General features: G+C 36.4%; 1 protein-coding gene across 3 annotated transcripts; it reads left to right on the top strand.

Moving 5' to 3' along the window:
• The first annotated feature begins 15,280 nt into the window (after positions 1-15,280).
• On the top strand, positions 15,281-32,676 carry LOC141671099 (protein CHROMATIN REMODELING 4-like). 3 transcript variants are annotated; one of them, XM_074477218.1, is made up of 11 exons: positions 15,281-15,567; positions 16,857-17,154; positions 17,670-17,771; positions 17,876-18,757; positions 21,902-22,000; positions 22,211-24,985; positions 26,100-26,254; positions 26,816-26,930; positions 28,846-28,925; positions 29,044-29,632; positions 30,327-32,676. In XM_074477218.1, the coding sequence occupies exons 2-11, from the start codon at positions 16,942-16,944 to the stop codon at positions 32,418-32,420; spliced, it is 7,104 nt and encodes a 2,367-aa protein (XP_074333319.1). In that variant the 5' UTR covers positions 15,281-15,567; positions 16,857-16,941; the 3' UTR covers positions 32,421-32,676. The 3 variants fall into 3 exon arrangements, with proteins under 3 accessions (XP_074333319.1, XP_074333318.1, XP_074333317.1); XM_074477217.1 differs by having other exon boundaries at positions 15,281-15,571; XM_074477216.1 differs by having other exon boundaries at positions 15,281-15,795.
• The last annotated feature ends 39,413 nt before the right edge of the window (positions 32,677-72,089 follow it).

The raw sequence follows: 72,089 nt of genomic DNA, 5'->3' as shown, positions 1-72,089 counted from the left end.
TCTCTTTCTTTTTCTTTTGATAAGTGAGGTTTATCAGCACTTAGTACATTCAGCAGTTTTACTAGAATCAGAACTTAAACAGATGAGTAGCATTATTCTAATTTGTGACTTAGTAATAAGATATACAAAGTAAACTTAACTAAGCTCAGTTATCAGAATTTGCTTGTGTCATAAGATTTCCACAGAAATAATTACTTCTTTCATGGGATCATTTGTTTATTGAAGACTAGTAGGTCAGTATCTAGCACAGTTATCCTCATGGGATCAAATAGTTACTGAAACAGACATATCACTTATCAGAGTTTAGAAACATATATCAGACAACAGTCAGTACTTAAAGACATTTATCAATTAATGCACAGAATATACAAAGAGATTAATTCTGTAAATACTGATCATAAAGTCTGATAACATAGAACAAGTTTAAGCAGATTTAGAGAAAGAACCTGAAATCATTCCAAGTTCATTTACCAATTTTGAAAAGGTAGCTTCACACAGTGGTTTTGTGAAGATATCTGCTACTTGTTGATCTGTGGGAACAAAATGCAATTCCACTGTACCTTCATCCACATGTTCCCTGATGAAATGGTACCTGATGCTGATGTGCTTTGTCATAGAGTGTTGAACTGGATTACCTGTCATAGCAATAGCACTTTGATTATCACAGTAAATAGGGATTTTGAAATATGTTAACCCATAATCCAGTAACTGATTCTTCATCCAGAGAATCTGTGCACAGCAGCTTCCTGCAGCAATATACTCTGCTTCTGCAGTTGATGTGGAAATTGACTTTTGTTTCTTGCTATACCAAGAAACCAACCTGCCTCCAAGAAATTGGCAGCTTCCACTTGTGCTTTTCCTGTCAATTTTGCAACCTGCAAAATCTGCATCTGAGTAACCTATTAATTTAAAATCTGATTCTCTAGGATACCATAATCCTAGATCAGTTGTTCCTTTAAGATACTTAAAGATTCTTTTTACAGCTGTTAAGTGAGGTTCTCTTGGATCTGCTTGAAATCTTGCACAAAGACAGGTAGCAAACATGATATCTGGTCTACTAGCAGTTAGATAGAGAAGTGAGCCAATCATACCTCTGTAATCAGTAATATCTACTGAATTACCAGTATCCTTATCCAGTTTTGTTGCAGTGGCCATGGGAGTGGATGCACTTGAACAGTCTTGCATTCCAAATTTCTTCAGCAAGTTTCTGGTATACTTAGATTGACAAATAAAAGTTCCTTCTTCAGTCTGCTTGACTTGAAGGCCCAGAAAATAACTAAGTTCTCCCATCATACTCATCTGATATCTTGACTGCATTAGGTTGGCAAACTTTTTGCAAAGTTTGTCATTTGGAGACCCAAAAATAATATCATCAACATAAATCTGGATCAGAAGTAAGTCCTTGCCATGATTGAGATAGAACAATGTTTTGTCAATAGTTCCTCTGTTGAATCCACTTTCCAGAAGAAACTGAGCTAAAGTCTCATACCATGCTCTTGGAGCTTGCTTAAGTCCATAAAGTGCTTTATCAAGCCTGTAGACATAATCTGGATGTTTGGAATCTACAAAGCCTGGAGGTTGTTCAACATATACTTCCTCTTCCAATTCTCCATTGAGAAAAGCACTTTTCACATCCATTTGAAAGACAGTAAACTTTTTGTGAGCAGCATAAGCCATGAATATCCTTATGGCTTCTAACCTAGCAACTGGAGCAAATGTTTCATCATAGTCAATTCCCTCCTGTTGAGAATATCCTTTTGCAACCAGCCTTGCCTTGTTCCTTACAATTATGCCATCACTGTCAGTTTTGTTTCTGAATACCCACTTTGTACCAACAACCGATCTATTCTTGGGTCTTGGCACTAAGGTCCAGACTTTGTTTCTTTCAAATTCATTCAACTCTTCCTGCATTGCTTGCACCCAATCAGCATCTTGAAGAGCTTCTTCCACTTTCTTTGGCTCAGACTGAGAGAGAAAAGAATTGTAAAGACATTCATTCGAAGTACCTGTTCTAGTTCTGACACCTGCCTCAGGATTTCCAATTATTAAATCAGGTGTATGTGATTTTGTCCACTTCCTTGCAGATGGAAGATTTTCTCTAGAACTGGATGCTCCCCCATGATTCATGCTGTCTTCGGTTTCATTTTCTGATGCTCCCCCTGAAACTATGCTCTCTGAGTTGGATCCTTCAGTATTTAGATTTTCAGCACTGTCAGTACTTGGCTTATCAGAACTTGACGAATCAGAATTTGAAGAGCCAGATGTATGTTCTGATGCTTCTTGAGATGTGATAATATCTTGAGTATGCTCCCCCTGCATTGGTGCATCTTCCTTTGACGTAGTCACCACAGTTTCAATAACATCAGAGTTTAATCCATCAGAATTTACAGTATCAGGACTTAGACTGTCAGGACTTGAGATATCAGAATATGAATCTTCATTTTCAAATCTCAGCTTATCATGATCAATGCAATCTTCAAGTCCAGTGATCTTCTTGTCATCAAAAGAGACATTGATAGATTCCATGACCACTTTTGTTCTCAAATTATAGACTCTGAAAGCTTTTGTAGAAAGTGGATATCCTACAAAGATTCCCTCATCAGCTTTTAGATCAAACTTGGATAGCTGTTCAGGATGAGTCTTGAGAACAAAACATTTACATCCAAATACATGAAAGTATATGAGATTTGGCTTCTTGTTCTTCACCATCTCATATGGTGTTTTTCCATGCTTGTTAATGAGTGTTGCATTTTGAGTAAAACAAGCAGTCTGCACAGCTTCAGCCCAGAAATAGGTTGGAAGCTTTGCTTCTTCAAGCATTGTTCGTGCAGCTTCAATTAGAGTTCTATTCTTCCTTTCAACAACTCCATTTTGCTGTGGAGTTCCAGGAGCAGAAAATTCTTGCTTTATTCCATGATTTTTGCAGAACTCTTCCATTATCAAATTCTTGAATTCAGTGCCATTATCACTCCTCAAAATTTTCACAGAATCTTTGATCAATTTATCCAGATGTTTGACATGATCAATCAGGATAGATGCAGTTTCACTTTTTGTGTGCAAGAAATACACCCATGTGTATCTGGTGAACTCATCTACTATGACCAACGCATATTTCTTCTTTGCAATAGACATGACATTCACTGGACCAAATAGATCAACATGAAGTAGATAATAAGGCTCAAGAATTGATGATTCAGTCTTGCTCTTGAATGAAGATTTTCTTTGTTTAGCCTTCTGACATGAGTCACAAAGACCATCAGGAACAAACACTGATTTTGGCAGTCCTCTCACAAGATCTTTCTTGATCAGTTCATTTATCTTGTTGAAGTTTAAATGAGAGAGTTTCTTGTGCCAATTCCAGCTTTCTTCAGTTGAGGCTCTACTCACTAAACATATTGCAGAACCATCAGAACTTGTTGAAAGCTTAGCTTCATAAATGTTACCACGCCTGAATCCCTTCAGAACAATTTTTCCTTTAGATTTACTAACTATTTCACAATGTTCTGCAAAGAAATCAACATGATAACCTCTGTCACAGATTTGACTTATACTCAGTAAGTTGTGTTTAAGTCCTGAGACTAGAGCTACATCTTTAATGATGACATTCCCAAGATTGATATTGCCATATCCCAAAGTTTTTCCAATGTTGCCATCTCCATAAGAAACACTTGGCCCAGCTTTCTCCACAAAGTCTGATAGCAGGGCCTTATTTCCAGTCATGTGTCCTGAACATCCACTGTCCAGAACTAAAATATTTTTCCTGTTGCCCTGCAATCAAAAAGACCACTAATTATTAGTTTTAAGGACCCAGACTTGCTTGGATCCTTTGGCCTTTTTAGGTTTGTTAACATTTGCAGCGGATTTAACATCAGATTTTATGTTAACAGTTTTCTTATCAGAACTTATACTAGAAGGAACAACAGAAACTTTCTTTAAAGAAGGTTTTATTTGATAATAATCATAGTACAAACTATGATATTCCTTACAAGTATAAATGGAATGCCATAAACTACCACAATGAAAACAAGGATTTTGTGGTTTGTATCTAACAGACTGACTCTTAACTCCTGACTTTGTAGATAAGGAGTTAATATTCTTATTCTTCCTGCAAAAAGAAGCCAGATGGTTAGAACTTCCACAGTTATAACATGCTTTCCTAGGAGCATCAGGAATAGATTTATAGTTATTGCTTTTATTCACACCTTCCTTTCCATTCCTGTTTTTCCTAGGTGATTTTACCTTGTTTGCATTCTTAACATCTTTCAGCTTATGCTTAAGCTGCTTCTTTGTCATTAAGCCTATGTTAACTTCAACTGTCTTTTCCTGTTTTAGTTTGTCAGAAGCTAATTCCTTTTTAACTTCTGATTTCTCAGTTTCGGATTTTTCAGTTACAAACTTAACAGGTTTTAACTTCGGCTTTTGCTTATCAACAGGCTTAATTTCTTCAGTTCCTTTTTCATTATTTTCTTCATAACCTAAGCCCTCTTTCCAGTTTCCACTGCTCAGCAAATTTTGAGTTGTTTTGCCAGAGTTAGTCCAAGTTCTGATAATCTCTCTCTCCTTTTCTAACTCAGTTTTTAGAGATTCATTCATTTTTAGCACTTCATCCCTAACATAAAAAGCATCATCTCTATCCTTCTGAGTTTGATGAAACATGACTAACTCTTTTTCTAAGAAATTGTTTCTTTTCTTAAAAGCAAGATTTTCAGAAGTTAATCTTTCACATGTTAAAGTTTGATCTCTATAACTAACAAACATGGTTTTAAGATATCTTCTCAACTCATTAATATCATCAGTATGAAAAGCATAAGTAGTCTGAGGTACCTTTGTTTCAGCAGTTTCAGAACTGCTCTCAGAACTTGATTTTTCAGCATTTGCCATCAATGCATAGTTCTCCTCACTTTCAGAGTCTGAGGTGTCTGTCCAGCTTTTCTGCTTTGTGACAAGAGCTTTGCCTTTGTCATTCTTGGTCTTCTTGCACTCAGGAGATATGTGGCCTTTCTCACCACAATTATAACATTTAACATTAGCATAATCTCCTTTGTCAGACTTTCCTCCTTTTCCTTCAGATCTTCTGAAATTCTTCTTATCAGAACTTATGCCTTTCCTGGAAAACTTCTTTCCCTTCCTGAACTTCCTGTATGCAATCTTTGTGATTCCTTTCACCATAAGAGCACACAGCTTCATCATCTCCTCATCAGCATCAGTTTCAGGCAAGCTTTCAGAATCTGAGTCATCATCACTCTCAGAACTTGATGACTCAGTATCAGATTTTATGATAAGAGCTTTACCCTTATCTTTCTTTGAGGAAGATGGTTTGGGGGATTCCTCTTCAACCTTGAGAGCAACTGTCCTTGACTTTCCTCCTTTTCTCTTGCTTCTTTGTTCCATCTCAAGTTCATGAGTCTTGAGCATTCCATAGATTTCATCCAGAGTTGTTTCATCAAGATTGTAGTTGTCTCTTATTGTTGTTGCCTTCAAATCCCAACATTCAGGAAGAGCTAACAGGAATTTGAGATTTGTATCTTCAAGATCATACTCCTTATTAACCAATGACAAGTCATTCAAGAGTTTGACAAATCTTTCATACACATCAGTCAATGACTCATTAGTCCTAGAGTCAAAGTGTTCATACTCTTGAGTGAGTATTGTCTTCCTGTTCTTCTTAACTGTTTCAGTTCCTTGACACCTTGTCTCCAGTGCATCCCATATCTCCTTAGCAGTCTTGCAGTTGATTACCCTGTTTGACATTACATTATCAATGGCACTATGCAATAAGTGACGTACCTTGGCATCCTTAGCAATAGATGCTATATCTTCAGCAGTGTAATCATTCTTTTCCTTTGGTACGGTCATTGCTGCTTCACCTGGAACTACAACAGCGAGCTTGGTAGGTTTGTGAGGCCCTTCCCTGATTCTATCAAGGTATTCTGGATCTGTTGCTTCCAGAAACATGGTCATCCTTACCTTCCATATGGGATATTCAGATGGTCTCAATATGGGAACTCTGATAGTCTCATATCGACTCTGAATTGATGTCTTTGATGATTCCTCAGTTTTGGTAGGCTTAGTTGGAGTTTCTGTGTCAGACATGACTGTGTTTGGATCTTTAACTGTATGTGTGTTAACAGATAGCTCTGATACCACTTGTTAGGTCACACTTTCACTGTAGAGGGGGTGAATACAGTGTTTATCACAATCAAATCGAACTTCAAGAACTTATGTAACAGAAAACAAACTTTATTTAAACAATAAACTCTGTTACAATCTGGAACTGTTATCTCTCAGTGATGAACAAAATATCACGAGAGCTGCTAGAGTTATACTAAATAATATTCTCGATAATGATAACACATATAGTGTAAACTCTATTTCTGTGTTTATATACTACACAGTTACAAGATATTCGCTAATTGATATGGAATATAATTCTGCTTCCTAAAATATATCAATCAGATATCTTCTATTCCAAGTATTCCATTCTTCACGGAATTCCTTCTTCATGCATATCTCTTCTTATGTTTATCTTGATCTTCTTAACTTTAATCAGCTACTGTCCTTATCTGATCGTCCTTCAGCACTTAAGTTCTGATATCTATCTCCTGATAACATAAGTACTGATATCCCTTAAGTTCTGACTTCCAGTATAAGTACTGATCAGTTAAGTACTGATTTGTTCTGTTCAAATAAGATCTGAAATCTAAACATAAAACATATTAGCCATGACATTATCAAATATATCTAACAGAAATGCACAACCTTAGCAGTTTGTTGGAACAATTTATATTATTTGTTTTACTTATTATTTAGTCTTGCGTGAATATTTAGATAGCTTTTGCTTATCTTTAGTGGCAACTTAAGAACTTTAAGTTTACTTGTTTTCCTTCTGATTTGCTATGACTCCGGCTTTTCTTTTATTCTTTAGCTACTAGATCGCCTCTACAGGAGTAGTTAACAATTTTACTTTAATTTTGATAATAACTATAACAATGTTATAATTCTGTCTAATTAATGATTTACTCATTGATGAACCTTGTTTTCTTGATGAAATCGTATATTTGAATATCTAAAATGTTACTAATATAAATGAGTATTATGATAATATTTGGTTGTCAAATATCAACCAACTTTGATTTCATATTCAAGTTCACTCTATATTAGTATATTATTATGCTTTAATTTTATTATATTTAATCGATAAATGGCATCCTTTTGGCAAAAATCATGCCCATAGACATCTTTTCCGGGAGTCTCGTGACAGGTAGCCTAGTCTTACCCCCTCTCCTTTAATGTACTCTCGAAATATAAACATAAAAAATATACCATCTCTGCCGGGACATAGTTAGGCTTTATAGTTATCGAACATAACTGCAATCACTCTCGCTACTAATTTTGCGATTTGTGTGTCTTTGAAACCAACTTTATTTTTGCCTAAATTTCCAGTAACTTGCTTGGCAAAGATGCGGTACCTTCTTTCTGGTATTCAGAAAATAGTAGGATTTGCTTCTCTAGGCACTACTGTCTACCTTTTTCCTTGAAGTAGCTTGTATGTGCAGTATATTTTGTTTCTTTCTTCGGCTCCAGCGACAAGAACTTTTAGTAAGTGCAATTACAAGGAGATTTGGCTGGTTGTCGAATTTTACATTTGAGTAAATCATACTACTGTGTTAGAAAATTAGAGAGTTAAAAATTTCATATGATAGAGTTATTTCCAATTATTTGGAAATGCGCAATATGTTTTATGTTTCTTGGTTATTTCTTGCTTGCTTTAATTCTGCCGAATTCATGCTTTCCTTGTTTCCCTTTTAAGTCCAATGTATGTGGCAACATTCACGCTTTCCCGGTTTCTCTTTAACTCATTACATGTGCCATTTGCATGAATATCATGTCTTCTCACTACACTAATCAATCCTCCAATGGCGAAACTTTAACAGTACAAGATTCTACCATGTAAATTTAATTCTTTCATGTTAAGTTTCAAATCTCAAGAGTTAAAAGTGTAGAACTTGAAGGTTAATCCCATCTTCAGAAGTAGCAGTCACTCGATATAATCGACGGATGAAACATCTTGCAGCAAGTTGGCAGATGAAGATTATATGTTTTTGTCAAATTAGAATAAATATGAATTATAATGCCAGCAAGTATGGTAGCAAATGAAAATGTCCATTGAGATCTGGCTCAGACTAGAATGAAGGAAACCTGCAACATAATCTCGATAGACAAATATCATTTCATAATATGGTTCAGCTGGGGAAATTATACTTTCCCTAATAAATTATACCATACTGTTACCATTTTAAAAGCCAAAAGTCTCAGTATTCTGTGTTTGTTTTAGCCAAGTATTGTCGTGATTTTGCGACTGAAGCTCTACTATTCTCTGATTATTAGCTTTTATTGTAACTTTCCATTTAGTTTGATTATTGTAGTATGGGAAAAGTACTAAAAAACAAGGAAGAGGTTGAAACGCAGGTATTGCGCTCAGCCCATCAACGCGTAAGAAGTGTGCACTACCATGTTATGTCTCCTTATGTCCCTTTGACATAATAGTTTTACTTGTGGGAGAAGGTTTTGAAACTTAAAATTGACTATTGTTTCTTTGTGCCTTCATGAGCCAAACTTTTTCTTGGCAGTACTCTTTCAGGCATCTTAATTTCAAATATGCTAAAAGGATCCTCGGTGTGTTAATATGCGTTAATCATGATCACATGTATTATCAATTGGTTGATTGACAAACTCAAGCTGAGAGACCAAATATTGAGGTTGTATATGTATCTACTCCCTTTCAGTTGCATATCAATCTTTGCCTTGAGGCTACTATGTTCTTTTACCTCACCCTCATTCTTATTGTTTTTACTAAGTTATAAAAGGATCAGAGTTGCATTCATATTAGTTACTCTACTATGTTGCTCAGTTTGACTTAGCAACAAATAAATGAACCAAGGACTTGAGACAGAAACTGCATTCATATTCATCGAAATGTACTGATGATCTTGTTCCTATGTTGGTATTTGGAAAATACTTGATTTGCTTCCCTATGTACTGTTTATCCTTATCTTTCAAGTGAGCTTTTGTAGATAGTTTTTAGATTTCTTGTTGAGCTTTCATCAATTGTGAGGAGTAGTTATGTATAATTATGTTAGACACATTCTTACTGGAAATGACTTGAAGAAGAAGAAGTTGAATGAATTCAGAAACTCAATGATGGCTAAATTTAAATGACAGATTTGGGAGAGCTTCAACATTGTCGTTTGATAAGTGGCATTTTATACCACTTAGAACGTCTTATAATGGCTTGAATTGATGTCTTGAAATCAAGTATTTTGTGTATTTGATGCGTTTTTCTAGTATTTGTGCATTTCAGGGTATTACTTGCATTTGTGGAGAGATTTCGTCAAGAATAAGCCTTAGTGTATGCTTGGCATTGCAAGTGGGAAGTTAGGAGCGGAATGCAGCAAAGAATGGGAGCAAAAACAGAGTATTTTCCAGAAGGGGTCTGAGCGCCCGCTCAGCTCTGCTGAGCGACCGCTCAGGAAGCTGAGCGCCCGCTTAGGATTGCTGAGCGGCCGCTCAGGAACGTAAAGTAAAATAATTATTTTTAGACTCCTAATTCTGTTGAGCTTCCGACTTCTGAAATAGCTGGGACTTGTGGTACTTCTATATAAGTAGTTTTCAGAGACGTTTCACGTGTGTTGAATCGTAGTATCAATTGAGGAGCGGGGAGATAAGGAAGAAGACAGTTTTAGCACACCGCAACGAAGAGGAAGCATAGTTTCTTGTGATTCTTTTATTCGTTGTAACAGTGGATGCTAGTTTTCTTTACTTTGAACCTATTTACTCTTGTGACGTACTCTGGTTTAATATAAGTAGTTTATTTAGTTATTCTCGTGTGTTATTATCATGTTTTCATATGAACCCATGGTGACGATGAGTTCAATCATGGGCTAATCGTGATCATGAGGTCGTAACGGATTTATTATGGAATTCTTTAGTTAGTTTTTAATACCTTAGTGTGTGATGATTATATGATATCTAGTATTGGTTGTGCTTATTCGTCTTATGTGCGTCGCAAATATATAGGATAGGGTGTTAATCTCTTGTGAAGCGAAAGTGGATCTTGAGGTTTAGAACTTGTCATGCTAGCATAGGTTCAGGTATGTGTATGCATGATTAGTGGGTAATTCTAACCGTTTTACTTACCCTGTGTCATTCGTGCCAGGGCAGCAAGTTCTCTTATTCAACTCTCGTCTCCGACATTTTCCTGGAAAGTTGAAATCAAGGTGGTCTAGACCTTTTATTGTCAAAACTGTGTTTCCGCATGGAGCGGTGGAGATTTTTGAAAATGATCCGGGCCAAGCATTCAAGGTTAATGGCCAGCGTTTGAAGCATTACTATGGGGACACGGCAAACTGGGAAGTGGTTTGTGCCGTTTTATTGTCAACTTGAGCGAAGTACCCTACGTCAAGCTAATGACGAAAAAGAAGCGCTTCTTGGGAGGCAACCCATGATTTGTTGTTATAGGAACCCTTAGAAGTTAGTAGCCTATCCAAAACCATAAAAAAATCTGAAAAACCAGGCCAAGAATATTTTTTCCCAAAAGGTCCCTGAGCGCCCGCTCAGCTTTGCTGAGCGACCACTTAGGGCCCGACTGCCTGAAATTTTTTTAAGCCTAACAAAAAGCCAAAAAAATCAGAAAATGTAAAAAATCAAAACACAACCCACAACCCACGAGCTATTTTCCCATAAACCCACGTTTTTAACCCTCAAACCCACTCCTAATCAAATTTTAACCCTAATCTTTACCCTATATATACATACAACCATTGCATATACTCCCCCATACACTTTCAACCTTAAACTCTCTCCCATATTCAAAAACACAAATCTTAAGCACTTTTTCTCAGTTTCAATGGCACCCAAGAGATCCAGGATGATTGATAGCAGCAGCACTGTTCCTACTGCTGGTCTTCGAGGGGTACTGCTGCGAGACCTCGTTTGTTTGATAGGGCTGCTGAGGAGGAGTATACTAGGCTTCTGGGTAAGCTAATTTTGAAGGAGAGGGGATTCTTACCATTGGGGAGGGATGGTGAGTTGTTGCCGATGATTGCTGAAAAGGGTTGGATTTCTTTTTGTGAGTCACCGGAGGCAGTTCCGATGAGCGTGGTTCGCGAGTTCTATGCGTACGCAAAGGCTGAAAAGAATGGGTTTTCTCTTGTGCGTGGGCTAACGGTGGATTATCATCCTGAGGCGATTCGCCATGTGATTGGGCAGCGACAGCGGAAGCCCACAGAAGAGAATTGGAATGAGAAGACCGATTTTGACTTGGATTTGATTTATGCTACTCTCTGTCGTCCGGGCACGGGTTGGACGTTCAAGACCGGGACTAACGAGTATCGTCATTTTCCGGCGATTGCGATGAATAGGTATGCCCGTGCATGGAATGCTTTATTTGTGCTAATATTCTGCCTACTTCACATGCACATGAGATTACAGTTGAGCGAGCACAGTTGTTATGGGGTATTTTGAATGAGGAGTACTATGTGGACCTTGGTGAGTTCATCTACCAAGGAATTCTGAAGTTTTTGAGGGGAGCGAAGCACATGAACATCCCTTATGCATCTACAGTTACAAAGCTTTGCCGAGCAGTGGGAGTTCAGTGGCCTTCTCACGAGCAGTTGCAGATGACAGCCGCTCCTATTGATTCCGGGACTCTGAATGCGATGCAAGAGTGGACTGGTGGAGAGCCCGAGGAGCATGGGCTGGGTTATCATCTTCCAGGAGGGCGTCTAGCAGCTGGTGCTACCATGGCGAGACCGGGGCGTGATGAGACAGGCTCTTCTAGAGTTCAGGAGGGTGATGGGATGGCTGATGCCCGGTATAGGAGGCTGTCGAGGAGAATGGATGCTATGTACGAGACGCAGAGCAGGTTTGCTCAGGAGCTCACCCTTGCACTTGGGACTGCTTTTAGAGGCCTTGGAGCTGACATCCAGTGGCCCATTTTTGGTGAGGACTCTGCGTATCCGCCTCTTGATACTCCAATCTCTGAGGGTGATGATGATAATTTCTCTGAGTAGGTATACCATGTGTTCCTTTCTACTACCTTCACTGGGGACAGTGAAGATTTTAAGTTTGGGGATGGTAGTTAAGGAATATTTGTGTCATATAGTTGCATATTCATGATAGTTTAGTTCATATAATTGCATATTTTTGCCATATAGTTTTTTTATTTTATTTTATTTTATAGCTCATGCATATACCATGATCCCTTTTGCGTTGCTTTACCAATTAATTTGTGATATTGATGCTAGTGTAGTGATAGCGTTAGAGTGATGTTGAGTCTTGTAGGTTAACATGCATGCTAGAAACACTTGTAATTCACTAAGTCTTAAAGAATGCTTAAGGACTAGATTGTTGTCATAGTTTGATGGTTTTTGAGGTTAATCTATTGATTATGCTTATAATTTATAATAGGTTCTTAGTGATAAAAGGCATGAAAAGAAAAAATTGGAGTAAAAAAAAAATTGGAATTCATTGCTAAGTGTGGCTAGGCGTCAAATGGCTAGTAGCCAGCTCGTATTTTTATGCGAGTAGTCTAGGGTTGAGCAAGATGGAGCGAAACGCACTTGCTCAGAAATCGAAAGAAAAAAAAAAGAAAAAAAAAGAGTAATGCATAATTGATCACGAGTGGGCTCTTTGGTATTCGAGTTATTAAGTTCTTAGGGGACTTTGTGCCTAGTGACCTAAGGCTTTTAAAGTCTGAGATCCGCTAACCTAACGCTCGCTACATGGATGCCATTGTATAAGTCTTTTATGGACCTCACTCATTGCACGGTCAAATAAGCATTTGTTTTTGTGTTAAATAAAAAGCATGATTCTGTAATAAGCTCCGTTAATCTTGAAGTGTTATAAGTCATTTTGTGCCTAGAAATTTATTCTTCGTATAATCATGTGATTGACTTGAGGATAGTCGAGTTATGATAATTAATCTAGTTTCGAAGCATATCTGTTAAGCATCCGCACACACCACGTTTCTGGTTGCATGTTAGTGTGCATGATTTGATTGATCTTTATTCGCCTAATTGCATTTGTTGAGATGTCGTGAATTGGTTGGTTTGGTCGTAGTAAGGGGGATCGCTGTATTTCATATAGATTGCATTCATGCATGTTTTTATTTTGTTTTTGAGTCTGTGACGCTTGAGGACAATCATCGATTTAAGTTTGGGGGTGTGATAAGTGGCATTTTATACCACTTAGAACGTCTTATAATGGCTTGAATTGATGTCTTGAAATCAAGTATTTTGTGTATTTGATGCGTTTTTCTAGTATTTGTGCATTTCAGGGTATTACTTGTATTTGTGGAGAGATTTCGTCAAGAATAAGCCTTAGTGTATGCTTGGCATTGCAAGTGGGAAGTTAGGAGCGGAATGCAGCAAAGAACGGGAGCAAAAACAGAGTATTTTCCAGAAGGGGTCTGAACGCCCGCTCAGCTCTGCTGAGCGACCGCTCAGGAAGCTGAGCGCCCGCTTAGGATTGCTGAGCGGCCGCTCAGGGACGTAAATTAATATATTTATTTTTAGACTCCTAATTCTGTTGAGCTTCCGACTTCTGAAATAGCTGGGACTTGTGGGGCTTCTATATAAGTAGTTTTCAGAGACGTTTCACGTGTGTTGAATCGTAGTATCAATCGAGGAGCGAGGAGATAAGGAAGAAGACAGTTTTAGCACACCGCAACGAAGAGGAAGCATAGTTTCTTGTGATTCTTTTATTCGTTGTAACAGTGGATGCTAGTTTTCTTTACTTTGAACCTATTTACTCTTGCGACGTACTCTGGTTTAATATAAGTAGTTTATTTAGTTATTCTCGTGTGTTATTATCATGTTTTCATATGAAACCATGGTGACGATGAGTTCAATCATGGGCTAATCATGATCATGGGGTCGTAACGGATTTACTATGAAATTCCTTTAGTTAGTTTTTAATACCTTAGTGTGTGATGATTGTATGATATCTAGTATTGGTTGTGCTTATTCGTCTTATGTGCGTCGCGAACATATAGGATATAATGTTAATCTCTTGTGAAGCGACAGTGGATCTTGAGGTTTAGAACTTGCCATGCTAGCATAGGTTCACGTATGTGTATGCATGATTAGTGGGTAATTCTAACCGTTTTACTTACCCTGTGTAATCATAAGGAATAGCTTGTGCTTAAATCGTTATGTTGTCAAATTCTGTAGACATATAGGGTCTCAACATAATTGATGCCTATTCAACTTCAATCTTAATTGTAGATGTTTGGTAGAATGGTATTAGCCCAACGAAAGTTGGCTTTTATCAGTTTCGTGTTGTTCGATTAATATCATCACCCTTACATGTTAAGTGTAATAACAATAACTATTGAAGGAAGTAGTAATGAAGTTGTGATCTCATGTGTGTTTAATATTGTTAACTCAAGTATCAATTAAGTGTTTAATTCTCGTAGTTAATTATAGTTAATAATTAGTTAATCAAATTTAAGTGTTATTGTCTTGACATTGAGAAGTAATCATACATTGGTGAGTGAGTGTAATTGACATAATTAGTCCGAGTCTCTGTGGGAACGAACTAGAAAGTATTCTATATTATTTACGAACACGTATACTTGCGTGTATTATTAGCGTGTGTATTATTAGCGTGTGTTTTTCGCCTTAACATCGTCAAGTAGAAAAGTCAATCAAAAGATTTTTCGAGCCTATGTAAATGACGTTTTCAAGTAATTCAGGATGGATAAGGCAAATCCAGTTTCCACTCGATGTATTTTTGATTTAAAAGTATTGATAGAAGGTGAAGGCCAGATTGTGAACTTCACAACGTGTCATCTATGTAGTTAGTTTAGTAGGCAAATTTATCGAAAAACCTAATTCTAATCGCTTGAAAATCAAAATTTAGTAATATTATGGGACCAGATCATATTCAATGATATTAAAGTTTCTTTTGAGATTTAGTTCTAGTTTAGGCCAAGCTTCAATATGAAATCTATCAAGTATAGTAATTAAATATAAATTCAAAATACTTGCAAACATATTTAAAATACTATAATAATCAATATTAAATCTAAAATGAAATTATAAAATTACTTTACCTCTACCCAAACACTCACGTTACTACTTTGTATAAACATTCAAGAAAGCAATCTACAAACTAGAGTTGACAAGATTTTAGTTGCCAAATTAAAATCTCTGTTTATGCGGTCAACCAAAAATAGCAAGTATTCAAAACACACACAAATGCATACGTACATGTACTAACAAACCTATATATATATATAAGTCTTGATGAAAAAATGCACACCAAGCTGGTAAGCTGATGCTTTTGATGATGTTGATCATGATCAACCACAGTTTTTGCACAATACCCATTATAAATCTCTCCCAATTTTCTAGAGAGAGACACAAATATATGTGAGACAAACAAGGGAAAGAGATGTAGACATGCGTCCTCAGGGGTCCACGTGTTGTGTTCTTATTGGTTTATAACTTTCTCTGTCTACACGATATACATACAAAGCAAAGCCTGTGGGTGCCATGTCAGTTTGTGTGTAATACCCTCTCTCTCTCTCTAAAAAGCCATCTCTCTCTCTCTCTCCCTCTCTCTTGTTTTGTTTGTCTACCCTTTTTCTCGTTTTCTCTATATCTTTATCTCTCTCTCTCTCTCTGTGTGTCTATCGCTTACCCTAAATCTCTAATCTCTCTAGTCATCTGGGAATTGTGGATTTGGGGTTCTTGTTTGTGTTTTTGGTGTTTTGATCCACTGAATTGATTGGTATGCTCATATCTCTATTTGGGTACTTTTAATTCTTCTGATTTTTGCTGTTTTTATTGGGGGTTTTGAGGTTTTTATATGAATTGAGCTGATTCTTGTGTTTTTAATGTTGATTTGTATGTTATAGTGCTTAATTGTTGTTTATGTTTGGTGTTGAGCTTTCGTTGTGTCTAAAGTTTTGATCTTTGAAAGGCTGTGGTGTAATTAGTATCTTGAAGCGGTTTGCTTTGATTTAGTAATATGGGGTTTCGAGGTTGCGATGAGGCTTGAATGTGAATTGACTTCAATTAAGACTTTAGTTGGTTTGATGTGTTAGTTTAGCTGTTTTTGTTAATTGTAAGATTGCTGATAAAATATCAAATTATGTTATACTGTAGTGGTGCCTACTCCGTGATAGAATTTGTTCTTTCTTTTCAAAAGGGATTTTGTTTTTTGAAGTTTGTACTCCGTATTTTGTACACAGTCCCATTCAATGAATTCTTTCAAAGCTGTTTTTATTACATCAGCATCGTTTACGTTGTATAATGTATGCTCTCTGCTACAGGTTCTTGCTGAGTTTAGTAATGTGTGTAGGGTTTAGTGTCTGCTCCCTACTGCTAGCTATTTTTTTCTTTATTTTATTTGTATCGGCTTGTTATATACACCAATTTAGGTTTTTGTCCTTGATATGATTGACATGTCAGTAAAGATATATTGATTAGTACTCATTTGAACTGGTACTTTGTACAGCATGACTTGGTTTAAGTGAAGGTAGCCGTCAAAATTAGCTTCAGCGTTATTATTGTTTGGTCTTAGTGTATCAATTCAGAACTCAATGTAGGTATGAAACATTTTTGATGGATTGTGTTGCCATATAAGCAAAGGTTGTGTAAACATATACCTTTTTTGTAGTAGGGTGTCATGGAAAACTTTCGTACTACAGATCTTTGTTTATTTACTTCAATATGTAGTTGTAATGATGCCTGAATGATGCATTATCTCATTGGTTATCTTGTATTCTTTATATTTCACTTATGCGGTCTGGCACTGATTTATCTCTCTACTTAATGATAATCTTGTAGGAAATTAACAGGAAGATCTATGATCGACGTTTGTGCCAGATTCTCCATGGAATGATTATATGTAAATGAATGACTTGAGACAAATATGAAGGATAACGACTCAGTAAATAGTACAATGATTAACAGGAACTGGGTATTGAAACGAAAACGAGGAAAACATCCATATAGTCCAGATACATCCAATGGGGTTAAATCCAATGCCGTACCTCCTGAACCGGCCGAAAATGCATCATCTATACTTGAGGGGAAATCTGAGTTAACTTCTCATTTTTCCAGAAAGAAGAAAGGAAATGATGGGGTAACCTTTATTCTCCTTGTCAGTTTTATATATTTACTACATTGTATGATGAGAATGAACTTAGTAACAACCGGAAGAAGAGGACTTACTGAAGAATGATAGAACTTGATTGTAATAGAAAACGAAAGAAGAGGACTGTGCCTGGCACAAAAAAAAAAATTAAACAAAAGAAAAGAGAAAATTGTGCTAAAAGTTACAGTCTTATAAATGCAACTTCTTTTGGAACTCCTCATAAATGTGTCTTCTTGTTCAATGAAGCAACCTTAATCTTTAAATTGTTCATTATTCATTTTTGTTTCTCAGTCCTTATTTATGCAGCCATTCCTTATTTGGTAGTCTGTTACTTTCATTAGGAACTTTGCTTTTTTATATTCTTTAAATTGTGTCATTCAGTAATTATAATATGTCACAAGTTCTCTGAAACGGTTCATTGAGTTACTACCTAACATTGTGGATAGACAAGATTCATTTCGTTGCAAACTTGACTTTTGCTGCCACTTCCTTCTGTTTTCCAGTACTTCTATGAATGTGTGGTTTGTGATCTTGGTGGCAACTTGCTATGTTGCGATAGTTGTCCACGAACCTATCATCTTCAGTGCCTAGATCCGCCTCTTAAGGTATGTTCATTTTATCGACAGTGTCTATGAACATTTACTAGTGTCTGTTTTTGCTATCACAGTCATTTTATTGGTTGCTTTTGTTTAATATCTGTCTTCACCAGCGCATTCCAACTGGTAAGTGGCAGTGTCCAACCTGCAGTGTTAAAACTGTTTCCCGTGATTTAAAGAATTACTCAGACCCTCCCCCAAAGCGAGCAAGAACAAAAATAATCCTCAAAAAATCAGAAGCTGGAAATGGATCAGTTGATATGGACAAGAAGTCCTCAAAATTAGGAAGCTCTAAACTTCAAAAAAACCAATTATCGGGCAAAGGCAAATCTCCATCATCTCATGCCATTCAGTCTATCGAAGAGAACCGACTTTCTGCAAATGTAATTACCAGCAATAAGTCAAGCCATTTATCTTCTGATGGTTCTGCAGAGGACTGTTCACCAGATTTGAAGGTTGATGAAAAAAATCTACCTGAACTGTCTCCAGAAGCTACACCTAAACGTACAAAGTCCGTTTCTCCTGCTGAGGCATCGGAAGCTAGAATAGACACCGACAAGAATGAAGAAATTTCTGAGAAAAAGTCGGGTGTGTTCAACATTGTTGAATCTCCACCAAAAGAACTTGTTCCTGTGCTTGATGCCGCCACTCGAAAAGTCAGAAAGAGAAAACACAAGTTTATTATCAGTGAAATTCAAAAGAAGCCTAAAACTGGCAAAAAGAGTTGTGCTATCAACACATCAGAAAAACATGGAGAAGTAGAGAATTCTGGCAGTTGTCAAACTAAGAAACCTCACCTAAAGCCTGTTTCAAAAGAAAAATCTTCCAGTGCTCGAGCTAGTAAATCTCAAAGAAAGCACGTGGCAGAAGAGAAATCTGTCAGTTCTCAAACGAGTAGACCTCGCAGAAAGCATAAAGAAATTTCGCATGGAGCTGCAGCATCTGTGTTGAAAAATGACATTGGCACAAAAATAGATATCCGTTCAAGAGAGAAGGTATAGATTTCTTTTGTTTTCAAGTTCCTTTTTCTTCCAACACCTCCAATGTACATATTAAAGTGAAGTTACTAGATAAAAATTATATTTTTTTATGGCATTGCCTTACTCTTACATTGTAGTTCATATTCATTACCTGTATTACATAATTGCATAACTTTAGAACTAGTTTATTATTTGGTCTTCATAGACTTCGATAAAGAATATATTTTCGATGGCATTTCCTTAATCTTACATTGTAGTTCATATTCATTACCTTCATTACATAATTGCTTACCTTTAGAACTAGTTATTATTTGCTCTTTATAGACTTCGATTGCTCTTTATAGACTTCGATTAGCTCTTAAATATTATAGTGTTGTTCAGCATCAAATGAATAACTCTCTACTTAAGTATCCTTTTCAGGTGGAATATTTCAGGAATGCATGTGTTGCTAACTTAGAGTTTGTAACTTTGAGCTGTTGTGATTTTGATGCTAGTCAAATAAATAGTTGTATATCTAGTTTAGTAATCAGAATAGCTTTCATCAGAGTGTACAGTCTAAATCATTATATTTATACAATTGAATGATTACTCGCAAGTTTGTCCATTAATAATGCCTCATTTAATGTAGAAATATGCCTAGATGCAATTATTTGGTGATGCCATATGGGGATGGCACAATATTGAAACCTATACATTCTGAATATTTTCTTTTTGCTAAATTTGAATTCTTTTCTTATATAAAGTACATATATGCACATTAAAATTTATTACGACTGAAGAATAATTCGTGATAAGATGTAAATAATTTCCAGAGAACAAGATTCTTTGTATGCTATGTTACCTGAGCTAGGTACGGGTGTCGGGCACGGGTGCGGATCCAAGTGTCAGTCTCTTAGTTTCTATTAAATTAGGAATTGTTGATATGAATCCGAAATTGGACACAGGTGCGGGGTTTCGGAATATACCCTTAAATAGGTGAAATTAGCGTCTTCTACGAATTAAAAACATATACATAATTGTTTATGTCAAATTTGGAGCATAAATCAAAAGGATAACATCGATACAGTAATCTGTGGACATCCCTCTCTAGAAACAGCTGCGAGGCCTTGTAAATCATTTTGAACTAGATTGCTTGAAGTTGAAGTGTCCGGTTTTTCAATATGAAGCATATGACTCGGATCCCATGCCCATACCCATGTTATGTCCTTACCCACGGCCACACCCATGTTATGTCCAATCCTGTATGCTAATTGTTTTAGATACATGGTTGTTTCTGATACAGTATCCTATCTTTGTAATCTTTGCACTTTTCAGACATCAAAATAACTATTCCTTTAGGTAAATATGCAAACAATCCTTTCTCCCTATCGTATAACCATGATTGTCAACATGCCTTGTTGAGTCTTGTGAAAGACAACTGTCTGGACGAAGACAACTTGTCACCAGGCATTCCAAAACATAAAACATAATTTAATACCTGAAATCCTTAGACTTTAAGCCAATAGAATTGAAATGGCTGATCTCCTTGTTAATCTCTAATCGCTGAACTGCTCTGGGGTTTCTAAGTGCCCCTATTTGAATGCATAAACCGAAGAATCGGGTAAGCAAGCACCGAAACTTATCTTTTCCAAATAAGGATGGAAGTTCAAAAAATCTCTTGTTTTTCTGCCAACTTAATAAGCATTCCATTTTGACCAATATTGCCAAAAAAAACGGGAGAGTCAGAAAAAAAGGGTTCCTTCTACTCTTAATTAAATACGATGAGCATGCTCTTTCTTTTTACCGCTAAACCTACAAGTAGCTTGCCATCCATAATCTGGTGCTGTATCTAGTTGATTAAGACCGAAGAAACGCACTTTTGAACTCTGCCCTAAATCTTACTGCCATTAATCCTTTTAAAAGTTAGGTCCACCCAGACGTAAGATCTCTATGATTCCAAAGCCATTCTCGTCTCCGTCGCCAGAGTCACTTTCATATCTGAAGTATTCGTAGACAACCAATTAAGTTATAATTATCTGTATTAGCTTTCTGTGATCTGTCATTTGCTGAAATGAGAAAAGAAGTGAATAGAAGTGTAAAGAAGGAAGAAGTGGGAGCTGTGCAAATTAGTAGGTGAAGGTGTTAGGGACGCCTTCATAGGCTGTAGGTGGTGTGTGTATTGGTTTTAATAAAGTTTAGAAAAGTTGGTACCATGGTGCCAAAACAAGGTTACTGGTAGCAGATTCGATTTGTCATCTTCACTGTACTGACATATTTCAATATTTTCTGTATGCTGTAAGTCAAAATTTGTGCATAGGTTGTGGCACATTTGACCTTTTTCCCCTTCCCATTCTTTGCAATATTACCAGAATTTGGTGGTCAGTTATCTGTTTCCTTTTCACAACACTATTTAAACTCATTGTTTGTTCAGTGTTCACTTGATATTTTGCACTGCAAGTGAACGAACATACATTTGTGTGGAGCTTGTTACTTGTAAGCACGCATTAGTCGCTTCTCATATGGAAGTAAGTCAGATTTCCTAATTAACTACAACTGCTCTTAGGTAGATATCACTATTTATCCTCTTTTGTTTTTAATTATTTTATTTTCTTTTGGGGAGGGGGGAGGGGTTTAGGATTATGTAGTCCTTATACAAGGATGACACGAAAGAAAGAACAGTTATTTATAGGGACCAAAAATTATTTTTATAGATTATGTCATAGGACTTATTATCTCTTCTAAATAATATCTATGTTAATCTTGGTTGTCGATGATGAACATGTTAGATGAGTTCCTTTTCACATGTGATGGTGCCCCCTTGTGCTATGAAAACAAGAAACTGTAGTGTTTTGGGATGGACGAGGGGTTCAGGAATATGTAGCCCTTCTACAAGGATCACACTAAAGAAAGAGCAACTATTTATAAGGACCAATAATTATTCTTATAAATTATTTCATAGGACTCTTATTATCTCTGCATTAATTATGGTTGTTAATGATGAACATGTTAGATGAGTTTCTTTTCATATTTGATGGTGCCCCCTTGTGCTATTGGAAAAAGAAATTATAGTTTTTCAGTATGTTGTTGCTTGTAGTTGTCATGCTCAATAGTTGATTGGATTGTGTCCTTGACATTTCTTTTATTGTTTCACTTTGCTCACTGTTGTTGTCTTGGATGCAGATGGTTTCTGAGGAACCAGGACATAGTGAATCACATGCAATGAAAAAGCCACTAGTTGAACCATTGATATTTGAAGATATTCCTCCTGGTGCTCAACAGGTAAGTAAAATATGTTGAATGGTTATGTTAATAAACTTGATTATTTCTGTTACTGGACAGATTTGTATAGATAATGTAATAATTGAAGAATTCAATTCCCTCCCCCCCCCCTCTTCCCCCACCCAAAATCTCTGCCTTTACCAAGTTTGTAATTATTGTCTCTATTTTAATCTTATTGATTCATATTTGTATTTTGTTTATATAACACAGGTTGATAGGGTTCTGGGGTGTCGTGTGAGTGGTAGTGAATTAAACTCTTTACACTGTATCACTGTGGTTGACACACATGACCTGCCTGCAAAAACATCTGTTTCTTCAGAAGATTTAAATAAAATTTCTGAGAAAAATACGAGTTCTGTTACTCCTATAGATGGTGGAGCTGCTGTCGACCGACCAAAAGCTGCACAGGATACCTTAAATCAATTAGATGAAGTAATAAATGTCAATAAAGGCTCTGTAGCAGACAAGATTAATGTGTATAGAAGATCAATGATTAAAGAGGTCAGGGACGGAGGTTGTGTGGATTCAGTGACAAATGACATACGAAGCACCGAACCAAACACATTAAATAGTAAAAATGAAGTCATTTCCGCTGCAAGTACTGAAGATCAAGAAAAAACAGCTGGAAAGAAATTGATGGGGGAAAGCACGAATACCAGTAGTCCTGATATTGATGAAGTTTTAAGAAGTCCTCAAATTGCTACACCTCAGGGTAATGAAGATGGACAGGAATTGGAGGTAGAAGTTACAACTGATTGTGTTCCTAAAACAATGGTAAATGATACTTTACAGCCAGAATTTGCATCCTCCAAAGGAGTCGTGGTTGAATACGAGTTTTTAGTCAAGTGGGTTGGAAAATCTCACCTTCACAACAGTTGGATTTCAGAATCCCATCTGAAAATTCTTTCAAAGAGAAAACTAGACAATTACAAGGCAAAGTATGGGAGGTCATTAATTGATATAAGCGATGAACGCTGGAAGAGGCCTCAGCGGGTTATTGCACTTCAATCTGTTGCAGATGGATCAACTGAGGTGTTAGTGAAGTGGACTGCACTTCCTTATGATGAATGCACTTGGGAGAGACTTGATGAACCTGTCATTGCAAGATCATCCCGCTTGATTGATTTATTTAACCAGTTTGAATGCCGAGCGGTGGAAAATGATGCTACAAACAATGACAGTTTGAGGGGTAAGGGTGGACTTCACCAAGGGAAGATAGCGCCTCTTGCTGAGCAGCCTAAAGAGCTTGCTGGAGGTTCCTTATTCCCACATCAGCTGGAAGCATTGAATTGGCTGCGTAAATGCTGGTGTAAATGCAGGAATGTTATACTTGCTGATGAGATGGGTCTTGGCAAAACAGTATCCGCTGCTGCTTTTCTATCATCCTTATACTTTGAGTTCGAAGCTAGACTTCCTTGTCTGGTTTTGGTTCCTCTCTCCACAATGCCAAATTGGATGTCTGAGTTCTCATTATGGGCCCCTGACCTAAATGTTGTTGAGTATCATGGTTCAGCCAAAGCAAGAGCTATGATTCGGAAATATGAGTGGCATGCTAGTGATCCAAGTGGGTCAAGTAAAAAAACAACTTCTTATAAATTTAATGTTCTTTTAACTACTTATGAGATGGTTCTTGTTGATTCCTCACATCTATCTGCAGTTCCTTGGGAGGTTCTTGTAGTTGATGAAGGGCACCGGCTAAAGAACTCCAGTAGTAAGCTCTTTGGCATGCTTAATACCTTCAAATTCCAACATCGTGTACTTTTGACTGGTACCCCTCTTCAGAATAATATAGGCGAGATGTACAACTTGCTACATTTTTTACAGCCAGATTCGTTCCCTTCTCTGACCTCATTCGAAGAGAAGTTCAATGATCTTACTACCCCAGAAAAGGTAGAGGAGTTGAAGAAACTTGTTGCTCCTCATATGCTTCGCAGACTCAAAAAGGATGTGATGCAGAATATCCCCCCCAAGACCGAACGAATGGTTCCAGTTGAGCTGTCATCCATTCAAGCTGAATACTATCGTGCTATGTTGACAAAGAATTATCAGATACTGCGCAATATAGGAAAAGGGGTTGCACAACAGTCAATGTTAAATATTGTGATGCAGTTAAGAAAGGTGTGCAACCATCCTTATCTCATTCAAGGTTCTGAACCTGAATCAGGATCCTTAGAATATCTTCATGAAATGAGGATAAAAGCTTCAGCAAAATTGACTTTATTGCATTCTATGCTTAAAGTGTTACACAAGGAAGGCCATAGAGTCCTTATATTTTCTCAAATGACAAAGCTTCTCGATATTCTCGAGGATTATTTGAATATTGAATTTGGTCCAGGAACATTTGAGAGAGTGGATGGCTCTGTTTCAGTATCTGACCGTCAAACTGCAATTAATCGATTCAACCAGGACAAAAGTCGTTTTGTATTCCTATTATCAACACGTTCTTGCGGGCTTGGGATTAATTTGGCAACTGCTGACACTGTTATCATCTATGATTCAGACTTCAATCCGCATGCAGATATTCAAGCAATGAATCGAGCACATCGTATTGGACAATCAAATAGGCTATTGGTGTACAGGCTTGTTGTTCGAGCCAGTGTTGAAGAGCGTATCTTGCAGCTTGCGAAGAAAAAATTAATGCTTGATCAGCTATTTGTGAATAAATCTGGGTCTCAAAAGGAGGTTGAAGATATTTTACGCTGGGGGACTGAACAACTATTTAATGATTCTTCTAGCATTTCTAGTAAAGATGTAGCTGAAGACCATAGCATTAAAGATGAAACAGGTTTAGATATCGAGCCTAACCGTAGAAGGAGAACTGGTGCCCTCGGGGATGTATACAAGGATAAATGCACAGATGGAAGTAGTAAGATTGTCTGGGATGAAAATGCTATTCTGAAATTGCTAGACCGTTCAAACATTCAGTTTAGTTCACCCGATAATGCTGAAGGGGATGTAGAGAATGATATGCTTGGTTCAGTAAAGGTATAGCCCGACTCACGTCTCACACAAATATGTGCTTGCTTTCCTTTTATTGCAGTTGATATATGAGTTTTGTGCATTTATTGCAGCAATACATCCTTCCTTTCCTTTAAACAATTCGAAGTCTATGCTTTGTGATCATTCTTGCAAAACTCTGAAAAATGAGTTTTGTGCATTTATTGGTGCACTAGGTGCTCTCTTTATTTTGAACAATTCGAAGATTGCACCCGTGTTTGGGAGCAACATATTAAATTGATTTACATTTTATCCTTTTTTCCTTATAGTTCACACTCAGCGAACATGTAGTTGTCTGAAGTTTACACAGACAATAATTATTATTAGCCAACGTGTACTATCTACATTATAACTTGGATTGAAGTAATGTCATTATATATGAACATGCCATATAAACATGATGGACTGTGGTATAACTAATAGCCTACACGGAAATAAAATGGTATAAACTTATAAATGTTTAAAAATATTATATAACTTATCTTGAGGATCAGGATAATTATTTTAGACGTTAAATGCACAAAAATTTCTCTGTGAAGCTTCATTTTTGGGGACCAGGTTGTTATTTTCAAGTTTTACTGTAAAGAAAAATATCTTATTTTAATAATTTACCGGAACATCTTTAGGGGAATACTTTTCATAAATGTAAATATAAAGTATGACTCTTATATTATAAATATTCTCGTATGTGTGCTAAATTAAGACGACCTAGTTATTCACCTTTATGTGTGGTTTACCATAAACAGGAACTTCTTTAGGCATGTTATATATCTATTTATTTTACAGAAAAGTATATCAGTGCAGATATACTGCTAGGACACTGTGCACATGCTTCCTAGCTTTAATTTAATCGTTAATCCACAATCCATTGAAAGAGGGCGTTCTGTTGTGCATTGCATGTTACTTTTTTGGTTGAACGTCAACTCAATTAATTTGATTTACACCGAGTTGTTCAGATGTACATAAGATGTGCTGATTCTTGAGTCTAGGTTAATTTCTGTGTATAGTATTCTCAGCAGATCTGATAGGATATTTATCTTTGTTCATCACAATATAATAGTATTTTACAATTTGATGAATGTCTTCTATTTTTTTTAATCAGTCTCTGGAGTGGAATGATGAGCCACCAGAGGAGCAGGAGATAAGTGAATCACTTGCTGTGGTTAATGATGATAATGGTGTACAACACTCTGAAATTAAGGAAGATAATGTTGTGGTTGTTGAAGATAATGAGTGGGATAGGCTGCTGCGTGACAGGTAAGTACTATGTACACAAAGTTTTTTCATATGGTAACATCATTGTTTTAACTAGTCTTTTCATAAACTTGCTAGTCCACATGCTTGACTTTGCACAAACGGATGAACCTTTTAAACTCTGGTAGGAGGATCTGAAAATCAAACAAAACTATTTGAGATTTTGAGGTCTAGCATTAGTCCACATGCTTGACTTTGTGTTTCTTTATAACCTTTGAGGGCTCATGTTCCTTTTCAACCTGCCAATATCTGCATTGTATACATGTAGTACATATCAAAACCCCTAGCATTGTACCCTAGTGTTTACTCCTCGAACTCGGTAACAAGAGGTCAAGGGTTTAAGTCTCTCTGGAGAAAAATGTGTGGGTGAGTATAAATTCCTTATACTCGATCATAGAAAACAATGCACATTAAAGCTTAAGAAGTTTCAAATTGTTTTTCAAAATATCATGTTTGCACATAAGGTCATGTGTGTATATATTATGCGGAGATGTGGTCGTGGCTCGTGGTCATAACAATTGATTGTGTACTTCTGCATTGAATAAATTTGTTTTGTGGATGTAGATGGGAGAAATATCAAATTGAGGAAGAAGCAACACTTGGTAGAGGTAAACGCCAAAGAAAAGCTGTCTCTTACAGAGAAGCTTACGCTCCACATCCTGCAGAGACACCAAGTGAGGTAATTAAGAAAGTAATTTCTAGAGTATGGTACATGCCCTTCCCCCACTGCACTTTATTACTATTCTTTTATGCTTTCATACAGTTGTACATTCAAACATAGGAAAATTCATACATTCTGCATTGTTGATAGTTCAGACACGGAAGTAGATTATTCATATGTAGACTTTAACATGTATAAATATATCATGATTTTATGCTAATCGAAGGAGAAAAGGTATTTAACAATGCAGCTTCCTTTTCTGCTATATGAGAGAATGTGGGATTCATTGTGTGCAAGAATCATGTCAGGAGACAACTTGATATAGCTTAACCAATTGGGAATGATTTTAGGCTAATGGCATGAAGAGAGACGAATAAGACTGGTATTCAAATGGGTCGAGTTGCCAGTTGTTTTTTGTTTTTTAATTAACGTCTCCTTTTGTTTAGTTGGGGAAAATGGTGTATTGAAGCAAACCCAAGTATATAGCAGATTATATAAATCTCTGACATATGCACTGATGACTACAAATCTACAATAATCCTCCTTATATTGAAAGGGGTACCTGGGGGTGTGATCGAGCCGAGCCGAGCCGAGTCGAACATTGCCAGGCTCGGCTCGAGCTTGATTAAAAATGTCCGGGCTCGAGTTCAACCGAGCCTTAAATTTAAAACTCGAAGCTCGGCTCTTAAAAAGTTCGACAGGCTTGAGTTTGCTCGATGGCTTGAAGCGATTTAACCAAATATTGACAAAAACTCGAAATATGATCGGTTCGGCTCGAGTTTGATTCGATTAAATATAAAAAATATAAATAAAATATTAAATATTTATATTAAAATATATTTATATTAAAAAATAAAAATAGTAAATAGTAAATGCTCGATAAGGCTTGTGAACCTTACGAGCCGAGTAATTTGAAGTTCAAGCTCGGCTTGGTAAATAATTCGAATAGCTCGAGCTCGAGCTCGGCTCGATTATTACTGAGCCGAATTCGAATATTTTACGAGCCAAGCTCGAGTAGCTCACGAACAGTTTTGCTCATTTATACACCTAAGGATACCGTTAGCAATTTCCGGGTCGACATCCTTTTTCCAATTTTCTGGACACTTTTTTTTCTGAGATGCAACTGGATTAAAGTGGGAGGAGATTGTCGAAATGGAATATAGTAGGAGGAGATTGTAGTGTGATTACATTGCATTGTTTACCCATGGAACTGATAAGTAATTTTACTGAACATCAAAGTCAAACCTATGCGGATTTTGGACGGATTATGCGTCGCCTAGCCGCCTAGACCACCCTAGGCGTCAGCCTACCCACTAAAAAGGAAGACGGGTTGGACGTCTACCCGTTTTTTACCGCCTAGGCGACGCCTTAACAACTATGATTTGATGGTAGAGATACTCTTCCAGTTAAACAACCTTTGAACATCAGCCTTAATTGTCTTAACAGCTTCTAGATTATTAAAACTCTACATCTCTGGTTGATATAGTCTTCCTGTTGGCAGCCTTTTATTATCATGCTGATATGTCTTGAAAGCTTTATAACTCTATATCTCTGGTTAACCCAACAGCTATACCTCCTGTTGTAGAACATTTCAAATATTTTTCCCCGAAAAGGCGTGTGATGAGGAATCGAGAGATCCGTTTCTCTTTGTAACCGTTGATCCATAAAATAGAATAAGTACATCACACTATAAATATTACCATTGGGGCTTTTTTTAATAGTCATGAATTGAAGGTTTCATTACATGATAGGTTCTTCAAATGGGCTTAATAAGTGTTGAATTTTTTGTTGTAGTTGGCTAAATTTTCCAGCGGTTTTCAAAGTTTCTTTACTATTCTTATGGAGTTCCGTTTTTCTTGTCGTTTCTGATACATCTGTTTGTGAAGGATCACGATATGCATGTAATGTTGATTATTTTCGATTTCATGATCAGGGGGGTGGTGGGGGTGGTGATGAAGTGCGGGAGCCAGAGCGTGAATATACTCCAGCAGGTCGAGCCCATAAAGCAAAGTTGTAAGTCTGGAGCTTTTGGAGGCCTTTTTACACTGTTTTGAGTTGTGTTATTGTTATCTGATTAGCATCAAGCCTTTTTATGTTATACCCTAACAGAGTACTTTTGTGACAATGACAGTGCTAAGCTTCGTGCTAGACAAAAAGATCGTTTGTCTAAAAGGAGTGTTATTAATGCATCTGGTCTGGGATCGTCTCCCATGGAAACTTGCATGGTGCCTTCATCCATTGCTCCAGGAAGACATCAGATGAACAAGTTAGACAATCAAAGGACTGAGGATTCTTTAGCAATTCAGATAGAAGGTAACAAGTATAATCATAACCTTGAGGTGCCGAAGATGAAGCCTGGCTTGGAGCCAAGGCCGAGCAAGTTATCTAAACATAAAATGAGAAGTCATGAAGATTTTTCTGTTCAAGGTAGTGAGAATTTATTGTCAAACAACAATTTATTACCTGTTTTGGGACTTTGTGCACCTAATGCCAATCAGATGGAGTCGTCTGAGAGGAATAACTCCAAATCTCAGCGCAAGAAAAACAAGCAAGTGAGCAGAACGGGGTTCCCTTTTGACATAGCTCCTTTCCGTGAAACTTCAACTGAGACAGATGGCAAACCTCGTGAGCTTGCCTCAGAAAACTTTAAATTGCCATCAGCATCTTTGGAAGCTCTGCAGCATGGGCAGAAATTGAGCAAACCTGATACTAGTGCTCAGGTTAGTCCCAATTTTTGTCTCTACCCTCTTTTCCCAACTTTCCCTAAAGAAATAGTCGCTTATAAAAGATTTAGAATTCTTAATATATTTCATTTTCCATTTTAATATAGCTTAGTGGCCCTGTTTACTTTTGTTATCCTTCTACCTAATCGTCACCTTGCTAAATTGAAAAATTAGAGGAAAGATCCACCTTATGTGGTCATTATCTGCAAAAAGATTCTGATGGTGTGTTCGGTATGTTTACATACCTGTAAAGCTCTGATGCCTTAAATTTAAATTTTACATATAACATAAAAAGTTTTACACATCGTAGTTCTGTGGAGATTATATTCACTACTATTTGATTATTAGTTCAATTAATTTATTTGGGATTGAATACTGGATCAATTAAGGGGCCCTAAAATTCGAACTAGAGACCTCCAGTATTGCCAACTCCATAAACCCTAAGGTGTTTGTAGAGTGCTTTAATGCATTAGAAATTTTTGACACACACTCACACATATATTCTACTACATATACTTGAAGTACAGAATTCATTCTATATTGTGTGAGACATGGATACCTAGTACCTTATTCTTACTAAAAACAGATGTTTGGCATCTTTACTTTTCCAAGATGCATTACCTTAATTTTGTTATATTATCATCTATTTGGATGTATATGGCATGATGTTAACTTTTTTTTTTTTTTGCAGTATTCCCTTCCTTTTCCACAAGGAAATGGTCCTGATCATTTAGATACACATGGACCAATTTTTTCTGAATTTCAAGAAAAGTCAGCATTTCTAAAGCTACCATTTCATCAGAAATCACTCCCCAAATCCCCATTTCCAGCCACCAATGTACCCTATCCACATCCCGACCTGTTCCCCAACTTAACATTGAGTTCCAGAGCCAGAAATACTAGTGACTCCGTTCCAAGCCTTCCCACAATACCTTTATTGCCAAATCTGAAGCTTTCGCGTGAAGAATCATCTAGATATGAGCAACAAGGAGTTGATGTGAATCCTATGCTAGGATTAGGTCAGATGCCACAGACCTATTCGTCATTCCCTGAAAATCACAGGAAGGTTCTCGAGAACATAATGATGAGAACTGGATCAGGACCAAACAACTTCTTTAAAAGAAAAACAATTAAAGATATATGGACCGAAGATGAACTTGATTTCCTGTGGATTGGCGTTCGTAGACATGGACGAGGTAATTGGAATGCTATGGTTCGAGATCCGAGGTTAAAATTTTCCAAGTTTAAGACCGCAGAAGACCTGTATTCCAGATGGGAGGAGGAACAACACAAGATTTTGGACATGCCAACCCTTCCAGTGCAAAAAGCATTCAAGTCTTCAAAATCAGCAAAAACTCCATTATTTCCTGCTATTTCTGATGCGATGATGACAAGAGCACTTCATGGAAGCAGATTTGCAGGTCCAACAAAATTTCAGCCACACCTGACAGATATGAAATTGGGTTTAAACCATCAACCATCTTACTTGCCGCAATTTGAACCTTTTGAGCAACATGATTTACCTAGTGAACGTATACCAGCTGATTCAACTTGGAAGGCTAATAACCACCAGAGGCATTTTTCTGGGTCATCGTCTGTTAGACCCTGTGATAGACCGGAAACTTCTAATTTGAATAGTGAGCAGCCATTTCTTCTTGATATGTTAGGAGTAATTAGTTTTGGTTCTCCTGGTTTGAATTGTTCAAACAGCTTTGACATACAAAAGCAGGAGGATGAACTGTTTGTTAGTAGGAGTTTGAAGCGGACAACTTTTCTTGATAAGTCCCTGAACATTTTGCGTGAATCTGATAACATGGGAAGTGGGAAATCAAATATTTCATCCTTGCTGGCTGATCCTGATAAAGAACAGAATGTAGTCCATTCAAAGTTGAAAGACATTGCTGGAAGTTCTTCAAAAAATGAGCTGCCTCATTGGCTTCGGGAAGCTGTAGGAGGTCCTGCAAAACCAGTATCTGGTCTACCACCAAGTGTCTCTGCAATTGCACAATCAGTTCGTATACTATACGGGGATGATAACTCCACCATTCCTCCATTTTCTACTCCGGCCTTGCCTCCTGCTGAACCAAAGGATCCACGAAGAACATTGAAGAAAAAGAAGAGACGAAGGGAAAGGGAAAGGGCCCAAAAGTTCAAGCAGTTCTCTCCAGATATTGCTGGAACCAGTCACAGCTTTCAACCGAACCTGCATGCTGAGAATGTTAATTCAACATCAGTTCTAACAGCGAAATCACCTTGTCCTCTTATCCCGCAGTTATCTGCTGCAATGCCAGGATTCGCTTGTTCAGAGGCTAGTAATACGACTGCTCCCAGTGTAAATGTACCGACACCGTCATCTGGTTCTATATATTTACATACTCAAAAGAAAAAGCTGACTGAAACAAACCCATCTTCTGAAGTGCTTCAGTTGGTAACATCCGTGAACCGACCGAAGGGACTTGACTTATCTGAACCAAACGATAGCAGCTTAAAGCTAGGTGAAGATCCACGCCCACCAGAAACAAGCTCAAAATCTCGGGAAAACAACATTCTGAATCCAGATTCTGTTAAACAAGTCATTGTGCCAGTCTCTGAGCATACTTTTGATGAGAAGAAAGGTACTGAGTTTCAAACTAGTGTGATAAATCAACACACAAAGGAAAAAGCAGGGCAGACCGAAAGCAGGAATTCCAGCGAGACTCGTTCAGATCCAATGCAGCCCAAAGCAGGAGAAACATCATCAGAAGGTACAGTATCTGATCATTGTGGGAGTGGGCAAAAATTGTAGACGTGCATGGGTAAAGCTTTTACATTTTTGCTTTGTCCAATTTTTTAAATATTTAGACCCCTTGATCAGTTTGTGCCAAAGTTTTGTAGAGGTTATCTAGTCGAGTGTTTTTCTAGCAAATATGGGGTCATTAGCATAATTTGAGTAGAGTTTAGTGCAAAAAGAAATATATCAGTTCTTACATTGGCACTGTTTTACATGGTTGGTTGGAGATGAAGTTTATTTGAAACAATATTTTTTACTTTTAGACCAGAAAGGTTCTGGGGTTTTCATTTGTAATAATTTTATGCTTGGTATCTTTTTCATAGAGTTGAAATCTTATTAAGATGACAATCAATTACAGAAATTTGAATACTCTCACACACGCCCGCGCACACAGGTCTCTATTGAGGCTAAATCTCTCGATCTCTTCTGTGTAACTTGTCATTGTTGTCCATTGTTTCTTCTTAATGTACAGTAGTAATTCTGTAATTGTTTCTAAACAGTTGAGAGATTAGATGCTCGTAAACCAATTAGTTAGTCCAAATTATAGTCTGGTCTCATTGAAAATAACAGTTCAGATACCAGTTTTTGCTGATGTTGATGATCTAGGATATTTCTTTGCTAATTAAAAACTTTCCCTTTTACTTTTAAGTTAGATTCATCGGCATCAAATGATCAAACATACATTTCCACTCCATCACCCGGTTATATCTCTCTATTAATATCAAGTATACAACGAAGATCATCGCAAACAACGACAATCAGATATTTTTCTTATTAAATAATTTGCAACTTGTACATTTTCTTCCACCATAGCGGATTGCTTATAGCTAATCTTAAAATGGGTTCTAAGTTAATAGAGAAAGTTCAACAATATCCTAATTTAAACCTTAAATATAGTATGAAAAATTATGTTCTAGTATATATTTAACTAATTTCATATCAACACACTATATATTATTAAAGGTTTCATTTATCATTAAAATATAAATGTTTCATTTATTATTAAAATATAATATATAATAGAGAGAAGTAAAGAGTGTTCATAATAATTTATTATAAAATAGAAGTTAGGATAAAAGAGGTATGTAACTTAAAATACAACTTAAAAACGTTTTCTCAACATCACTAGAATATTGTTGAATTAAATTTTTTTTTTATCAAATACCTTAAGTTTTAACTTAGAATATCATTAGGGCACGTCAGACTTTACTCTTATATACCTGATAAAAGTATTACTTGCTGTAAAAATTGTTTGCAAGTTTTGATTTACAGAGATCAATATGCTTTTAGAGAAAACGGTCCAAAATATTATAATTGGAAAAAATTACATTTAGTATCACTAAAAAACACAAGATGCGTTTATAGAAAATATTAAAAGTGGTGTTTTTCCTATTAGGCCAATATAATGGGCCTATCAAAAAGTACATAAACACAATTATTTTTCGCATTGATAGTACAAAGAAAAGCAAAATAAACTTGCATTTTTCTCTAAACGCAATAAAAACTTGTGTTTTCTGTTTGAATTCAAATACCAATTAAGTTAAAGGCCTCACTGCTAAATGTAACAGAAACTTGGGTTTTTAGTTCTAAGCACAAAACACATTTTTTTTTCTTTGCGTTGCTGAGTGTTAGTAAGAGACATATCCAAGCACTTGTCAGATTTTAGGTCTTTTTTTCACAAATTATTATACTAAGCACCATCTCCCTAAGTTCGACTGCCCTTACTAAAAATACTTCAATTGTTTACTAGTAAAAATGGATTATTATCTGGGGTGTGCTCTGACACTTTACGGTGGAAAATAGTTCAAAGAAAATTATGTTCCAAAATATTATTTAAAGACGCTACATCGGGTAGTGTTTGAAAAACAACCCAAAACACTACACGATATAATATTTTGTATACGTTACATTTTGTACCGTTATGTGCTTTGATTTTTTATTTTTGATTTTTAGTGTTTTGGCACCAAAACTCTACATTATGTAGCGTTTTGGCCTCGAATATCTACTTCATATAGCGTTTTAAACATATTTTCTAGAAAATTTAACCAAAATAAAAAATTGTTAAATTCTAAAATAATAAAAAAATATTTTAAATTGTTTATAAAATTCAAAAGTGGATTAGTGAAACCTAAAATATTAAAAATTATTAAATTAAGTTACAACCTTAAACTTTAAAATTATCTAATTTAAAGTTTACAATCTTGGTTCTTATGGTTTAGGGCCTAACCTTAGATCAAATTAAGATTTAGGCTGTAACAGGGGTGTTCACGGATTGTTTAGATCCGGATTCTTGTTTTTTTATAACCGAACTGTATAAACGATTTTTAAAACGCAAAACCAATTAAATGCCAAGACCAAACCAAACTGTACCATAAAATAAAGGATTGTTTCGATTTCGAATCATGGATTGAACTCAATCATTTATTTTTGTTTTATTTTTATTAAATTTACAACAAAATGGTTATTTAAGAAAATGTAACATAAAACTTAATATATGTCAGTATTATATATTACATATAAGTACTATTATTTAGTTTACATAAGACGTACTTTAATTTAATTTAAATAAATACACAGTAAAATTATGACAAATTAAAAATTAACTCAAGTTTTTATTTATAAAGTAATATGATGTTTTAAATATTATACACACACATATACACAAAATCATAATCTATAATCATATACTAAAACTTTAATATATTATTATATAACAGTCCAGTTTGATTTAAACAGTTTTAAAATATTAGAATCAACTGCCAAACCATTTATGTGTAAACAATCTGGTTAACCAAACAATTGATAACGATTTTAGCGGTTTTGGTTTTTCTTGATTTGGATTGTCGTGGTCAGGTACAGATTAACGGTTTGAAGGATTTTTTGAACACCCCGGGTTGCCTAAATCATAAATCAATGTAATTTTTATTAATTTTTTTTTAATATTTCTTAAACCCAAAAGGAGATTGTTTAACCATAAAATGTTAAAATTTATTAAATTAGAAGTGTTTTATTATTTTTTTAATATTTCTAAGACCCAAAACGAGATTATTGAACTCTGAAAAAAATTAAAATATGTTAAATTATGGGACATTATTCAATTTAAAAATATTAATTTAAAAATGATTGTTGAAAACGTAACATTAAATGGTGTTTCCGAGAAATGGACCTAAATGTGACCATTTCAATAAAAAAAATGGTCAAAATATCACTTTTGAAAATTATGTCCCAAAATCTCACTTCAAACGAACTACCATGTAGCGTTTTGGAAATTGGACAAAATTTTACATCACCTTTTATTTTTTTTATACTATACACAACACTCTCTTGGAGTTCACATGATTTTTTTTTATTCTCAAGTTTTTATTGTTTGTCGTTTTAGGGCCTAAAACATCACCAAATATTATGTTTTCAACAATTATTTTTAAACTAATTGATGCACCATAATTTCACGGTTTTTATTTTTTTAGGGTTTAATAATCCTCTTTTTAGTTTTAAAAATAAAAAAAAATTGAATAAAAACACATCTAATTTAATAATTTTTAACAGTTTAAGATTCAACAATCCCTTTTGTGTTTTAAAAATATTAAAAAAAAGAAATTTATAAATTTACATCGATTTAGGATTTAGGGCCCTAAATCCTATAGCCAAAATTATAAACTTTAAATTAAACAATTTTAAATTCAAGAGTGTAATTTAATTTAATAATTTTTAATATTTTAGGGTTCACCAATCCCCTTTTGGGTTTTAGAAACAATTTAAAATATTTTTTTTATTATTTTAGGATTTAACTATTTTTTATTTGAGTTTAAATATATATATTATTTAAAAAATATGTGTAAAACGATAAATGAAATAGTGTCGTGGGCCGAAATTCTACATGATGTAGTGTTTTAGTGCCAAATCACTGCTTTATCTCACGTTTTACACATAAAAAAAAAGAAAAAAAAGAAGAAGAATGAGCATTAAGCTATACGAGGTAGGGTTTTGGACTTTTTGCCCAAACGCTACAGGATGTCATATCTTGAAGTGACATTTTCGGTCATAATTTCAAAATTGATATTTTGGACAATTTGTCACCCAAAAAATAAAATTTAGGTCCAATATCCGGTGTTTCCGGCCCCAAAACAACATACATTAAAAAGCCTAAAAATTTAAAAATAAAAATAAATCAACACCTTAACGCTACTTCATATAGTGTAAGGTGTATATTTAAAAAAAAAATAAAAGAGGTCTTAACTAGAACTAGCAAATCGTCCGTGTCGTATACTTTCGTGTCGTGTATTTTCGTGTTTTGTGTACTTGAAGGTAAAACACAAAACCGATATGTTTAGGGTTCGTGTACTTTCGTGTTCGTGTACTTTCGTTTTGTGTCATTTCATGTCGTGTTTTTCGTGTAAAATTGAATATTAATATTAATTAAAATTAATAAATAAATAAATAAAAATATAAGGTTTTTAGGTAATTTTTTTTACGATATATATTAAAAATATATATTTAGATCACATGCATATACATATTATAAAATTAAGTAATTATTTTAGAATTAAATATGCATATATCTATTATAAATATACATCTATTCATTATAAATATTAATATTTAATTACAATATTTATTTATGCGTATAGTTCGTGTCGTGTCGTTTACTTGAAGAGAAAACACAAAAGTAATACTAAATCTCGGTCTAGTACTTTCGTGTTAATGTATTTTCGTGTCGTGTACTAAAAAGGCAAACACAAACACTAAATTTTTGTATCGTTTCGTGTCGTGTTCAAAATTACCGAGTCTAGTCTTAACGCTACTCCGTGTAGCGTTTTGTCCTATTTTTAAAACATTACATGATAATTTTTCTTGAGATGATATTTTAGGTCATAATTCTTAAAAATGACAACTTGAACATTTTTTTACTAAAATTGTGATATTTTAATTCATTTCTCGGTATTATTCGTCTAGGCACAGACTCAAATCCTTCATAATCTATTATAACTGAGTTAATATGCAGTTAGTGAATCGAAATTAGAAAAAATGCCAAATATACTAGACTTTTTATCATTGTCAAGCAAAATACTCGTTTTAAGAATATGACGAATTTTACCCGTTCAATTACCCTAGTGACAAACGCGTATGCCATATCAACACACACATCTCTTCTTCATCTTTTTCTTCGACCTCATTTCTGCAGCCACATGCAAGTAAATCTTAGTCCTTTGTTCGATACATGTATTTATATACACATCTGTTAATTTAATATCTCACAGGGAATTCCGAATTAATAAAAAAAAGGTATGAAAAAAGGGTGGGTGTGTATGTATACGTAAGCTGTACGCGTCACTCTGAGTGGTAGACCGCAAGTATTTATATATAAAAAAATAGATACGAATGTGTCAGTAGGGTAGTCAGAGGCTTAGAGCATTTTGAATTTTGATGGCACGATTCCTTAGCTAAGAAGGGTATAGCCTTATCCTCATTCCAAAAAATTAAGATGTTGTTTGCTTAAAAGATCCCCGACTTGTGCGTGTACAAATATGTACTAGCCTGTAACCCGTGCGATGCACTTATTGTTTTTAACATTCGATAGTTTTTAATAATATATTTTATAATATAATTTTCAATAGTTGAAAAATAAACCGAAGCATATAATAAATTATAACAATATATGTTTTATAATAATTTGAGACTTGACTGAAAATAAATAATATAATATAATATATTGTTTAAATAAAGAATATAAAAGTTTAAATATAATAAGCTGTTGACGGGGTTCGAACCCTGAATCCATGAGAACAGTTTAAATATTAATATAATAATATTTTATTATTCTATCCAATGGTTCTCATTTTTCTGACTTTAGATCTGACGATTGTTATTTGTCGTACCAAATAGAGAGTGTTCTGCTTATAATAGTATAGTATAGACGTCCTAGGTAAACAATGATATATAGAAGCAAGTAAAAGTAAGCGAGACAATGATAAACAATGATATATACCTCAACCCATGGTTTTCTTAACATGTGACTTACCTATGCCCGTAAAAAATTTCACTCATTAGATCACTTAAACCCTTTCCTCCCAGATCTGAAGGTCAATAGTGATTGTCGTAACTATTTCTCATATTGCACTCATTTCGATGCCCTAAACTCAGTCTTTCCCTTGGAGATCACTCTCCAAACTAAATAATTTGAATTTACCACATACATGTCAAAAAAACTGAAACAGAACACAACCCATCTACCATATCGTACAATTGGTCATGGCTATAAAAAGTGAAATTTTAGAACCTACACGAGCAACTAAAAGACTATTAATGACGATGAAACAAACTACCAAACTTAGTAAGTATAAGTATTAAACAAAGAAAATTATTAAAAAATACTAAATTATATGCTACACATGCAAACTACGAAAGTCAAAACTAATCCGTCACCCTAATCCGATTGCGCCAAGATATCCTATCCGTAGTTAAAGAGATTATCTAAAAATAATTTGGCCTCTAATGATGAAAAGCTAATACAAAATCATTAGCTAAAATTTTAGATAATCTAGTAATGTTGACCACATTCGTTGAACCTCTAAAGACTAGCAATATGTCAAATTATTTGATTATTCCGTTAAAATAAAATATTCTACTTATAACAAACAAAAATAATAATTACATGTTTTTAAAATATAGCTGATTTCGCTGATATACAATCTTTACAGGTTTAGAATTTTTTTAAATAATCAATATTTTAATTATTTAACCAACAATTATAGTCAACAATCCTTGGAGATGCTCTCAGAGGATACCATTACCTATTCGGGGTATCTTGGAGATATTTTTAAACAACACCCCTTTTGCAATTGCTTATGTTATACAACCCCCAACCTTCGTATAAGTATTAGCCTGTACCCTGGCTATAAATAGAGATGGCAATTTCAGTTACCCGACCCATTCCGATCCTTTTGGATATATACTACACCATAGATTGACTATAACAACCCTAAAAAAGTGTTTCTAAATGACACAATTCTATTACAATAGGGTCTACGACAACGTATTTTAAAAAATTAGGCGTAACGTTTGGTCTCGTTGCCATAAGAGCTCATGGTAACGAATTTGGGATAATATTGCAACATAGGAAAAAGATGCAAATTTGGTTTCTGGCAACGTTTTATAGCAACGAATATGACAACATTGCAATACACGTGGCTTCCTGTGGCAACATTATTTTGGAACTTTTTTTTATGATAATTGTTGTAGTACATGAATTTATGCAACATATTTTGAGTTAATTGTAACATATTTAGAGTTAATTGCAACATATTTTATTAAAAAATATGAAATATATTGCAACCATTTTACCCTTTACCGCAACAAAATATTTTTAAAAAAATTTGGCACGACCTTTAGATTTTATTAACACCACCAAATTTAATTGGTATATCTATAAGACAATCCAACAAGTAGTATGACACAATTACTGCAACATCCAGACATAAATCAAGTCTAAGAAAAATACAGAATTTCAAGAAAAAACAACAAAGTTAAAGGTTACATACGATCTTAAGTTAATTATACATCATAGTTAATCATCTTTACACATCAAGTTATGCAGCTTCTTTCTCTCCACCTATGGCAGTCTCGTCTCCATCTTTAGCACAAGCATGCAAATTTACACTTCTAGATGATTTTTATTTTCTTGGAAATAAATTTAGACTTCTAAATGATCTTTATTTGCTGCTTTTCCATGATGCCTTGAGGCTTGCAAGCCGCTCTGACTACTCGCAAAAATCCTGCAGATCCCACAAAAACAAAATGCTTTATGTCCTTGAGGATGCTACAATAGTAGATAATGAAAGAGTTAATCATAATTTATAGTCTCAAAGAGACATACACACCATGTAATTATATACATTTATGTAGAGTGAAGTTAAAAATTTACATAATTTACCTAATGGACCAGGTGATGCAACTACTTATAATTGTAAGAACAAAAGTCAGGGGAGCTATTGTGTTAACTATTGATGCATGTCAGAGAAGATATTATGTAGGAGAGTGGTAATTTCTAAGTTATAATATAAATTTTGTATATTTATGTATTTTCAAGGACCATAGGTAGCGCCTTCAATATTTTAGACATGAAAAGCAGGACATCATCTTATTAGTTTCAATTTGAGATAAATGTAAGCCTCACCTTAACTGATTGACCATCATTTTTTATTTGTTTTCTTTTTTATGCACACGAGATATTATAATAATATAAGTCCAAAATTCAAATATGCCTAAATGTTATAATACATCTATATGTATAATTTACTTACCCAGTGCATTCAAACCTACAACTTTTAAACCGCAAAAGCAAAAAAACTCCATTACTTGTGGATCCACGAAAATTACACTACATGAACACCTCTTTGACACCAACAATTGATATTCTGTCTTTTCTTGGGTGCAGTGTACTACAATAAGCATATCAAAGAGCAAATTAACTTTAAATATAATTATTCTGTCTCCTTTCCAATAAAATAGATACATGAATTAACATACTTGTGTGGTGTAGCTTGAAATTGCCCATGTTTGCTACTCTTGGCCTCTACCTCTACCCTTCATTTCTCGATACCTAACAAACTACATTGAGCATTCTATTGCACTGCTTGAACAAATGGCCTTAAGAGAGGTTAATTTCATATAATCGTAGTTAATTTACTCCTCTTTAACACGACACTATAGCAAATTGAGATTAACAAGGTCTATTTCTTATGTGTACAATAAAAATAACAATACGATGATTCTTTGGACTGAAGAAAGAGCATTCTTAGAAAGTTCTCAAGACTGATCTTTGAGTCTTGCTGTTATTAACAACTAGAGCTTAATAAAGCATGTTTCTTATGTATACATCGATACATGTATAATGTTAGGGCTAGAACACGCGCTAATATTCACGCAAGTATACGCGATCGCAAGTAATATAGAATAAATTCTAGTTCGTTCCCACAGGGACTGGTTTAGGTTAATTTTAATCAATGCACTTATGCAACAATGGTATGGTTATTATCCAATGCTAAGACGAATAACAATTGAGGTTGTTTATACTAAGATTAACTAACATGCAATTAACTAAGAGAGTAAAAAGGTTGATTTCTTATATAACACGAACATGGGATTCTAGTTTCATTACTACTTCACTTAATAGCCTTTTTGTTCTTAACCTTATCATGCAATGGTGATGATACTAATCAGATAACACGAAACTGATAAACGCCAACTTTCGTTGCACGAATACCATACTACCAGACATCCACAAAAGAGATAGAAGCTGAATAGATATCAATTATATTGAGACCCTATATGTCTATAGAATTGGACAACATAACGGTTTAAAGCACACGTTATCTATCTTGATTACATAGGGCAAGTAAGATGGTTAAAATTACCCACGAATCATGCATAATAAATACATGAACCTATGCTAGCATGACAAGTTCTAAACTCCTAAATTCACTTTCGCTTCAATAGGATTTAACATACTATCTTATAAGTTCGCGACACTCATAAGACGAATAAGTACAACCAATACTAGGTTATCAAACAATCACCACACACTAAGGCATCGAAATAAATTAACTAAAGAAATTCTTAAGTAAATCCGCTAGAACCCCACGATAACGATTAGCCCATAATTGAACTCATCGTCAACGTAGGTTCCTATGAAAGCATGGTATAATAAACATAGTCTTTATACTGAATAAATAATAAATCAAGTACGAAACAAGAGTATAGGTTCACGAATAAGAAAACTAGCATCCAAAGTTACAACTTAAAACAAAGAATCACAAGATTAAACTAGATCCTCTTCGCTTTGGTTGAATTGTGCTATACGGTCTTCATACGCCTTCTCCTTAAGCTCTGGTACATCTTGTTATGAAGACGACCTTATGTTATATTTATATAGAAGCCCATGCAGATAAGAAGTCTTCTGGATCAAAATCAGAGTAGAAACAAGATTCTTTAAATTCGACCCAGCGCGGCCGCGCGCTTGACCAGCGCAGGTGCGCTGACATTCTGCTCTTTGGGCGCGGGCGCGCACTACTACAGCGCGGGCGCGCCGTCTCTCTGGATAAAATTCTGACTTTTTATTTTCTTGCATGGTTTGAGCTGGTCTTTTCACGAGCTTTTATTCTAGACACCATCCTTACACCAATTTAGCACCAAAACAATGCTAAATCTCTTGGATTCCTGATATAAGCCTGAAATACAAAAAACACTACAAAATACATCAAAAACACCAATAACTTGAGTACAAAACACCAATTCAAAGCTTTACAGAGCGTTATAAAGTGTCATAAATGCCACTCAACATACCCCCAAACTTGAATCGATGCTTTTCCTCAAGCATAAACAAACTCAAAGAACAAGAAATAAAAATGCATGAATGCAAACTAATATGCATGCATCGATCCCCATAGAATAAGTAAACCAATCAACAAGCAACATTTCAACAAGTGCAGTTATTCGTACAAGTTCAATCACATCTCACAAATCAATTCACAAACCAGAAGCGTGCGTGTGTGCAAATGCTTAACAGATATACTAACGCAACTAGATCAACAATCATGACCCACTACCCATCAAGGCAATCACAAGGTTATAAATAGAATAAAAAGCTAAACTTAAAATGACTTATAACATTTCAATTCCGTTATCACAATTTTATATGGATTCTTCCTTTTATTGCTAACACACAAACAACACAAATATGCTTATTTGACCGTGCAATGAGTGAGGTCCACAAAAGACTTATACAATAATACCTATGTAGCGAGCGTTAAGTTAGCGGATCCCAGACTATAAAAGCCTTAGGTCACTAGGCACAAAGTCCCCTAAGAACTTAATAACTCGAGTACTAAAGAGCCCACTCGTGATCTATTATGCATAACACATATATTTTTTCTTCTTTTTTTTTCTTTTTCTTTTTTCCATAAATTTCTGAACGAGTGCGTTTCGCTCCATCTCGTTCAACCCTAGACTACTCATATAAAATGAGTCGACTACTAGCCATTTGACACCTAGCCAAAACAACTAGCAATGAAATCCAATTTTCTCCAATTTTTAAATTTCCATGTCATTTTATCATTAAGATAATATCCTCAATTCTAAATATAAACTAGTGATTAAACCTCGACAAACAAATAAACCATGACCATGATCTAGCACGCAAGCAACATATAAGACTTAGTGAAATTACAATTGCTCCTAGCATGCAAATCAACTCGATACGACTTAACATCCCTAAATATGACATCACCACACTAACATCAATATCACAAGTCAATCGGAAAAATCATCTAAGGGATCATGTTATTATGCAATTGCATGAAACTATATGAAACATACTATGACAAAAAATTTTAAAATTAAAAAAAAACTACTACATGGAAAATATGCAACTATATGAACTAAACTAGCATGAATATGCAACTATATGCGACTCACACAAAACATATAATTCTTAAACTACTAACCCCCAAACTTAAAATATTCATTATCCTCAGTGAAGGTAATAGCAAGGAATCAGGCATACCTAATTAGAAACAGGGTCATCACCCTCAAGGGGTGGAGTTTCTGGAGTGTCTAGAGGCGGATACACCGAGTCCTCACCGAATAATGGCCACTGGATGTCAACTCCTGTAGCTCTGAATGCAGTCCCCAATGCCTGAGTGAGGTCATGTGCAAACCTGCTATGGATGTCATACATTGCATCCATCCTCCTCGCTAAATGCCTATACTGCGTCAAACTCAAACCAGCACTACCCTGTGCTTCCTCCTACTACTGCTGCTGCTGTGATCCTGAAGGACCGGTCTCTCCCAACTCCGCTCTCCATGCTGCCTTGCTCGCCTGCGTCGTACCACCAGCATATGCCTGAGGAGCTGGCCTTCCACCAGGCAGATGGTCATAAGAATATCCAAGCCCCTTAGGATCGGACTTCCCCCCATACCACTCCGTCATATTCAACAGCGTCGAACTATCAATCGGGGCACTCGGAAGCTGCAGCTGCTCATGTTCAGGCCACTGAACTCCAACTTCCATACACAACTTCGTCACAATTGACGCATAGGATATCGAACCCGTAGTACTCCCTCGCAAGAATCTCAAAATACCCTGGTGAATCACCATCCCAAGGTCCATATAGACTCCCTGCAGAATCCCCCACAATAAACACGCACGCTCCACAGTAATCTCATACATGTGAGAAGATGGCATGATGTTGGCACAAATAAAATAATTCCATGCACGTGCAAACCTGTTCATGCACGATGCAGGGAACGTGCTATACTCATTCGTGCCCTTCTTGAACTTCCAATAAGTCTCAGGAACTCACAGGGTAGAAACGATCAAATCAAAGTTAAACTCCTCCAGAGTCTTCTCATTCCAGTTATCCTGATCAGGCTTCTTCTCGGGCTGCTCAATCACCCTCCTGATCGCCTTAGCACTATACTCCATCGCCAACCCCCTAACCACAATGAAACCATTCTTCTCCGTCTTAGCATTAGCATAAAACTCACGCACCACACTCATGGGCACAACAGCGGGTGCCTCACAAAAAGAAACCCAGCCCATCTCCAAGATTATCTCCAACAACTTACCATCTTTCCCCGATGGCAGAAAACCACACTCCTTGGCTATAGGCTTCTAAAGAAGCCTCGCATACTCCGCCTCAGCCTCGGAAGTAGAAATCCTTGGCCTCACACCACCAGCACTCAAAAAATCAGTGGTGCTGTTGCTAACTTGAGTTCTCTGTCTTTTTGGTGCCATTGAGATTGAATAATTTTGATAATTTTGAGAGAATAGAAGTTTGTAAGAGAGATTTTTATGTTTGAGAGTTTTGAGAATTGATGGAGAAGGGTGCCTCAGAAAAAGCAACCCAGCCCATCTCCAAGATCATCTCCAATAACTTACCATCTTTCCCTGATGGCAGAAAACCACGCTCCTTGGCTATAGGCTTCGAAAGCAGCCTCACATACTTCGACTCAGCCTCAAGAGTAGAAATCCTTGGCCTCACACCACCAGCACTCAAAGAATCAGTGGTTCTGCTGCTAACTTAAGTTCTCTGTCTTTTTGGTGCCATTGAGATTGAATAAGTTTGAGAGTATAGAAGTTTGTAAGAGAGATTTTAGTGTTTGAGAGTTTTAAGAATTGATGGAGAAGTTTATCTATAAGTGTATGTATATATAGGAGTTTAGGAGAGAATTAGTTATGGAAAAGGAGTGGAAATTGATTATGGGAATAATGGGAATAATTTAGAGAGGGAAATTTTGGATGTGGAAGAGTAAAATTCGGGTGGGAATTGATATTGTATTAAAATCCCCGAAATTTCACTCTTTCTGCCTTATATTTTTATTCGAACACAGGGACCCAGCGCGGGCGCTCCGTGCTTCTCACATTTCAGCGCGGCCGCCCCGCCAGGCAGCGCGGGCGCGTGCAGTTTCTGGAAATATAGCGCGGCCGCCCCGTTCCACAGTGCGGGCGCGCCGTGCTACTGAAGTTGGCCCTGGATTTTTTTAATTTTTTTGATTTTTTTTGTGATTTTCTCCTTTCTTTCTTCTTCCTCTATCTACTAATGTACAACAAACTTGGATTGCCTCCCAAGAAGCGCTTGGTTTACGTCGTTAGCTTGACGTAGAATCACGAGATCACGTGGACAATAAAACGGCACTAACCACCTCACAGTTTTCCGTATCCCCATAGTAGTGCTTCAACCTCTGACCATTTACTTTGAATGCTTGGCCTGGATCATTCTCAAAATCTCCACAGCTCCATGCGGAAATATAATTTTGATTATAAAAGGCCTGGACCATCTCAACTTCAATTTTCAAGGAAAAAGACGGAGACGAGAGTTAAATAACAGAACTTGCTATCCTGGCACAAATGTTTTGAGCACTAGACCCCTATCGTGCCACCTCTTGACTTTCTCCTTATACATTTTGTTGTTTTCATATGCTTGAAGCTGAAATTTGTCGAGTTCATTCAATTGAAGCATTCTCTTTTTACCAACTGCATCCAAATCAAGGTTCAACTGCTTCAGAGCCCAATATGCCTTATGTTCGAGCTCCACATGCAAATGACACCCTTTACCATAAACCAATTGAAATGACGACATGCCAAGCGGAGTCTTGTATGCTGTTCTATAAGCCCAAACAGTTTCATCAAGCTTCAAAGACCAGTCTTTCCTTGATGGACACACAACTTTCTCTAAAATGCATTTGATCTCTCTGTTAGATACCTCTGCTTGACTATTCGTCTGAGGATGGTAGGCTGTAGCAATGCAATGATTCACATTATACCTTTACATCATGGCAGTGAACTTGCGATTGCAGAAATACGATCCCTCGTCACTGATTATGACTCTTGGAGTCCAAACCTTGTGAATATCTGATTGTGAAAAAAATTAAGCACTACCTTCACATCATTTGTTGGCAAAGCCTTGACTTCAACCCATTTTGACACATAATTGACCGCCAATAAGATATACTGATTATTGCAAGATGAGACAAATGGCCCCATGAAGTCGATCCCATAAACATCGAAGACCTCAACTTGGAGAAGCACATTAAGAGGAATCTCATCCATCTTAGACATATTACCCACACGCTGACATCGATCACATTTTAAAATAAAGTGATGCGCATCCTTAAACAACGCAGGCCAGAAGAATCCCGCTTGAAGAACACGAGCTACTGTCGTCTCTCCACCATAGTGGCCTCCATAAACAGTAGAATGACAGTCTCGCAAGATCCCCCCATTTCGCTGTACATAATACCTCTCTTGATGATTTGGTCAACTCCTTTCCTAGACAAATATGGCTCATCCCACATATACCATTTCACTTCATGCAGAAACTTCTTCCTTTGAGCAGAAGACAAGTCTGGAGGCATAACATTACTCACAAGGTAGTTCACAATGTCTACAAACCATGGTTCTTTGTAATAACTCGAATTTTTGAGACTTTGTAAAAACGTTTAATGAATAGTAACCTTGACAGACGGGGAAAACTTTTTAGCCCACACTATATTGCACATGAGAAAATGAGATTCAAAGTTGATATTATGATTATACGTACCAAATGAGTGTATGTACACGCTATTAGTTTTCAAAAAAAATGAACTTTGAAAAATGATCATATTTACGAATCATCGAGGATTACAGGAATTACAATATAATTACGAATTTAAAACCCTGCGGATTTATATCCAAGTACGATAATTCAAAATATAAGGAATAAATACGAAATGATTTACGTCGCGAACCATTTACGAGAAATTATTAAGAAAACGTTTAAGCGACCGAACAAACGCGTAAACAATTAAATAAACATAACACACTAACTAACCATGGTAGAAAACTAACCATGGTTACTTTATCAAATAGTGAGCTAGAGATATAGGATGATCAAGCAAGGGCTAGATAATAGTAAGCTAAAGGGCTAAGCTAATTAGCTTAGCTTGTAAACTAGAAAGCCTAGCTAGATTTGTCCAAGGATTTGGTAACAAAAATCAATCCTAGGATATAAAATAGAGAATAAAAATCAATTACAAGTTATCACTTGCATTATTTCCAAGAAGCAACCAAGGAAGCAACACAAAAACTCTCTCTCTCCCAAGAACATCACCATTCGGCCCCTTCCCCTTAAACCAAGAATTCAAAATCAAAACACCAAGCTCTAGCCATGGATAAATCCTCCCATTAATTCTCAAGCTTCATACCACCTAAATTAATTTAAATAAATCTTTGAGCTCTTTTTATCAAGATTTGATAGGCGAAATAAATTCAACAAAGATGATAGTGAATAGTGTGAATAGTACCTCTTCTTTGGTTTCTTGATTTTAATGGTTGTTTTAGGTTCCAAAAACCATACTAAGCACTCCCAAGACTTCACCATCATCAAGAAAACATCTCAAGCTCTCAAGAAAGGTATAAATCTTTGACCCAACCTTACTTAAGATTTAAGTTTAAGATTCTTTTAGAATATAGTTGTAAACCTAGTTTTGATGGAAGTATTGTTGTAATCTTAAAATTTAGCTAAGTAGATTTAAGGTTGATTGTTGTTGCCTCAAGAACATGATGTTATTGAGAGGATTTAGTGTGGTGATGATGATATGTTGATTTTTGGTGGTAGTATAAAGATTTAAGGCATAAACGAAACTCCGATCGTAACCGTAATCTTGCTAAAACGAACAAAACGTAACTTTAAGTTTCTGCAGAAAGTCCCGAAGATGTAAACTGTAGTTTCTTGAAAAATACCCTTGATTATGATAGAAAAAGTTATAAGGATCTTTTAGGCGCTTGGATCTCTTGATTCCGATTTAAGGAACAAACGTTATGGCCGTTTTACTAAAAGTGATTTACGCGACAAAAAATGCTATGAATTACGAATTTTGAAAATAAAAAGGATCAACTTAAAAATGTTCATAAATCGTGAAATATTTACAGAGAGTAGTAAATTGAATTTACTAAATTCCATAAAAAGTTCAAGTGAAAATAAGTATTTTTCAATTTTATAAAAATACCGGAGCGGAGCCCGCGCGATTAGAGAACCGTAGAATCCATAAGCGGAGCCGACGACGAAAATGAAAATGAACTTAAGATACTTTGAAAAAGGAAGAGACCATGATGTGAATAAGGACTTAAAGGAATAATAAGGATAATGTAAGTTGAGAGGGTGCATAATAAGTAGCGCATGAGTGCGATTCACCATAAATTAGAACAGGACCTAACAAAACGAATTTTGTTTATGATTATAGATTTCCGAGCGGAACCTATAGTATCCTTCACCTCGATATACCCAGACAAGTTTACGGACCCAACTCCATTTACAGTTGTATTGTGGAATGATTGTTTTATTATCATTGCATAAATACCATGCTTGCCCTGATACGTATTAATTAAATTTTTCGCATAATGTAACGATGTTGTACGATAAGTATATATCGTAAAATATTTAATTCCGCTTTAAGCGTGACGTATAATTATAAGACCGAGAGTCGGTCGGGATTTAAAGATAGAAACTCGGGAATCATTCCGGTGATATTATAGGACAATTAAAAGTCCATATTTGTACGTTTTAAGGGACTCAACGTTCACTAACGAAATATTAAATACCTCGAACTTTTATTAAAATGATTTCCAAAGATTGTATTCCCTCAACTATAATTTATCGTTCGAATAATAAATATTTATTAACTATTCATTTAATATGGAGGAAGTATTCTCCAAAGAATAATTATTTCAAACTCGATTAAATATTAAAGATTATTATATTACGTAAACATAAATTAGTTGAGAAATACTATTTTAAATATTCTTTTAAAGTAAACTCATTCGAGGTTTAATTGTTTATTGATTTATATTTAATTATTTATTATGTATTAAATGATTTATTTATGATTTAAAAATCATAAAACTTGATTAAAATACTTTCTAATTTTTGGAAAATCATTCGAATAATTTCAGAACGTCGGAGAATATTATCTCGACTTATTTTAAATATTTTGATCTTAGTTTCAAAAGAAACTCCTTCTTATTTACCTATCTGTTAACAACGATCAACTCACATCCTTAATACTTCCTCGAAAAGCTTTCGGAAGTATATATATATATATATATATATATATATATATATAAGGTAAAGCTATGCCTATCAACAAGCAAAATGCTTAGGGGAACTTCGATATGATTCGATGATTCCAAATATATGATAGGATTTCCTAAAGGACAAAGGAGGGGTAGGATCCAAGTACTTCGTGTATTGGATAGACTGCTGGTATCGTAGGAGACGGTACTATATGTACCTAAGACCTGTGAAGTGTGTGTATACCCGAAATGATGACACATAGCCCGTATGCGGCAAGGGTGATAACCGGGATACGAAGGTGTCGTCCTTCTACTAGTAGAAAAGGTTACTGTTTCCGTAGTACGACTGATCATCGTATGCGGTGGCTCCAACGAATGTCCTATTCTTCCAATTGGAATTGTGATGCAATACCGTAACCCAAGCCTAGGTGCTGGGTTTACCATTAAGGTATTTGCAGGATAATAAATCCATTAACGAATTGTTTTCAAAAGAAGGTGGGTATCACCAATGAAAACTATTTTTGAATAAAACATAAATATCATATATGACGTTTTACATGAGTTTATCATACAGTCTTTTCATACTATACATTATTATGCTGCGCATTATAGCTCACACTTATTTTATTAAATTGACACAACACAACAGTGAACCAAGATGCCTATCATGAAACTCACATCCAGAAAACGGGTAGGAAATGGTCAGCTGTTCCGTAGGATGTTTGGTGCTGTACCACAAGTAGACCGAATAAGCTGGATCGGTTTTCAGTTGTTTTTAGTTCGGCTTATTTATAAGTATGACTTATGTAAGGTAATGAATAAGAAACAAATATTTGGCCGACAGACTAGCCTTACTTAAAGGTTTTTCCCGAGCCGGAGGACCCACCCATTGATGACTCAGATGATGACCCTACTGAGGATGCCTAGGAGGAGGAGACTGACCTTCCTATCCCCATAGCAGATGACGTTGAGATGACTTAGGCTGGAGGGATGTAGAGATGTACCCTCTCCCGACTGTTTGCTCTCCTACACCACACCCAGGGATGCAGAACCCTTTGCCCTATACTGATGATGACGAGGATGAGATGGACGCGCAGACCTACGAGGCTTATGACATATCCTCTAGTGACCCAGAATCACCTCTACCACCCCCGGCGACCATACATGTAGTTGTACACGACTGGATAGTGTCTCAGCTTAACACTGAGCTCACCGTGGCATCTGCCCGCATCATAGAGCTACGACAGGCGCTGACAGCTGAGAGAGCCATCCAACTAGGATATCCAGGGGACTTCAGAGCTGCTTCCCCGGCCATAGCCCGCAGAGAGATTGATGGGATCGAGCTCCGTACCCGGGTTCAGATGAGGATGACGGCGGTTGGAGGATACATCCCGGTAGTTGACGCAGAGTTGATGTTGGCAGGAGCGATGAGGAGGGTGTGTGACCTTATGCGCAGTGACAGTGATTGAGGGACTAGTGACTATTTACGGACCTTGAAGAAGGCTGGGTGACTTGTCACCAATTTTGATAGGATAGCTGGTAGTAGATAGCGTTCCTAGCCCTTCAGGGTGCACGACTTATATATTTGCATTTCAGTATTCAGGACAAGTAATGATGTATTATAATCAGGCCATGTATGAACTCGGCAGTCGTTTTGTCCCCAAAATATAATTGGGAGACCCTATGGTATATATATCTAGCAGTTATTAAGAAATTGATTTCCATATTATTGCACTTGATAAAAATATGCTAGATAATAAATGACATGCTTACATATGAATAAATTAATCCAATGATAAATTTTTTTGCAACTATATTGACAAATTTCCATTATCAGAACAATGCCACCCCGTAGAAGAGGAACCAGGGCACAGCCCGCAGAATCTGTTAAGCAACAACGGAATGAACCTGACCCTGTAATGAATGAGGAAAGTGAAGAAGACTTAGAATATAATGAATATGATGAGGAAGAATATGTAGAAGAAGAGGATGAGGATACCCATCAGGGAGGGAACCCCATGAATGGGTTTATGGAACTTTTAAGAGCAAACCTGAACCAACAGCCTATTCCGCCACAGCCGCATGCTGCCCAACGGACTGCAACCACTGCCTTCAGGGCATTCAAATCCCTCAAACCCCCTGAGTTTCTAGGATCTGCCGACCCCGTTGAAGCACGGGCCTGGCTCAAGGAGATAGAAAAGTCCTTCGAGATACTAGGCGTGGAAGAACGACACAAGACCATTTTCGCTTCTTATATGCTGAAAGAAGAAGCTAATTACTGGTGGGAGTCCAAACAAAACCTAGAAACTGATGCTATGATTCTATGGGATAGATTTACCCGACTGTTCTTAGACAAGTATTTCCCTAGGTTTATGGAGACCCGGATGGAGATTAAGTTTCTGGAGTTGAAACATGATAAGATGACTGTGGCAGAGTATGAGGCCAGGTTTACTGAGCTATCACGATTTGTGCCTGAGTTCGTGAATACCGAAGAGAAGAAAGCGCGAAGGTTTCAGCTTGGTCTGAAACAGTGGATTCAGAACCGAGTGGCAGTACTAGAGCTGACATATTATGCTACCTTAGTACAGAAGGCCTCAATTGTTGAAGCTGGCAGTGAGCAAAATTTGAAAGAAAAGGATAATAGGAAGAGGAAGATAGGAAGCCAAGGCGGAGGAGGAGGAGTAGGAACCGGGAATAGGAGCCTTCCAAGCAGGTTCGTCAGGGGAGTGGTGTACCAACCTGCGAGAGGCCCCGAATTTAGAAAGGCCCCTAACGAGAGTGTTGGCCAGGGCGGCGGACAATCTAGGGCAACATTTCATAGCCAGCCCCGCGCCCCAATACCGGAATGTCAAACATGTGGAAGAAGATACCTTGGAATGTGCACCCAGGCGAGAGCCCCTCTAAAATGTTATAGGTGCGACCAATCCGGACACCTTGCCAACAACTGCCCCCAACACAACATGATGTGTTTCCAATGTAGGAAGGTAGGGCACATGAGAAAGGATTGTCCGACATTGAAGCCCCCAGTCTCAGGGATGAGCAGAGCTGCATTCAACGACCCCCAGCTGCTCAGACCTTCAACATGACCGTTTAGGATGCAGGTACCCTTCTGTTAAATTCCGAACATGCAAATGTCCTATTTGATTCTGGAGCAACCAAGTCATTTATATCTCAAGATTTTACTAAAAAGTTAAAATTTAACGCCGTACCCTTACGTGAGGTATTATAAGTGGAAATAGCAAACAAAGAAATAATTCCTGTGAATCAAGTACACCCCAAATGCAAGTTGAAATTAGAAGGGAAGGTCTTCGGGGTTGACCTAATCCCATTTACGTTAGGAGAATTTGATGTAATCTTAGGGATGGATTGGTTATCCAGTAATGGAGCGCAAATAGATTGTGAGCGGAAGAGGTTAAAGATAAGAGTACAAAATGGAAAGGAAGTAGTGTTTAGAGGTTAACGACAGGCCCATAAATTTCTGACCATGCTACAGGCAAAAAGATTGTTAAGGAAAGGTAACGAGGCCTATTTAGCTTATGTGATGGATACTAAGAAGGAAGTTTCGAACATACGGGATATACCCATAGTAAATGAATTCGATGATGTATTTCGAGAGAACTTACCAGGCTTGCCACCCGACAGAGAAATAGAATTCGCTATAGAATTAGCACCAGGAACATCACCAGTGTCCAAGGCTCCTCATAAGCTAGCCCCAGTTGAGATGAAGGAATTAGCTTTTCAACTGCAATAATTATTAGATAATGTGTTAGATATATTTGATAATATCATGGCTGATATGAGTTATGTTTAGTTTTCAGATCTTACTTAACAGGACAAATCAGTACTTAACTGAGAATCAATACTTATACTGGAAGTCAGGACTTAAGGATATCAGTACTTATATTATCAGGAGATAATCATCAGAAGTTGGATATCAGAACTTAAGTGCTGAAGGACGATCAGATAAGGACAGTAGCTGATTAAAGGAAAGAAGATCGAGATAAACATAAGAAGAGATATGCATGAAGAAGGAGTTCCGTGAAGAATGGGATACTTGGAAGAAAAGATATCTGATTGATATATTTTAGGAAGCAGAATTATATTCCATATCAATTAGCGATTATCATGTAACTGTGTAGTATATAAACACAGACATAGGTTTACACTAAAAGTGTTATTATATTCGAGAAGATTATTCATTGTAACCCTAGCAGCTCTCGTGATATTTGTTCATCACTAAGAGGTAACAGTTCCATACTGTAACAGAGTTTATTGTTTCAATAAAGTTTGTTTTCTGTTACTTGAGATATTAAAGTTCGATTTGATTATACTTGACACTGTATTCACCCCCTCTACAGTGTGTGTGACCTAACAAGTGGTATCAGAGCCAATCTGTTAACACACATACAGTTAAAGATCCAAACACAATCATGTCTGACACAGAAACTCCAACTAAGTCTACCAAAACTGAAGAACCTCCAAAGACACAAATTCAAAGTCGGTATGAAACCATAAAAGTTCCCATACTGAGACCATCTGAATATGCCATATGGAAGGTGAGGATGACCTTGTTTCTGGAAGCTACAGATCCAGAATATCTTGATCGAATAAGGGAAGGGCCTCACAAACCAACTAAGCTCGCAGTTGCAGTTGCAGGTGAAGCAGCAAAAACCGTACCAAAGGAAAAGAGTGATTATACTGCTAAAGATATAGCATCAATGGCTAAGGATGCTAAGGTACGACACTTACTGCATAGTGCCATTGATAATGTAATGTCAAATAGGGTAATTAACTGCAAGACTGCTAAGGAGATATGGGATGCTCTGGAAACAAGGTGTCAGGGAACCGACCCAATTAAGAAGAACAGGAAGACAATACTCACTCAAGAGTATGAACACTTTGATTCAAAGGCTAATGTAATATTGACCGATTTATATGATAGATTTGTCAAACTCTTGAATGATCTGTCACTGGTTAATAAGGAGTATGATCTTGAAGATTTAAACCTTAAATTCCTGTTAGCTCTTCCTGAATGTTGGGATTTGAAGGCAACAACAATAAGAGACAACTACAGTCTTGATGAAACAACTCTTGATGAAATTTATGGAATGCTCAAGACTCATAAACTTGAGATGGAACAAAGAAGCAAGAGGAAAGGAGGAAAGTCAAGGACAGTTGCTCTTAAGGCTAAAGAAGAATCCCCCAAAGCAGGTACCTCAAGAAACGACAAGGGTAAAGCTCTTTTCACAAAATTTGATACTGAATCATCAAGTTCTGAAAGTGATGATGACTCAGATTCTGAAAGCTTGCCTGAGACTGATGCTGATGAGGAGATGATGAAGCTGTGTGCTCTTATGGTGAAAGGGATCACAAAGATTGCATACAAGAAGTTCAGGAAGGGAAAGAAGTTTTCCAGGAAAGGCACAAGTTCTGATAAGAAGAATTTCAGAAGATCTGAAGGCAGAGGAGGAAAGTCTGATAGAGGAGATTATACCAATGTCAAATGCTATAATTATGGTAAGAAAGGCCACATATCTCCTGATTGCAAGAAAGTGAAGGGTGACAAAGGCAAGGCTCTTGTCACAAAAAAGAAAAGTTGGACAGACACCCCAGACTCTGAAAGTGAGGAGAACTATGCTTTGATGGCAAATGCTGATAAAGAAAGTGCTGAGAGCAGTTCTGAAGCTGCTGAAACAAAGGTACCTCAGACTACTTATGCTTTTCATACTGATGATATTAATGAGTTGAGAAGATATCTTAAAACCATGTTTGTTAGTTATAAAGATCAAACTTTAACATGTGAAAGATTAACTTCTGAAAATCTTGCTTTTGAGAAAAGAAATGATTTCTTAGAAAAAGAGTTAGTTATGTTCCATCAAACTCAGAAGGATAGAGATGATGCTTTTTATGTTAGGGATGAAGTGCTGAAAATGAATGAATCTCTAAAAACTGAGTTAGAAAAGGAAAGAGAGATTATCAGGACTTGGACTAACTCTGGCAGAACAACTCAAAATTTGCTAAGTAGTGAAAATTGAAAAGAGGGCTTAGGTTATGGAGAGGATAAGAATGATAAAGGAACTGTAGAAATTAAGCCTGTTATTAAGCAAAAGCCAAAGTTAAAACCTGTTAAGTTTGTAACTGTAAAGTCTGATAATGAGAAATTAGAAGTTAAAGAGGAATTAACTTCTGACAAACTAAAACAGGAAAAGACAGCTGAAGTAAATATAGGCTTAATGACTAAGAAGCAGCTTAAGCATAAGCTGAAAGAAGTTAAGAATGCAAACAAGGTAAAATCACCTAGGAAAAATAGGAATGGAAAGGAAGTTGTGAATAAAAGCAATGATTATAAACCTGTTCCTGATGCTTCTAGGAAAACATATCATAACTGTGGAAGTTCTAACCATCTGGCTTCTTTTTGCAGGAAGAATAAAAACATTAACTCCTTACCTTCAAAATCAGGAGTTAAAAGTCAGTCTGTTAGATATAAACCACAAAATCCTTGTTTTCATTGTGGTAGGTTATGGCATTCCATTTATACTTGTAAGGAATATCATAGTTTGTACTATGATTATTATCAAATAAAACCTTCTTTGAAGAAAGTTTCCATTGTTCCTTCTAGTGTAAATTCTGATACAAAGTCTGATAGTGTAAATTCTGATAAGAAAAATGTTAACATAAACTCTGATGCTAAATCCGCTGCAAATGTTAACAAACTTGATAAGACCAAATGATCCAAGCAAGTCTGGGTCCTTAAAACTAATCATTAGTGGTCTTTGTGATTGCAGGGCAACAGGAAAAACATTCTAGTTCTGGACAGTGGATGTTCAGGACATATGACTGGAAATAAGGCCCTGCTATCAAACTTTGTGGAGAAAGCTGGCCCAAGTGTTTCTTATGGAGATGGCAACATTGGAAAAACATTGGGATATGGCAATATCAATCTTGGGAATGTCATCATTAAAGAGGTAGCTCTGGTCTCAGGACTTAAACACAATCTGCTGAGTATAAGTCAAATCTGTGACAGAGGTTATCATGTTGATTTCTTTGAAGAACACTGTGAAATTGTGAGTAAATCTAAAGGCAAAGTTGTTCTGAAAGGATACAGGCGTGGTAACATCTATGAAGCTAAGCTTTCAACAAATACTGATGGCTCTGTAATCTGTCTGATGAGTAGAGCATCAATTGAAGAAAGCTGGAATTGGCACAAGAAACTCTCTCATTTAAATTTCAACAATATAAATGAACCGGTCTTGTGAGAGGACTGCCAAAGTCAGTACTTGCTCCTGATGGCCTTTGTGATTCTTGTCAGAAGGCCAAACAAAGAAAATCTTCATTCAAGAGCAAGACTGAATCATCAATTCTTGAGCCTTATCATCTACTATATGTTGATCTATTTGGTCCAGTGAATGTCATGTCTATTGAAAAGAAGAAAAATGCATTGGTCATAGTGGATGAGTTCACTAGATACACATGGGTGTATTTCTTGCACACAAAAAGTGAAACTACATCTATCTTAATTGATCATGTCAAACATCTGGATAAATTGGTCAAAGATTCTGTGAAAACCTTAAGGAGTGATAATGGCACTGAGTTCAAGAATTTGATAATGGAAGAGTTATGCAAAATCCATGGAATAAAGCAGGAATTTTCTGCTCCTGGAACTCCACAGCAAAATGGAGTTGTTGAAAGGAAGAATAGAACTCTCATTGAAGCTGCACATACAATGCTTGAAGAAGCAAAGCTTCCAACCTATTTCTGGGCTGAAGCTGTGCAGACTGCTTGTTTTACTCAAAATGCAACACTCATTAACAAGCATGGAAAAACACCATATGAGATGGTGAAGAAAAAGAAGCCAAGTCTGAAGTACTTTCATGTATTTAGATGCAAGTGTTTTGTTCTCAAGACTCATCCTGAACAGCTATTCAAGTTTGATCTAAAAGCTGATGAAGGAATCTTTGTTGGATATCCACTTTCCACAAAAGCCTTCAGAGTCTATAATTTGAGAACAAAAGTGGTCATGGAATCTATCAATGTCTCTTTTGATGACAAGAAGATTACAGGTCTTGAAGATTTTATTGACCATGATCAACTGAGATTTGAAAATGAAGACTCAAATTCTGATACTGAAAATCCTGTCAGTCTAGGTCCTGATACTGTAAATTCTGATGGATTAAACTCTGATGTTATTGAAACTGTGGTGACTACGCCAAAGGAAGATGCACCTGTGCAGGGGGAGCATACTCAAGATCTTACCACATCTCAAGAAACATCAGAGCATACGTCTGGATCTTCAAGTTCTGATTCGACAAATTCTGTTAAGCCAAGTTCTGACAGTGCTGAAAATCTAAATTCTGAAGAATCCAACTCAGAGAGCATAGTTTCAGGGGGAGCATCAGAAAATGAAAATGGAGACAGCATGGATCATGGGGGAGCATCCAGTTCTAGAGAAAACCTTCCATCTGCAAGGAAGTGGACAAAATCATATACACCTAATTTGATAATTGGAAATCCTGATGCAGATGTCAGAACTAGAACAGGTACTTCAAACGAATGTCTTTACAATTCTTTTCTCTCTCAGACTGAGCCAAATAAAGTGGAAGAAGCTCTTCAAGATGCTGATTGGGTGCAAGCAATGCAGGAAGAGTTAAATGAATTTGAAAGAAACAAAGTCTGGACCCTAGTGCCAAGACCAAATAATAGATCTGTTGCCGGTACAAAGTGGGTATTCAGAAACAAAACTGACAGTGATGGCATAATTACAAGGAATAAGGCAAGGCTGGTTGCAAAAGGATATTCTCAACATGAGGGAATTGATTATGATGAAACGTTTGCACCAGTTGCTAGGTTAGAAGCCATAAGGATATTTTTGGCTTATGCTGCTCACAAAAAGTTTACTGTCTTTCAAATGGATGTGAAAAGTGCTTTTCTCAATGGAGAATTGGAGGTGAAGTATATGTTGAACAACCTCCAGGCTTTGTAGACTCCAAACATCCAGATTATGTCTACAGGCTTGATAAAGCACTTTATGGACTTAAGCAAGCTCCTAGAGCATGGTATGAGACTTTATCTCAGTTTCTTCTGGAAAGTGGATTCAACATAGGAACAATAGACAAAACACTGTTCTACCTCAACCATGAAAAGGACTTACTTCTGGTCCAGATTTATGTTGATGATATCATTTTTGGGTCTACAAATGACAGACTTTGCAAGAAGTTTGCCAAACTAATGCAGTCAAGGTATCAGATGAGTATGATGGAGGAACTTAGCTATTTTCTGGGCCTTCAAGTCAAGCAGAATGAAGAAGGCACTTTTATTTGTCAAACTAAGTACACTAGAAACTTGCTGAAGAAATTTGAAATGCAAGATTGTTCAAGTGCATCCACTCCCATGGCCATTGCAACAAAACTGGATAAGGATACTGGTAAATCAGTAGATGTTACTGATTACAGAGGTATGATTGGCTCTCTACTCTATCTAACTGCTAGTAGACCTGATATCATGTATGCTACCTGTCTTTGTGCAAGATTTCAAGCAGATCCAAGAGAACCTCACTTAACAGCTGTGAAAAGAATTTTCAAGTATCTTAAAGGAACAGCTGATCTGGGATTGTGGTATCCTAGAGAATCAGATTTTAAACTAATAGGTTACTCAGATGCAGATTTTGGAGGTTGCAAAATTGACAGGAAAAGCACAAGTGGAAGCTGCCAATTTTTTGGAGGCAGATTGGTTTCTTGGTTCAGCAAGAAACAAAAGTCAATTTCCACATCAACTGCTGAAGCAGAGTATATTGCTGCAGGAAGCTGTTGTGCACAGATTCTTTGGATGAAGAATCAGTTACTGGATTATGGGTTAACATATTTCAAAATCCCTATTTACTGTGATAATCAAAGTGCTATTGCTATGACAGGTAATCCAGTTCAACACTCTATGACAAAGCACATCAGCATCAGGTACCACTTTATAAGGGAACATGTGGATGAAGGTACAGTGGAATTTTACTTTGTTCCAACAGATCAACAACTAGCAGATATCTTCACAAAACCATTGTGTGATGCCACTTTTACAAGATTGGTAAATGAACTTGGAATGGTTTCAGGTTCTTTCTCTAAATCTGCTTAGTCTTGTTCTGTTTTATCAGACTTTATGATCAGTATTTACAGAATTTAATCTCTTTGTGTATTCTGTGATTAATTGATAAATGTGTTTAAGTACTGACTGTTGTCTGATATATGTTTCTAAATTCTGATAAGTGATATGTCTGTTTAAGTAACTATTCAATCCTATGAGGATAACTGTGCTAGATGCTGACCCAGTAGTCTTCAATAAACAAGGGATCCCATGTAAGAAGTAATTATTTCTGTGGAAATCTATTGACACAAGCAAATTCTGATAATTGAACTAAGTTGATTTTACTTTGTTTATCTTATTACTAAGTCACAAATTAGAATAATGCTACTCATCTGTTGAGTTCTAATACTAGTAAATCTGCTGAATGCACTAAGTGCTGATAAACCTCACTTATCAAAGGCAAAAGGATCAAAGAATAAAATCAGGTACTCCTTTGAGATTTAGAGTAAAAATGTGAAAGGGACGACCCAAGTGCATTGCTGGTATTAAGTAAATATGCATTAGAAAAGCAAAATATTTTCTTGGTGACTTTTCACACTCTATGATTACTGGAGAAATACTCTGATAATAGCATAAATTCTGATAAGCAGTCGTGACTCACTTACACTGAGAAGCCACTGTGAAATGGAATTTAAAAAGATGCACAAAATTAGCACAAAATAGTTGAGGTAGACTCAAGCATGAACTCATTCAACAGTAGGTTACAGAATAATGATAGCTCTTTAGCAAAGTTTTGGTTATGCCTTATTTCTAAGATATACTGAAGTGAATTAGACTTTACTCTTTGTCTGACATTTAGCTTAATGCACACACTAATCACTCCATATGAATGATGAAAATTACTGTGGTGGTCTATGTTGTTTTAGATAAACAGTCATTGTGTCACTTTGCACAAACTCTGAGGACAAGTTCTGATTGCATGTTTTGAAGATTAAGTTCTGAAGAATATAACTCAGAACTTGTATGAGGACTTACTAAGATAGGCATTCCTTTTTCGAGTTAAGAAATTATGTTCTGATGACTATTAAGTTATGATATAAGTCTAAGTTCTGATATTACAGTCTAATTCTTTACTTAACTTATATGTGGATAAAATTTGATAACAGTCTCGGTTCAAACTAGAATATGTTGAAGTGGAAGATTAATAGTCACTATGGTTAGGGTTAATGGTATTCGTACTTGAACAGTCAACTTTTACTTGCTTCTTGTGCCATTAAACCATGTTTTCTCTTTCCAATGAATGTTTGTCTTTTTCCAAGTCTGGGGAGACGAGGTAGAATTCATTCTACCTTTCAGCATTAAATTCCTTTGCGTCTCCTGGCATTCTCTTGCCTATATAAGCAACCACTTTCCATCAGCCTTCCCATCAAATCTTTTCTCTCAACCTCACCTTACCTTCATACTTTTTCTTTCAAAAACACCATGGTCAGATACAACATGTTTTTGAACTACGAAACCTTCAATATGGAGCTAAGCTGTGCCGATTGGCAGCAGGAATGGCACGTCACTACCATTCCTGATGAGATATGGGACTCTGTCCCACAGGAGGTACTCACCCACCTCCTGTTCTTCTATATGGACTACCATCGCCATCTGGAGCGATTGGAGGAGGAAAGGCTGGAAGCTCTCCGCCAGCAAGAACGAATCATTCGACTCGCCATTCTGTTTGTCGAGAGTAGGAAGAAGAAATGATTTATTTTCTTTTTCCTGTTTTTCTTCATCGTCAGCCTTGCCCTGCTTCTTGAGCTAGGACTAAGGCTGTTGATGTTAGGTTTAGAAGCTTAGGGAAATCTTGTATAAATTCTGATGTAATTTCAATTTCATGAATGTATTCTTTTGATATATTAATGAAATTTGTTTTTGTTTCAAGATTTTGTCTCTGAGATAATTTGTAATGCATTGATAAATCCTGATAAATATTCATATTCTGATGACCATATAAATTCTGTTTTAATTTAAATTCTGATTTTCCTTTATCAGTACTTACTCATCTGATTTATCTTGGTCATTTTCACTTGATTTATTTTCAAAATATTAATGATGCAGTGAAAAATAATTAATTCAGTGGGAACGGTTTCAATTTTGAATTAAAACTGTTTCACCTTGATAAATGGAATATCTGGGTAAGTGGAACGATTTTTCCTTGAAAAAAGGCAAGTGGGCAAGTAATGATTACTGTTTTCTCGCGCCCAGTAACTATCCGTTATTACTGCATGTCTGACAGGTGTCCAACGGTAACATTTTTTTTGAGTATAAGTACGACAGAGAGAGGATTTTTTATTCTTTCATTTCCTTTCATATTTTTTTTCTCTCTACTTGCTTTTACTCTCTCTCTCTTCTTCTCACGTTGGTTTTTCATACAGACATTTTATCAAACACCTAACAGGCACTCTTAAATCTCAATTTTTCACATGGCACCTAAGGATTTAATCAGTGATGGAGCTAAGTTTATTCCAAACAACTATGCTGCAATTCTTGATCATGCTGAAGCTCCATCTGAATTGTATTTTGTGCAAGATCTTCTTGCACACAGTGAGATTGGGTATGCATTGACCCATCCTTCAGTCTTTTCCAGCCAACAAGTTCTGACATTTTGGCGGACTCGGCACTTTGATGATGGTGGTAGGCATGGCACTCCAAGTATTGTTTTCGAAGTGGGTGATTCTTCATATGCAGTCACTCCTGGTACAATACGCAAGGCTCTATATCTTCCAGAAGGATGTACCTTTTCAATTCCAGAGGAATCAGCCCTTCAGGAGTTAATGGCCAATTTGGGGTATGAACAGAGTTTGGCAAAACTTGGGCAGTTGAAACGGGCTCATATCAGAAGAGAATGGAGCTTCTTCTTTGACTGCATCACTAAAGCCTTTGGGAACAAATGTTCGAATTTTGATGCTATTCCAATTTTGAGTCAGCACATCGGGTATGCTATTATTAACCAAACTCATTTTGATTTTGTAACTGGTATAATTGGTTTTATTGGAGATAGGATGACAGAGGATAGGAATGTTGTGTACTTTGCTAGATTCTGTCAACTTATATATACTTTTTGTACTGATGAACCTCAATTAGTCAGTTCCTCAACTCCACCTTTTAAAGTTGCAAAACGCTACTTTAATGACCTGGTAAATGCTGACACTTAGAAATCAGTGGTTAGACCATTACAGATTCCTCAGTCTGTAAAACATATCTTAGTAAATGCTGATCCTGATACTTATAGATCTGTTTATTCTGATGTCCAACCAACAACAACCACCCAAACACCACAACAATCAGCACCTACCACTCATTCTACTCAACCAACCCTCAGGCAATATATCAAATCCTATCTCTCCACTTCGCAGACTGTTCAACCCTCATCCTCAGCACCTACTGTGAAGCTTTCATCTTCCAAGCCAAAGAGGACAAAGACTGTTCCTCAAACACCTCAAAAGAGAAGGATGATTGCCTTGAGAGATGAATCTGATACTGAGGACCAGGTTCCTTCTTCAGAACCTGTTATTGGTGAAGCTGAGAAAGAGACTTCTCAGAAGGATTCTGGAATTGGGGGATCTAGGCTTCTCAAGAGGCTTAGAAGAATGACAGTTCCTGAAACTCCCAAGGAACCCAAATCAACAAAGAGATACAAGAAACAGAGGGCAAAAAGGCCAGTTTCAGATGATGATGAAGAAGCAGCTAAGAAAGGGGATTAGGAATCTCTGATCTCACAAGAAAAGGAATTTGCTAAAGTCACTTCTTCTCCATCAACTCCATCTCAGGAAGCTGTTTTTGACAAGGCCAACACACCATCTGTATCTCCTGTTGATCCAAGCACAAGTGCTGATATTGATGTTCAAAACTTGGTTGTGCCTGAAGTAATTCTCTTAGAAGCTCCAACATCAATTAATCCTTCAACAACACCTGTTACTGATGCTGTTCAAACTCCAGAGTTATCTACTACACCTTCTCTGCATCTAGATGCTGATGATCAGAATTTAGGTGAGCATCAGGATATGGCTGTTGATCAGAACTTAGAACCAGATCAGCAATTAGAGGATGCTGAAGCCTCCATTGCTACTCACACTGTTGTCTTATCAGAAGATACTGATTCTTTAAGTTCTGATGCTGCAAATGCTGGAGATACTGGTGAAGCTGCTCCAACTGCAGCTGCTGATGCAGCAGGTCCTTCAGGACATGCTCCTCAACAAACTATTCTTAAGTCTGAACTTATTAAGAAGTTTGTTACCAGAGAAGCACCAGTGCCTTGGAGTGAAACTCCTGCAGGACATGAGTGGACTAAGGAATGGAACTCAGTTTCCTGTGTTCCAAATGCGATTCATCTTGCTAAGCACTTGACTAAAGCTGATGAAATGTTAAATTCTGATGATTTCAAAACCCAGCTTAGAGTCACTGCATTGAGTACTAAACATCTACAAGGTCTTCAGTCAACTACTCATGCAGAGCTACACAAGATTCAGGAAGAATTTATCAAACAGGAACAAGTTCAAAAGATTGATAAGAAAAAGTTCTTCCAACCTACCTTTGACAGGATTGCTTATATTGAAAAGACTCAAGATACTCAACAAGCTCAGATTGATGATATTCTGAAAAATCAAGCTTCTCAGCAATCACAACTTAATGAAATCCAACCTCAGTGGAATTGCTTGTCTCTCTTCTACTACCTGCTGATGCCAAAAAGGGGGAGAAAGTAATTAAGTCCAAATGCAAGACTGACAAGACACTGAAAGGGAAGGATGATGAAAAGGATGATCTAGGAAACTCTGGAACGGGTAGAGGTCATAGTCAAGGTAGAGGTTTTATATCAAGAAAAGCTGCAATCACAAGTCACAGGACAAGTTCTGATACTGGGAAAAGAATAAGTTTTGCTACTAGTAAAAGGATAAGTTCTGATGAACTTTTAGATCTTGATGAGGAAATGTCAAGACAGTTATTTCTTCAGGAAAATCCAGGAATGGACTTGGAGAGTTTAATGGAAGAAGAAGCCGGACTTAAATCAGAGAAAGTCACATCTAAATCTGAAGCTTCTGGTAAAAAGCCACTTCCAAAACTCAAAGGCATTGTGATCAAAGAAAGGACACATACTGAAGTAACATTGGCTAAATCACAACCGCAGATAGATCCAAGATCCAAGGGTAAAGAAAAAGTTGGTGAACCTATCAAGGTTTATGTGCCTCCTGAGGATGAAGAAATTACTGATGAAAAGGATGATCTTGCTCTGACTTCAAGAAAAGTTTTTAAGACAATCTCTGACATGGCTCAAGTTGTTCAGAGTCAAGAGACAGTAAGTTCTGATATTTCGAAGAAGCAAGTAACCTCTGACATAGCTCAAGTTAACTTGATATCAGAAGATAGACCAAAGACACTCCTACCAGGTTTCACTAAAGCAAAACAGACTCAACCTTTGAAGACTGCTGCAAGTGGTTTTGAAGCTAGAGTAGTTACTGGAAAGGAAGCAAGAGATAAAACTGGATTGGGAAGTGCTGATGAAAGAAGAATACATAACACTACCAATGATCCAACTTCCTTGAGTGAACCAGGTATTGGAGCAACTCCTGAGAGATTGAATCAACTGGAATCTGTACAAATGGTTTACCATACCTACTTGAAAGAACACATCTTGTTGTACTTCATTACAGATGGTAGGGTTTATCATATAAGGAAAAATGCCATTCCATTGAAGTATTTTGAAGAATTGGAGCATGTACTATTCTTACTTCAAGTGGATGACAGATTGACAGGAAGTGCTGCAAACTATTTGAAGGATCAGATTCAGAGACAGAAAAGGCTTTATTCTGTTAAGTCTGACAGCATATATGTTCCAAAGTACAGAGATCAAAAGGGTGATATAGTTGAAATGAAGCCCAACACTGCTAAGATTATAACTACCTTTTTAGGGTACAGGGCTGTGGAATTCAATCTAGAGTCTGATAAAGCTTATTTGATCAGACTGGATCAGGATATAAGAAAAGCAAAGATTAATGATCTCAGGGCCGCAATCTTTCAAATTGGTGAAGATACTGCAGAGCTTAAAGATGCCAAAAGGAGAATGATTGATGAACTTAGATATACTGAGAGATGTTTGTTGAAGAACTATCTCAGAACAACTCCTGACATCAGAGAGATCAGAAGATGAAGCCAAGTCAAAGATCTACAACTGCTTAAATTCTGATATTTGTACAGACTGAAGCTGTTATCAGAAGTTAAATATTGGTAAAGCTTTAAGGACTGTAAGTTGTAGTTATCTAGTCTAATTCTCATGCATTTGTACTTAATGTTTTTGACATCATCAAATATCTGTTAAACTTGTATATTATGCTAATTTACAAGTTGGGGGAGATTGTTAGATATATTTGATAATGTCATGGCTGATATGAGTTATGTTTAGTTTTCAGATCTTACTTAACAGGACAAATCAGTACTTAACTGAGAATCAATACTTATATTGGAAGTCAGGACTTAAGGATATCGGTACTTATATTATCAGGAGATAATCATCAGAAGTTGGATATCAGAACTTAAGTGCTGAAGGACGATCAGATAAGGACAGTAGATGATTAAAGGAAAGAAGATCGAGATAAAAATAAGAAGAGATATGCATGAAGAAGGAGTTCCGTGAAGAATGGGATACTTGGAAGAAAAGATATCTGATTGATATATTTTAGGAAGCAGAATCATATTCCATATCAATTAGCGATTATCTTGTAACTGTGTAGTATATAAACACAAACATAGGGTTTACACTAAAAGTGTTATTATATTCGAGAAGATTATTCATTGTAACCCTAGCAGCTCTCGTGATATTTGTTCATCACTGAGAGGTAACAGTTCCATAATGTAACAAAGTTTATTGTTTCAATAAAGTTTGTTTTCTGTTACTTGAGATATTAAAGTTCGATTTGATTGTACTTGACACTGTATTCACCCCCTCTACAGTGTGTGTGACCTAACATAATGGGATGATAAAACCCAGCGTGTCGCCATGGAGAGCTCCAGTACTGTTCGTAAAGAAAAAAGACGATAATATAAGATTATGTATAGACTACCGAGAATTGAATAAACTGACCATTAAGAATAGGTACCCTCTCCCTATGATTGATGACATATTCATCCAAATCAAGGGTGCTGTACACTTTTCTAAAATAGATTTGAGAACATGATATCACCAGTTGAAAATCAAACCTTGAGGATATACTGAAGACTGCTTTTCGTACTAGGGTATGGACACTATGAGTTCTTAGTCATGTCGTTTGGGCTAACCAACGCACCCGCAGCCTTTATGGATTTGATGAACAGAGTATTCAAAAAGTACCTAGATATATGTGTGATAGTTTTTATAGATGATATTCTAATCTACTCAAAGACAGAGCAAGAACATGCAGAACATTTGAGGATAGTCTTAAAAATCTTGAGGAACGAGAAATTATATGCCAAGTTCTCGAAATGCGAGTTCTGGTTAAGGGAAGTTCAGTTCTTAGGGCATGTGGTGAGTAGCAAGGGAGTTTTAGTTGACCCCGCCAAAATAGAGGCGATATCCAACTAGGAAAGACCAACTACCCCAACAGAGGTTTGGAGTTTTGTGGGTTAGCAGGATATTACCGGAGATTCATGCAAGACTTTGCTAAGATAGCCGGCCCACTGACTAGACTTACCCGGAAGTTTGTATGGATAGAGAAATGTGAGGAAAGCTTTCAGGAACTGAAAAGGAGGCTGGTGTCAGCACCAGTGCTCGCTCTTCCTGATGGAAAGGGAGAGTTTGTGATATACAGCAACGCATCGCATAAAGGACTAGGATGTGTGCTTATGTAGCACGGAAAGGTTATCGCGTATGCCTCTCGACAATTGAAGGAGTATGAGAGCAGATACCCAACGCAAGACCTGGAATTAGCAGCCATAGTGTTTGCCCTAAAAATTTGGAGACACTACCTGTACGGTGAGAAATGTGAGATTTACACAGACCACAAGAGCCTCAAATATATTTTTACTCAGAAAGAACTAAACATGAGACAAAGGAGGTGGTTAAAGTGGATTAAGGACTACGATTGCGAAATTTTGTATCACCCGGGTAAAGCCAATGTGGTGGCTGACACCCTTAGTAGGAAGGAAAGTCTCAAAATGAAAATGACATCTGAGGAATTAATTAAAGAATTTGAGAAAATGGAAATTGATGTGAGGATGACCGGTAAAGGAACAAAAGGATTATTTGAGATTAAGCTAGTGCCAGAACTGACTGAAAAGATATGAGTATGTCAGGAAAAGAAGATGAGTGGAGAAAGAGGAACATTGACCGGTGAGGAAGTGAGATGCGAGAAGGACGATAAAGGGATCATGAGGTATGCGTCCCAAATTTGGATTCCAAATGTGCAAGAGTTAAAGGACGAGCTGCTTCACGAAGGGCACAGCTCCAGATATTCAATCCACCCAGGAAGTACGAAGATGTACCGTGACCTTAAGGAATATTATTGGTGGCCTAACATGAAGAGAGAAGTAGTAGAGTGGGTCAGTAAGTGCTTGATATGCCAGACAGTGAAGGCTGAACATCAGCGACCAAATGGACTATTACGGCCCCTGGAAATCCCAGAGTGGAAATGGAAGCATATAGCCATGGATTTTGTGACAGGCCTATCAAGGATGAAGACCAATCACGACGCCATATGGGTTATCATAGATAGATTGACCAAGTCCGCGCACTTCCTACCAATCAATGAAAGGTACACCGTAGACAAGCTGGTGGATATCTACTTAAAGGAGATTGTAGTGAGACACGGCGTTCCTTTCGCCATAGTGTCAGATCGAGACCCAAGGTTTAATTCCCGATTTTGGAGAAGCTTCCAAGAATGTGTAGGCACCATACTAAACATGAGTACCGCTTACCACCCCAAGACTGATGGGAAACACGAAAGGACTACTTACCCCTGATCGAATTTGCTTATAACAACAGCTATCACGCTAGCATAGGAATGCCTCTGTATGAAGCTCTTTACGAAAGGAGATGTCGCTCTCCCCTATGTTGGGATGAAGTTGGAGAACACAAGATAATAGGACCCGAGTTAGTCCAGCAGACCAGAAAAATGGTGGAACTCATTAGAAAGAGACTGGTAGCAGCTCAAGATAGATAAAAGAAGTACACCGACCAGACCAGGAATGATAGGGAATATGAATTAGGGGATTCAGTGCTATTGAAGGTATCTCCATGGAAAGGAGTGACGAGAATTGGGAAGAAAGGGAAGCTGAGTCCCAGAATCATAGGACCCTTTGAAATTTTGAGGAGAATAGGACCTCTAGCTTACGAGCTCGCCTTGCCTCCTAATCTGTAACAAGTGCACAACGTGTTCCACGTGTCCATGTTAAGAAAGTACCATGCGGATGCACGACATGTGATATAATATGAGCATGTAGATTTACAACCAGACCTGACCTATATTGAGCAGCCGGTAAGGATAATGGACCAAAAAGAACAACTGCTAAGGAACAAGACTGTGAAGCTGGTTAGGATCTTGTGGAGGAATCAAAATGTCGAAGAGTCAACTTGGGAACTTGAAGACGCGATGAGGAACAGATATCCTGTTAGATATATTTGATAATGTCATGTCTAATATAATTTATGTTTAGTTTTCAGATCTTACTTAAACAGGACAAATCAGTACTTAACTGAAATCAACAATTATACTGAAGTCAGAACTTAAGTGATCAGTACTTAAGGTTCAGGAGATATTTATCAGGAGATAATATCAGGACTTAAAGGAAACTTTCAGATAAGGAAGGCGGCTGATTGAAAGAAAAGAAGATCAAGACGAACGTAAGAAGAGATATGCATGAAGAAGGAATTCTATGAAGAATGAAATACTTGGAAGAAAAGATAACTGATTGATATATTTTAGGAAGCATAATTATATTCCATATCAATTAGCGATTATCTTGTAACTGTGTGATATATAAACACAGATATAGGGTTTACACAATAAGTGTTATCATTATCGAGAATATTATTCATTGTAACCCTAGCAGCTCTCGTGATATTTGTTCATCACTGAGAGAGGACAGTTCCATATTGTAACAGAGTTTATTGCATTGAATAAAGTCTATTTTCTATTACTTGTGTTATTTGAATTCGATTTGATTGTGCTATATACTATATTCAACCCCCTTCTACAGTGTGTGTGACCTAACATATCCCCACTTATTTTCTTATTGATTCCGGGATGGAATCCTTGTTAGAGGTGAAGACTGTAATAACTCGAATTTTTGAGACTTTGTAAAAATGTTTAATGAATAGTAACCCTGACAGACTGGGAAAACGTTTTAGCCCACACTATGTTGCACATGTGAAAATGAGATTCAAAGTTTATATTATGATTATACGTACCAAATGAGTGTATGTAGACGCTATTAGTTTTCGAAGAAAACGAACTTTGAAAAATGATCCTATTTACGGATCATCGAGGATTACGGGAATCATAATATAATTACTAATTTAAAAACCTGCGGATTTATATCCAAGTACGATAGTTCAAAACATAAAGAATAAATACAAAAAGATTTACGTCGTGAACCGTTTACGAGAAATTATTACGAAAACATTTAAGCGACCGAACAAACGCGTAAATAATTAAATAAACGTATCGCACTAACTAACCATGGTAGAAAAGTAACCATGGTTACTTTATCAAATAGTGAGCTAGAAATATAGGATGATCAACCAAGGGCTAGAGAATAGTAAGCTAAAGGGCTAAGCTAATTAACTTAGCTTGTAAACTAGAAAGCCTAGCTAGATTTGTCCAAGGATTTGGTAACAAAAATCAATCCTAGGATATAAAATAGAGAATAAAAATCAATTACAAGCTATCACTTGCATTATTTCCAAGAAGCAACCAAGGAAGCAACACAAAAACTCTCTCTCTCTCTCTCCCTCTCCCCCAAGAACATTACCATTCGCCCCCTTCCCCTTAAACCAAGAATTCAAAATTAAAACACCAAGCTCTAGCGATGGGTAAATCCTTCCATTAATTCTCAAGCTTCATACCACCTAAACTAAGTTAAGATAAATATTTGATCTCTTTTTATCAAGGTTTGATGGGTGAAATAAATTCAACAAAGATGATAGTGAATAGTGTGAATAGTAACTCTTCTTTGGTTTCTTGATTTTAATGGTTGTTTTAGGTTCCAAAAACCATACTAAGCACTCCCAAGACTTCACCATCATAAAGAACACATCTCAAGCTCTCAAGAAAGGTATAAATCTTTGACCCAACCTTATTTAAGATTTAAGTTCAAGATTCTTTTAGAATATAGTTGTAAACCTAGTTTTGATGGAAGTATTGTTGTAATCTTGATATTTAGCTAAGTAGATTTAAGGTTGATTGTTGTTGCCTCAATAACTTGATGTTATTGAGAGGATTTAGTGTGGTGATGATGATATGTTGATTTTTGGTGGTAGTATAAATATTTAAGGAATAAACGAAACTCCGATCATAACCATAATCTCGCTAAAACGAACAAAACGTAACTTTAAGTTTCTGCAAGAAAGTCCCGAAGATATAAACTTTAGTTTCTTGAAAAATAACCCTTTATTATGATAGAAAATATTTTAAGGATCGTTTAGGCACTTTAATCGCTTGATTCCGATTTACGGATTAAAAGTTATGGCCGTTTTACTAAAGTGATTTACGCGACAAAAACTGCTAAGAATTACGAATTTTGAAAATAAAAAGAATCAACTTAAAAATGTTCATAAATCATGAAATTTTTACAGAGAGTATTATATTTAGTTTCCTAACTTCCATAAAAATTTTAAGTGAAAATAACTATTTTTCAATTTTATAAAAATACCGGAGCCGAGCCCGCGCGATTAGAGAACCGTAGAATCCATAAGCGGAGCCAACGACGAAAATGAAAACGGATATAAGATACTTTGAAAAAGGAAGTAACCATAATGGGAATAAGGAGTTAAG

Source organism: Apium graveolens, chromosome 7 (genome assembly GCF_009905375.1).
Source record: "Apium graveolens cultivar Ventura chromosome 7, ASM990537v1, whole genome shotgun sequence".
NCBI lineage: Eukaryota > Viridiplantae > Streptophyta > Magnoliopsida > Apiales > Apiaceae > Apium > Apium graveolens.
The sequence above is the reverse complement of the archived record's forward strand: the minus strand, read 5'-3'. Positions and strand labels throughout refer to the sequence as shown.

Excerpts from the sequence above, each read along its gene's own strand:
- LOC141671099 (XM_074477218.1), top strand. The coding sequence starts at position 16,942 with ATGAAGGATAACGACTCAGTAAATAGTACAATGATTAACAGGAACTGG. Across the intron at positions 17,772-17,875 it reads GCCTAGATCCGCCTCTTAAG|CGCATTCCAACTGGTAAGTG; the intron begins GTATGTTCATTT and ends TGTCTTCACCAG. Across the intron at positions 26,255-26,815 it reads GATAGGCTGCTGCGTGACAG|ATGGGAGAAATATCAAATTG; the intron begins GTAAGTACTATG and ends TTGTGGATGTAG.